The sequence below is a fragment of the Nicotiana tabacum genome, chromosome 7 (assembly GCF_000715075.1).
Source record: "Nicotiana tabacum cultivar K326 chromosome 7, ASM71507v2, whole genome shotgun sequence".
Classification (NCBI taxonomy): Eukaryota; Viridiplantae; Streptophyta; class Magnoliopsida; order Solanales; family Solanaceae; genus Nicotiana; species Nicotiana tabacum.
In genome coordinates this window covers 140648211-140720299 of record NC_134086.1, presented here as the reverse complement: position 1 = coordinate 140720299, position 72089 = coordinate 140648211, and the positions used below count along the sequence as shown (strand labels likewise).

The 72089-nt window shown below is 37.7% G+C and overlaps 2 protein-coding genes and 1 long non-coding RNA gene across 9 annotated transcripts; 1 reads left to right on the top strand and 2 right to left on the bottom strand.

Moving 5' to 3' along the window:
- Positions 1-22578: 22578 nt before the first annotated feature.
- On the top strand, positions 22579-32761 carry LOC107785621 (flowering locus K homology domain). 2 transcript variants are annotated; one of them, XM_016606962.2, is made up of 7 exons: positions 22579-22762; positions 24953-25393; positions 27105-27357; positions 30189-30337; positions 30418-30747; positions 32004-32198; positions 32398-32761. In XM_016606962.2, exons 2-7 carry the CDS (start codon positions 24962-24964, stop codon positions 32572-32574), a joined length of 1536 nt encoding a protein of 511 aa, XP_016462448.2. In that variant the 5' UTR covers positions 22579-22762; positions 24953-24961; the 3' UTR covers positions 32575-32761. The 2 variants fall into 2 exon arrangements, with proteins under 2 accessions (XP_016462448.2, XP_075073843.1); XM_075217742.1 differs by having other exon boundaries at positions 22752-22881.
- Positions 32762-33837: 1076 nt separating this feature from the next.
- Positions 33838-36928, bottom strand: LOC107785620 (uncharacterized). The gene is made up of 2 exons (XR_001647914.2): positions 36652-36928; positions 33838-34245 (listed from the first exon to the last, which is right to left on the bottom strand). It is a non-coding gene; the product is annotated as an uncharacterized LOC107785620 (long non-coding RNA).
- Positions 36929-42569: 5641 nt separating this feature from the next.
- Positions 42570-45970, bottom strand: LOC142161862 (uncharacterized). Of its 6 annotated transcripts, none has more exons than XM_075217736.1 (3): positions 45551-45970; positions 45322-45441; positions 42570-45159 (listed from the first exon to the last, which is right to left on the bottom strand). In XM_075217736.1, the coding sequence occupies exon 3, from the start codon at positions 44990-44992 to the stop codon at positions 42794-42796; it is 2199 nt and encodes a 732-aa protein (XP_075073837.1). In that variant the 5' UTR covers positions 44993-45159; positions 45322-45441; positions 45551-45970; the 3' UTR covers positions 42570-42793. The 6 variants fall into 6 exon arrangements, with proteins under 6 accessions (XP_075073837.1, XP_075073839.1, XP_075073840.1 ...); XM_075217738.1 differs by having other exon boundaries at positions 42570-45162; positions 45551-45969; XM_075217739.1 differs by having other exon boundaries at positions 42570-45162; positions 45322-45386; positions 45551-45968.
- Positions 45971-72089: the final 26119 nt, after the last annotated feature.

The window sequence follows — 72089 nt, the reverse complement described above, 5'->3', positions numbered from 1 at the left end:
CGTTCGGAGAGACTTCTTCTTTTTCCATCTTTTGAAATCATCACTTTTTCATTTCTTTTGTTTTAAGAATTTTTCCTCCAGCAGTTTGTTTTTTGAAAAGGATTTTCAGAGCTTATTACCAGGTGCCAAAACAGTGCAAAGTAAAATGCGAATAGGACAGGCCAAAGATAAGGCGACAAAGCGAAAAGAAGTTTGTTGTAAGACCAAATGATGAATGAGTCTAGATTCCAAGAGGACCAAATTTCCAGGGGAAGTTGGAGAAAAAACAGGGAAAAAACAACAGTTGAAAAGTTATAGATCAAATTCCAAGAGGATCCCCAGCAGATTTGCGAAATGCAGGAACAACTCCGACAGATTATCGACCAAGTTCCGCGATGGTCGGACAACGCAGAGCGGGGAAGGAAGAGAAAAGAAAAACCATCCCCAGCAGGAATATCATCCCCAACAAATAATATCATCCCCCAACAAGTTTTGTAATAAAACGTAAAGCAGGGAAAGGAAAAAGGGAAAAACCATCCCCAGCAGGAGTGGCACGACCACTCACCACGTTTTAAACTAACAAAATTTTCTTTGATTTGAAGCAGGGAAAGGAAATGCTATTGACAGCAGGAAGACATGACCACAAAGAAGATTATCAAACTGGGGCAGAAAATTTTCTCTCATTGCGAAAATTTTCTTGAAATCAGATACCCACTTGGGGAAGATGGAAGATAACACAAGTTTTGAAGGAAGTGGAATCCCCAGTAGTTTACGGGAGAAGGCAATACAGGTTTTAAAGAAAGCAATCTTGGAAGAAGCAAGATAACCCAAGTTTTAAGGGTAGTGGTCTTTGAATCAGTATCATCCCCACCATTGTTAAAAGGAGGAAAGTAACTAGTCTTAAAGAAGGAAGATAATTCCTCAGCAGTGTTATCCCCGGCAGGTTTCAGAGAAGTGAAAACACCAGTATGAGGGAAGTGATTACTGAAGAAGTCAGGAGCCCGCCTGCAGAATGGAGGTTGTTAAATTTTAAGTCGTAATAGAAGTCAGGAGCCCGCCTGGAGAATAGAGGTATTACATTTTAGGAAGCTATTGAAGTCAGGAGTCCGCCTGGAGAACGGAGGTGTTATATCTCAAATTATAGTTGAAGTCAGGAGCCCGCCTGGAGAATGGAGGTGTTATTTTTTTAGTTTATAGTTGAAGTCAGGAACCCGCCTGGAGAATGAAGGTGCTATATTTTTAAGTCGTAATAGAAGTCAGGAGCCCGCCTGGAGAATAGAGGTGTTACATTTTAGGGAGTTATTGAAGTCAGAAGCCCGCCTGAAGAACAGAGGTGTTATATCTCAAATTATAGTTGAAGTCAAGAGCCCGCCTGGAGAATGGAGGTGTTATATTTTTAATTTATAGTTGAAGTCAGGAACCCGCTTTGAGAATGGAGGTGCTATATTTTTAAGAAGTAGTTGAAGTCAGGAGCCCGCCTGGAGAATGGAGGTGTTACATTTTAGGAAGCTATTGAAGTCAGGAGCCCTCCTGAAGAATGGAGGTGTTATATCTCAAATTATAGTTGAAGTCAGGAGCCCGCCTGGAGAATTGAGGTGTTATATTTTTAATTTATAATTGAAGTCAGGACCCTGCCTGGAGAATGGAGGTGTTATATTTTTAAGAAGTAGTTGAAATCAGGAGCCCGCCTGGAGAATGGAGGTATTATGTTTTGGGAAGTATTGAAGTCAGGAGCCCGCCTGGAGAATGGAGGTGTTATATCTCAAATTATAGTTGAAGACAGGAGCCCGCCTGGAGAATGGAGGTGTTATATTTTTAATTTATAGTTGAAGTCAGGAGCCCGCCTGGAGAAGGGAGGTGCTATATTTTTAAGAAGTAGTTGAAGTCAGGAGCCCGCCTGGAGAATGGAGGTATTATGTTTTGGGAAGTATTGAAGTCAGGAGCCCGCTTGGAGAATGGAGGTGTTATATCTCAAATTATAGTTGAAGACAGGAGCCCGCCTGGAGAATGAAGGTGTTATATTTTTAATTTATAGTTGAAGTTAGGAGCTCGCCTGGAGAAGGGAGGTGCTATATTTTTAAGAAGTAGTGAAGTCAGGAGCCCGCCTGGAGAATGAAGGTATTACATTCTGAGTTGTAGTTGAAGAAGTCAGGAGCCTGCCTGTAGAACAGAGGTTGTTATGTTTTAAGTTGAAGAAGTCAGGAGCCCACCTGTAGAACGGAGGTTGTTATAATTTTAAGTCGAAGAAGTCAGGAGCCCACCTGTAGAACGGAGGTCGTTATAATTTTTATAATTTTAAGTCGAAGAAGTCAGGAGCCCACCTGTAGAACGGAGGTCGTTATAATTTTAAGTCAAAGAAGTCAGGAGCCCGCCTGTAGAATGGAGGTTGCTAAATTTCAAGTTGCTGTTGAAGTAAGGAGCCCACCTGGAGAATGGAGGCTGCTTTATCTTTAAATTGTTGCTGAAGTCAGGAGCCCGCCTGTAAAACGGAGGTTGTTATAATCTTAAGTCAAAGAAGTCAGGAGCCCGCCTGTAGAATGGAGGTTGTTAAATTTTAAGTTGATGAAGTCAGGAGCCCGCCTGTAGAACGGAGGTTGTTATAATTTTAAGTCGAAGTCAGGAGTCCGCCTGGAGAATAGAGGTGTTATATTTTTAAGAAATCGTTGAAGTCAGGAGCCCGCCTGGAGAATGGAGGCCGTATTATCTTTTAAAGTCAAGTTGAAGTCAGGAGCCCGCCTGCAGAACAGAGGAATACATTTCAAGATCAAGTCAGAAGTTCGTAATGCAGAGGGTTACAACAAAATACCTCCAGCATGAATCCCATTTCAGAAATCAGAAAGAAGACTACAAGAGCAAGTCGAAGATAGATAAGATTCTATAATTATTAGTTTAGTCTAGCTTTTTGTTTTCTTTCTAGCAATGGTATAATAAGGAGGTCGGAAAGAAGTAATAACAGCATGCAACAGCAGTAACAGCAACATTGCAGTCCCATGGTAGTCCCAACTACCAAAACTTCCCGAACTACATTAACCTGATTCCCTTTTAGCCAGGGATTTGTAGGAAACCTTCGAAGCAAAGGTTCGGTTAAATCTTTCAAAAAATGCTTCACACGGGGTAGTCCAACGGGCAAAAATCGCTCGTATCCGCTCATTTTATCTTTGCACGAAAACCCTTCGTGTTTTCGGACAAAGAGGGGCAGCTGTGAGCACGTGATTTTTGCCCTACGAGAACTACTCCCAAAAATTCAAAATAAAATGGTTTTGTGTTGTTTGTGATTTATTTGTATTTTTTCTGTGCATGTTTATTTCTACTTTAATTAAGAAAATACAAAAAATATGTGTTGCATGTGCATTTAGGATTTAATTTTACAATTTAGGAATTAATTAAACAATCAAGTTTGTTTTACAAAATGAAAAAATCACAAAAATATGTACTTTGCATATTTAGCATTTAATGTCCAAAATTGTGTGATTTTATCTTTATTGGTGTTTAATTTCGTGTGATAATTATCATTAAGAGCTGATATTTTAAGTTAATTGTCAATTTTATAATTTAATTTAGGATTTTAGGTTTTTAATTTTGAAAAATTAATTAAAAAAGAAGTTAAAAGAAAAGGAAGAAATGAAAAATCCAAGGAAATCAGAACTGAGCCGTTTTATTTTGATCAAAACCAGGCCCAAACCCTCACACACTTCACACGCCCAATCCAGGCCCAAACCGGCCGGTCCCAGATATATCCAAACGACGTCGTATTTGGCTAATAGATCCAAGCCATTGATACGACTTGATCTAACGGTCCCAGCCTTCCCCCATAACCCGGTCCATTTCAACCCGGGTCGACCCACTCCCGAGGCATGACCAAACATCACCGTTTCCTTCAAGTGAATTGATCCAGGCCATTGATCGTGCTTGATCCAACGGCTAGGATTAAACCACCCCCTCCGTATATAAATCCAACCTCTCACCTCGCACCCCCCTAAGTCATACCCCCTGTTCATCGTCTCTCTCACAGACGACCCCCCAAACCCTAGTCGCCACCAAATCCCTTCGCTGTAAACCCGGCGGCAACAACGTCGATGACCATGAAACTAACACCCCTAGAGCATCGACCACCCTCGTTACAGATCCGCTAACCGTTTGCCTCGAATCAACCTCCAACTTCTCGAATCTTCGATCGAAGATTCGAGCAGAACCTAAACCTACCCCAACCAGTCCCAAACTCATACCGGACATCTCCCTGACCTCCCTCGTCACCAAACCACCGTTGGTTTGGTTCGAATCAGACCAGAATCGTTCGAACCCCAAGTCGAACCCCCAAGAACCCTAGAAAACCAAAGGTTGAAATCTGTCCAAATTAAAGAAAGTTGGGTGTCCAGTGGACCTTAATCGAAGTGTTCTCAGTTGAGAACACTCGATTAAGGTCCGTTTGACCTCAATTAAAGGTCCGAGTCAGAGTCCAAGTCAGGGTCGTCTAGTTTCTGAGTTTGGAGGTATTTCTTCTGTTTCCTTGTTTGTTTTTCATGTTTCATTGTTTGTCTGTTAAGATGAGTTCAAATTCGTATTTTATCGATTACTCTTTTCTTTCTCCAGTCAGACCTTTTATTTGGTCCAATCTTATCATTTCTTCTGTTTGTTGTCGATTGTTATATGTTATAATTTGTGTAATCGATTGAATAAGTGTGGTCGATTAGTCTGGTATGCTTGAATGTTAGATTAGCATGATAATAGTTTAATTTTTGGTTCATTCTAGTAGGTTTACCCTACTAGAATTTTTGGAGTCTGGTCTGGGCTTTCTTTTGAGGATCAGTGTTATAAAAATAGAGAGAGTTCTTGGGAGTTTCACTAGTCCTGAAGAAATCAGCTGATTGCTAGCTACTGGAATCAGTAGTGTTTCCTACTTAGTTTTCCAGTAGACTTTTGGTTTCAGTCGAGACCTTCTCGGATCAGTTTGAGTGTTTTGTTGCTGTGGTATGTTTCTAGGGTCAGTTTGAAGGTTATTTGGGTTTATTCGAATCGGTTTTGGGTTAATCTATTCATCTTGTTGGTTCAAAACATTTCTGAACTCTTCCCGGATTGATAAATATATTTCTGGGCTGAACTGGTTCTGTTTGTGGCTGTTTGGAATTTCAAATTGCTGTTGTGAACTGCTGTTGTATTGCTGCTTGCATTTCTGTTGCTGCTGATTTCTTCTTCTTCTTCTTCTTCTTATATTTCAAACATCCAGGTACACATCCTGTAACCTTCAAGCTTGTGGACATGAAATGAAATGCCGCTTGAAATGATTTTTGATTTCTCATGTTTTGTTTTAGTTCAAAAGTGTAGAGCAATTATGTTTATTCGAATTTCTTATCACTTGTATAATTGGACTGTTTGAGGTCGTGTAGGATTGTTATTTGATTTGTGTGAAGAATTGAAACACCAGTTTTAATTTGGTTTACTCCTTAATTCGTGTTGTAGTTAGATCTAATATTTGGCCTATGATAGTTTAGCATGAGAGGTTTGTGATAGTTAGTAGTAAAAATCTGATTCTGAAATTGTTAATGATATGACTTGTAGTTAATTTTGAAATAATGGTAGAAATGTAAGATTTGAACATTCTAGGCTATTTTAGTATATTAATCACACGGACTGCATAAAAGTAATACCATTTGCCATGGTTATATGGAGTTGAACTGCTTACTTTGTAAAAAATCAATTAATTGCTGATAGTCACTATTAGGTTGGAAGAAATCACCAGTTTGCTTACACATGTGATAACCCTGTGCCTGTAAATTAAATTCGTTGCATTCTCAGTCTTTTGTTTCAAGTTGAAAGCTCAAACGCTGAGTCCTGTGTCTTGTGAACTTGGGCCTGCCATAATTCATCTTGCACCTTCTGACGATTTGGGCCTTGCCCCAAAGCCTAGGCCCCAAAAGCTTCATGTCAGCCTCATGCTAAGATCATGAAGTCTCAATTTAGGCTCCTTGATTATACTTGGGCCTGTACAGAGGCCCATGATGGACTGGTTATCAAATTGAACTGAATCTATTTGAGTACTTAATCACGGTTCAGTGACATGCTAATTAATTAGGGCCTTTTCTTAGAGACAATATATGATATAAAAATCATAGTCCTTTAGGTTGGCTTTAAAATAAATAAGGTGCACCGCGCCAAATAAAATCACAAATCGCGTGGCCCTCTTTAAATGTTCACATTAAGTATTTAGACCTCGGGACGTGCCATCTAGCGAATTTCATGGCTTCCCGCAAAGTCAATAATACGCTAATCGCTTCAGGTGCGCATTTTACTAATCTTACCTTCTCAAATTCGGGTGCACATTTATGTGACCCAAATCCAAATCCCAACGGAGTCAAAATGTATCGCTAATCACGGGTACATTGATTGTGACGTGGTTCGAGATGCATTTCCACGACGTTGCAAATTCCTTTTAAAAATAATGAATGAGACGAGCCTTGACAAACAGAAATACACAAGCTGCGGGGCCCTCTATACGTGTTGGTAAAATTACTTAGACTTCGGGATGGGCCGTTTAGCAAAGTTTCACGGCCTTACCCAAAATAATGATACGCTAGTCGCTTTAGGCGCGTCTTTAATAATTTACTTTCTTAAACTCGGGTGCACATTTATGTTACCCAAATCCAAATCTCAACAGAGTTGAAATGTGTCAATAACCACGGGTGCATTGATGTGACGTGGTTCGAGATGTATTTTCACAACGTTGTAATTCTCGTTAAAAATAACAATAATAAAAGCGGTAAACAGTAAAAAAATTGCACATAGGTTCAACAGGTATTAAAATCAGATAAACAAGCCGAATATGACAGAGTAGCGACTGTGCTAGAACCACGGAACTCGGGAATGCCTAACACCTTCTCCCGGGTTAACAGAATTCCTTACTCGGATTTCTGGTTCGCGGACTGTAATACAGAGTCAATCTTTTCCTCGATTCGGGATTCAACCGGTGACTTGGGACACCATAAATCTCCTTAGTGACGACTCTGAATCTTTAAATAAAATTCTGTTTCTATTGTCCTTTAATTGGAAAAACTCCGTCTGCGCCCTTTATGCGGGGCGCGGGTGAAAAAGGAGGTGTGACACTCGGTATCCTCAATAAATGCTAGGGATCTCTTGGTATCCTCAATAAATGCAAGGGATCTCTTGGTATCTTCAATACACGTGTCAGGAATCTCTTGGTATCCCTCACCTCAGTTCAGATCATAAATATGTATAGGGGATCTCCCGGGATGTCGTCCCGTAGTCCCAAATTAAAAACACATAGAAGCAACACAAGAATACACAATTAAATGCAAAATTTCGTACCAAGTAACAGTTAATTCTAGCCTAACATGCTTCACGTAATGCAATTAAGGCATTTTAAGCAAATAGGCAATTAAATCAACTAAACATGTTTTTCTAAACTACAACAGGCTAAATTCGGAAGTAGAGTAAAGCAGGGAAAAAGAACTCAATCGAAATACTTAAAGTAAAACTGGATTTTTCAACAATTAGCTTAAGTACGCACTCGCCACCTCACGTAAAAGGCATTTCAATTACCAAATATATCATATCCTAAGGGGAAGGTCCCCCCCACAAGGTTAGATAGGCCACTTACCTCGAACTGGCTCAAAAATCAATCCGAAACCACGCTCTTTCCACGAGTACTCGACTCCAAATGACCCAAATCTATTTAATTCAATTTCATAATGTAAATAACACTTCAAGTAACTGATTCTACCATTAAATTCTAAGCTAATACGCGAAATTATGTAAAATGACCAAAACGCCCCTCGAGCCCACATCTCGGAATCGGGTAAAATTTATATTTTCAAAAACCTCGTACTCTCACGAGTCTATACATAACAAGAACACTAAAATCGGAGTCCAAATGACCCCTCAAATCCTTATTTAAAGGCTTCTTAAACTCAAGCCCTCATTACCCATTTTTTCCAAATTTCTCACCACTAATTAGGTCTTTAATCACATAAAAACATGTTATGAAGTCAAGGATGTTACCTCCAAGCGATTCCCCTTTGTTTTCCTCAAAAATCACTCTCAAAAGCTTCAAAAACGATTAGAAATGGTGGAAATAAACTCCCAAGTCGCGGAACCCCTTTTAAAATAATGCCCAGCAGTTTCCGCATCTGCGGTCCCGCTTCTGCAGAACAAATGTCGCATCTGCGACTTTCCACTTAAGGCCAGATTCCGCATCTGCGGCCCTTTACCCGCTGGTGCGGTACCTCTTCTGCGGAAAATATACCGTATCTGCGGTTCCTGGAGAGATGGCCAATTTTCGCTTCTGCGGCTCCGCATCTGCGGTTCCCAAACTGCAGATGCGAAAATACCAGAAGGCCAGGTGCTGCACAACTTCAACTCCAAAATTTTCTTCGTTAACCATCCAAATTTATCCGTGTTTTGCTTGAATTCAACTACAAGTTTGAATAAGGTTTTAGAATATGTTGATACACCCCGGGACCTCAACCAAAGGCATCAACATATTCTAAAACCTTATTCAAACTTGTACAAATTTTCAAAACACTTCAAACAACATCAAAACAACCAAAATACATCGGATTCAAGCCTAAGTTTCTAAAATCTTTCGAATTTCGTTTTCGATCAAAAACCCAACCAAAACACGTTCGAATGACTTGAAATTTTGCACACAAATCCCAAATGACATAACGAAACTGCTGCAACTCTCAAAATTCCATTCCGACCCTCGGATCATAATCTCACTATCGAACCGGAAATTTCCAAAATTTAACTTTCGGTATTTCAAGCCTAAATTAGCTACGGACCTCCAAAACACAATCTGAACACGCTTATAACCCCAAAATCATCTAACGGAGCTAACAGAACTATCGAATTTCCATTCCGAGGCTGTTTTCACACTATTTCGACTACGATCAATTTTCCAATACTTAAGCTCTCATTTAGGGACTAAGTATCCCAAAACTTTCTGAAACTCAAAATCGAACATCCCAGCAAATCACATTAGCAGAAATAAACTTGGGAAAAGCAGTTAATAGGGGATCGGGGTGTGAATTCTTAAGACGATCGGCAGGGTCGTCACATCCTCCTACGCTTAAACATTTGTTCGCCCTCGAACGAGCATAGAGACATATCTGAAGTAGTGAAAAGATGAGAGTAACGGCTGCGCATATCCTACTCAGTCTCCCATGTCGCCTCCTCGACTAGCTGGCCCCACCACTGAACCTTTACCGAAGCAATGTTCTTTGACCTCAGCTTACTAACCTACCTGTCCAATATTGCTACTGGCTACTCAACATAAGATAAATCCTTGTCCAACTAGACTGAACTGAAATCCAACACGTGCGACAGATCACCATGATGCCTCCGGAGCATCGAAACATGAAATACCGGATGAACTCCTGTCAAGCTGGGAGGTAAGGCAAGCTCATAACCAACCTCCCCAACACGCCTCAATATCTCAAAAGGGTCAATAAACCTCAGACTCAACTTCCATTTCTTCCTGAATCTCATAACGCCCTTCATAGGTGAAACCCGAAGCAGAACCTGCTCTCCAAATATATAGGAAACATCGCGAACCTTCCGGTCCGCATAACTCTTCTGTCTGGACTGGGCTGTGCGGAGTTTATCCTGAATCACCTTAACCTTCTCCAAAGCATCCTGAACTAAGTCTGTGCCCAATAATCGGCTTCATTCAGCTCAAACCAACCCACCGGGGATCTACATCGTCTCCCATATAAAGCCTCATATAGTGCTATCTGAATGCTGGACTGATAGCTGTTATTGTAAGCAAACTCCGCCAATGGCAAAAACTGATCCCAAGACCCTCCCCTCCAAACTCAATCACACATGCACAGAGCATATCCTCAAGAATCTAAATAGTGTGTTCGGACTGTCCGTCCGTCTGAGGGTGAAATGTTGTACTCAACTCTACCCGAGTACCCAACTCACGTTGAACGACCCTCCAAAACTATGATGTGAACTGAGTACCTCTATCCGAAATGATGGAAATTGGAATACCAGGCAAACGAGTAATCTCCCGGATATAAATCTCCGCCAACCGCTCTGAAGAATAAGTAGTACACACAGGAATGAAATGAGCGAACTTGGTCAGCCGATCCACAATCACCCAAATAGCATCAAACTTCTTCAAAGTCCGTGGGAGCCCAACTACAAAGTCCATGGTGATCTGCTCCCACTTCCACTCCGAAATCTCTATCCGCTGAAGTAATTCACCCGGTCTCTGGTACTCATACTTCACCTGCTGACAGCTGAGACACCGAGCTACGAATCCAACTATATCTTTCTTCATCCGCCTCCACCAATAGTGCTGTCTCAAATCCTTATACATATTTGCAGTACCCGGATAAATGGAATACCGCGAGTTATGGGCCTCCTCTAGAATCAACTCTTGAAGCCCATCGACATGGGGTACACAAATCCGACCCTGCATCCTCAATACCCTATCATCACCAATAGTCACATCCCTAACATCACCGTGTTGAACCTTGTCCTTGAGGACAAGCAAATGAGGGTCATCATACTAACGCTCCCTGATACAATCAAATAAGGAAAACCGAGAAACCACGCAAGCTAGAACCTGACTGAGCTCTGAAAGATCCAATCTCACAAACTAGCTGGCTAAGGCCTGAATATCCATCGCCATAGGCCTCTGTGATGCTGGTAAATAAGCCAAACTCCCCAAACTCTCTGCTCGGCGACTCAAAGCATCAGCCACCATATTGGTCTTGCCTAGGTGATACAAAATAGTGATATCATAGTCCTTTAGCAACTCCAACCACCTCCTCTGGCGCAAATTTAGATCTTTTTGCTTGAACAAGTACTGCAAGCTCCGATGGTCAGTATAAATCTCACAGGGAACCCCGTATAAATAATGGTGCCAAATCTTCAAGGCGTGAAAAATGGCAGCTAACTCAAGGTCGTGAACAAGGTAGTTTTTCTCATGTATCTTCAACTGTTTGGATGCGTAGGCAATCACCCTACCGTCCTGCATCAACACCGCTCCAAGGCCAACCCTCGAGGCATCACAATAGACCGTATAAGACCTTGAACCTGTAGGTAGTATCAAAATTGGGGCTGTGGTCAAAGCTTTCTTGAGCTTCTGAAAGCTCACCTCACACTCCTCCGTCCACTGAAACGGAGTACCCTTTTGGGTCAACCTAGTCATAGGGGCTACAATCGATAAAAAACCCTCCACAAAACGACGGTAGTAACTTGCCAAACCAAGAAAACTGCGGATATTTGTAGTTGAGGATGGTCTGGGCCAACTCTGCACGGCCTCTATCTTCTTCAGATCCACCTGAATACCGTCACTCGATACCACGTGGCCTAAGAATGCCACTGAATCGAACCAAAACTCACATTTCGAGAATTTAGCATATAACTTCTTCTCTCTCGGAGTTTGAAGCACTGTCCTCTGGTGCTGCTCATGATATTCCCGACTCCGAGAATACACCAGAATGTCATCAATAAGGACAATGACGAATGAATCAAGATACGACCGGAACACACTGTGCATCAAATGCATAAAGGCTGTTGGGGCATTAGTCAGGCCAAATGACATAAAAAGGAACTTGTAATGACCATACCGAGTCCTAAAAGCGGTCTTTGGGATATTTGGATCCCGAATATTCAACTGATGGTAACCTGAGCGCAAATCAATCTTAGAAAACACCCGTGCACCCTAAAATTGGTCAAACAGATCATCGATATGAGGCAAGGGATAATGGTTCTTCACTGTAACCTTGTTCAACTGGCGATAACCAATACACATACGCATAGAACCATCATTTTTCTTCACAAACAAGATAGGAGCACCCCAAGGTGATACACTAGGCTGAATAAAACCCTTATAAAGCAATTCAAATAACTGATCCTTCAACTCAAAAGGAGCCATACGATACAGAGGAATAAAAATGGGCTGAGTGCCCAGCAACAGATCAATGCCAAAATCAATATCTCTATCAGGCGACATGCTTGGAAGATCAACTGGAAACACATCGGGAAAATCCCGTACTACTGGAACTGAATCAATTGAAGGGGTACAATATTGACATCTCTCACATAAGCTAAATACACGTCACACCCCTTCTCAACCATACACTGAGCTTTAAGAAAAGAAATAACTCTACTGGGAGTGTAATCTAAAGTACCCCTCCACTTAACACGCGGTACACCTAGCATAGCCAGCATCACGGTTTTGGAGTGACAATCAAGAATAGTATAATGGGGTGACAACCAGTCCATGCCCAAGATAATATCGAAGTCAACCATACTAAGTAACAATAAATCGGATCTGGTTTCAATACCACTAAGAGCAACCAAACACAACCGATAAACGCGGTCCATAACGAGAGAATCTCCTACAGGAGTGGAAACATAAATAAGGGAACTCAAAGAATCCCGAGATACACCCAAATATGGATCAAAATAAGAAGAGACATAAGAATAAGTAGAGCCTGGATCGAATAGAACCGGTGCATCTCTGTGGCAAACCAGTATAATACCTGTGGTGACAGAATCAGAGGCAACAGCCTCGATACGGGCAGGAAGGGCATAGTATCTGGCCTGGCCTCCCCTTCTAGGGAAACCTCTACCTCCCCAACCTCCACTTCTTGGGGTAGCAACTGGAGCGGTAACTATAACCTGAGAACTCTGCGGGGCACGCTGTGGCTGAGAAGTCAGTGGAGGTGCACCCCTCCCAAGTCTAGGGCAATCCCTCACTACGTGGCATGTATCACCACACTCAAAACAAGATCTGGGAGGACGTGGTGGCTATGACTGGCTAGGGCAAGGTCTGTTGGACTAATCTCTGAAAGCACCCCGTGCAGGAGGCGCGCTAGAAACCGGAGGTGCATAATAAGGCTCCTGAGGTTTAGGAGGAGCTGGAATACCACTGGCTGCTGGAAGAGCTGAATGAACAAGGCGACTCATATAACCCCTACCATGATGACCTACAGCTAGGGTACGGGCACCAGAATAATGGCCCGACTCTCGAGACCTCTTGGCCTCCCTCTCCTCTTTCTCCCTAGCATGCATACCCTCAATCCTCCTAGCAATGCTCACCACCTGCTGGTAAGAAATATCTATCTCCAACTCATGAGCCATGCTAGATCTGATGCTGGGAATAAGGCCCTCAATAAACCGGCGAACCCTCTCGCGGATAGTAGCAACCAAGGCTAGTGCATTTCTAGCCAAACTGGTGTAACGGACAGTATACTCTGAAATAGTCATAGCAACCTGGCGCAAATGCTCAAACTCTGTGCGCGATGCATCCTTGAGGCTCTAAGGAACATACTCCCTCAGGAACAGGTCTGAAAACTGAGCCCAAGTCAGTGAAGCAGCCTTATCTGGACTGTCTAACTCATAGGTGCGCCACCACTCATAGGCGGCTCCTCGAAAATGGAAGGTAGTGAAAGAAACCCCGCTCGATCCTGAAATACTCATGGTACGGAGAATGCGGTAACACTCATCAAGAAATCCCAGAGAATCCTCCGATGCTAGACCACTAAATACAGAAGGCTTGTATTTCTTGAACCTCTAAAGCCTTAGCTGCTCATCCTCGAAAACCACTGCCCTATCCTCGGGTTGATCTCGGACTGCAGGTTGTACAGGAATAATCTCAGGGACCTGCTCAACATGCACTCACTGCTCAGGAGTGCGGGCGGTGGGATTTTGTGCTCCTTCCCCGGCCTGAGATGTAGCTGCAACAAGGGGAAGCAACCCTGCCTGAGCCAAAGTGGTGTACATGCTCATGAACTGTGCCAAAGTCTCCTGAAGTGCTAGAGTAGTAGTAGTAGCAGTAGGCGTGTCAGGTGCTTGGATTCCGGCTGGATCTGCTGGCGGTACCTCGGCGGTAGCTTGCGCAGGTGCTCTGGCTGCACCATGTGCGCGTCCTCGGTCTCTACCCCGGCCTCGGCCTCTGACTGCTACAATAGGGGCGCGTGTGCCTGATCATCTCGAGTAGCACGTATCCTCACCATCTGTGAGAGAATAGAAGACAGAAGTTTAGAATTGTGATGCCAAAATATCGCACGATAAGGAAATCAAATGAAGTGGAATTTTCCTAACAGTTACATAGCCTATCGTAGATAAGTACAGATATCTACGTACCAATCAACGAGACTCTAATAAACCGGCTTGTGATTCATGACTCCTATGAACCTAGAGCTCTGATACCAACTTGTCATGACCCCGGTTCGCCCTCCGTGAACCATCATGATGGCACCTAGTCTTTATGACTAGGTAAGCCTAATTTGCGGAAGAAAAACCAAAATATGCGAAAGTAAACAATTTAAACAGAAATAAAGCAGTAATAGTGTTTAAATGTGCCGCTCGGTATACACCATGTTTAACTTTCAATACCAAACAAAAATCCAAGACCCGAAAACCAATGAATCACAAGCTAAGATCAATAATATATAGCTCTAACTCCGGAATGCCTAATAAGAACAGGAAGGTACAAAAGGGCTAAATACTAAAAGTAGGAATAGAAAGGGACTTCACGGTCTGCGGACGCGGCAGATGTACCTCGAAGTCTCTAGAGCGGTCGCCTCCCTCAAGGCTAGTAGACCTAATTAGCGGTACCTGGATCTGCACATGAAAAACATGCACAGAAGAGGCATGAGTACACCACAATGGTACACAGTAAGTGCCAAGCCTAACCTCGGTTGGGTAGTGACGGGGAAGGTCAGGGCCCTACTGAGATTAAATAAATATAGAGAATACGAGACATGACAGTATAAGATAAGTAGTACAGTTGAAAATCTACAGTAAGAATCTACACAGGATAATGAGGAGTACAATAACGGAAACAGAAATAATGGCAAACACCAGGAAGTACTTCTCATGACAAGGATGATAACCGGGGATCTGTCAGTATCCCGAGGATCTCTTAGTACCCTCAATATATATCAGGGAGATCCTCAATGTATGTTAGGTATCCTCAATATATGCTAGGGATCTCTTGGTATCCCGAGGATCTCTTGGTATCCTCAATATATGCTAGGGATCTCTTGATATCCTCCATAAATGCTAGGGATATCTTGGTATCCCGAGGATCTCTTGGTATCCTCAATACACGTGCCAGGGATCTCTTAGTATCCTGCACCTTAGTCCAGATCATAAATATGTATAAGGGATCTCCCGGGATGCCGTCTCGTAGTCCCAAATTAAAGACACATAGAAGCAACACAAGAATACACAATTAAATGCGAAATTTCGTACCAAGTAACAGTTAATTCTAGCCCAACATGCTTCACATAATGCAACTAATGCAGTTTAAGCAGATAGGTAATTAAATTAACTAAACATGCTTTTCTAAACTATAACAGGCTAAATTCGCAAGTAAAATAAAGCAGGAAAAAGGAACTCAATTGAAATACTTAAAGTAAAACTGGATTTTCAACAATTAGATCAAGTACACACTCGTCACCTCACGTACAAGGAATTTCAATTACCAAATATATCATATCCTAAGGGGAAGGTCCCCCACACAAGGTTAGACAAGGCACTTACCTGGAACTAGCTCAAAATCAACCAAACATCATGTCTTTGCCACGAGTACTCGACTCCAAATGGCCCAAATCTATTCAATTCAATTTTATAATGTAAATAACACTTCAAGTAACTGATTCTACAATTAAATTCTAAGCTAATACGCGAAATTATGTACAATGACCAAAATGCCCCTCGGACCCACGTCTCAGAATCGGGTGAAATTTATATTTTCAGAAACCTCGTACTCTCACGAGTCTATACATAACAAGAACACTAAAATCGGAGTCCAAATGACCCCTCAAATCCTCATTTAAAGGCCTCTTAAACTCAAGCCCTAATTACCCATTTTTTCCAAATTTCTCACCACTAATTAGGTCTTTAATCACATAAAATGATTTATGAAGTCAAGGATGTTACCTCCAAGTGATTCCCCTTTGTTTTCCTAAAAAATCACTCTCAAAAGCTTCAAAAACAATTAGAAATGGTGGAAATAAACTCCCAAGTCGTGGAACCCCTTTTAAAATAATGCCCAGCAGTTTCCGCATCTGCGGTCCTGGGACCGCATCTTCGAGCCCGCTTTTGCGGAACAAATGTCGCATTTGCGACTTCCCACTTAAGGCCACATTCCGCATTTGCGGTCCTTTACCCGCAGGTACGGTACCGCTTCTGCGGAAATATACCGCATGTCCGGTTCCTAGAGAGATGGCCAATTTTCGCTTCTGCAGCTCCGCATCTGCGGTTCCCAAACCGCAGATGCAAAAATACCAGAAGGCCAGCTTCTGCACAACTTTGTCTCCAAAATTTTCTCCGTTAACCATCTGAATTCATCCCGAGGCCCCCGGGACCTCAACCAAAGGCATCAACATATCCTAAAACCTTATTCAAACTTGTACAAATCTTCAAAACACTTCAAACAACATCAAAACAACCAAAACACATCGGATTCAAGCCTAAGTTTCTAAAAATCTTCCGAATTCCGTTTTCGATAAAAAACTCAACCAAAACACGTCTGAATGACCTGAAATTTTGCGCGCACATTCCAAATGACATAATGAAACTACTGCAACTCTCGAAATTCCATTCCGACCCTCCGATCAAAATCTCACTATCGAACCGGAAACTTCCAAAATTCAACTTTCGGCATTTCAAGCCTAAATTAGCTACGGACCTCCAAAACATAATCTGAACACGCTCCTAACCCCAAAATCACCTAACGGAGCTAACGGAACCATCAGATTTCCATTTTGAGGCCGTCTTCATACTGTTCCGACTACGGTCAACTTTCCAGAACTTAAGCTCTCATTTAGGGACTAAGTGTCCCAAAACTCTCCGAAACTCAAAACCGAACATCCCGAAAAATCACATTAGCATAAATAAACTTGGGAAAAGCAGTTAATAGGGATTGATGCGTTAATTCTTAAGATGACCGGACGGATCGTCACATGAGTCCAACATGCATTATATATATATATATATATATATATATATATATATATATATATATATATATATATATATATATATATATATATATATATATATATATATATATATATATATATATATATATATATATATATATATATATATATATGCTGGGTACGACACCTATTGTGCAATCACTGATCAGTTGAGTTTTACCGAGCTCCATAGACCGGGTACAATTCTATCAAGCCTTATGATGGCCGGGTACGTTTTTACCGAGCCTATTACGGTCGGGTACGATATGATGATGATGATGCCCGCAGAGGCGTATATTTTAAAAGTTTATGTATATATACATATGTATCATGCATTTTATGTTAGTAGCCCTCAGAGGTACCCAGATGTTACAGGTTGTATATTCTATATCCCTGCTTATATTAATGTTCATACTTATGGTTCCCTGCCTTACATACTTAGTACTTTATTCGTACTAATGTTCTTTTTTATTTGTGGACACTGCATGTCGTGCTGCAGGTCCTGATAGATAGGTAGGCATAGCTCCCCCACCACAATAAGCTGCCTAGTACAGCGGTTATTGGCGAGATTCCTTCTTCGAACTTACCGTGGTCTTGGTATGCATTTTTGTTATAGACATTATGGGTATGTCGGGGCCTTGTTCCGGCAATGTTGCAGCACTTATGTTCCTTTAGAGGCTCATAGACAAGTGTCGACTCATGTATAGTTTGGAATGCCTTGTCGGCTGATTTTTGTTGTATAGTCTTTCATGGCAGCATGGTTACCTTATATATAGTTCTTGACTGTCTGGTCATCCCATGTTATGTATATTCATGCCATTATCTTTCATAGTTCGTTATTCATGACCCATGTCTACCATTTCTATTGATCTCGTTGGCCCTTAAAGATAATAAAGAAGGTTAGATAAAATGTACGTTGGTGCTAGGCAAGTATGGACCGGGTGCTAATCATGACCCTCCAGTTTGGGTCATGACACCAAGAATGGTTGGTATGGGAATTATACAAACAGAAAGTGGAGCTTCCATTTATAATGTAAGCATAAAATGTCAATTGTGACTATGAACGCATTTTGATCAAACTTGGATGTAAACTAAGTTTGTTTCTGTGAATATAGCCTGAAATGTCAATTATGCCCATGAACTCTGCAGTAGTGACTGGAGATATTGGACACAAACCAAGAACATGGGTGAAATAAAAAGGTAAAGAAGCTATCACCTCAAGGAATCTTCAACATATTCAAGCTAAGAAAAGAATGGAGACAATGTCAAAGACATCTTAAAGAGTTCGTTTGAGCCAAACAAGTTCATCAGCACCACAATCAATTACCCAGTAGATATTAGAACTTCAGTATTTTTGTTTGCCTTTTGGCAATTGGTATATGTAAAGACAATATGAATTTCTGTTTTGGTATATAACTATATTTAGCAATGACTGAAAGTTTCTAAGTTTATGGTATTATGTGCATCAATAACTGTTGATTTGTAGGTCTATTTACTGGAAATGATATGCAACAATGACTGCAATTTTGTTAAGTCAATTTCTATATTTTTATGTTTAAGTCTGTTTTTCTGCAATATGCAGCAGTTACTGCAAATTTGTAGGTTTGTTTATTGGAAATGATATGCAGCAATGACTGCAAGTTTATTAAGTTAGTTTTTTTTGTTTAAGTCTGCTGCAAAGTTGTTATAGCCTGTTTGGCCAAGCTTCTTTTTGGCCAAAAGTGCTTTTTTGGCCAAAAATTGAGGTGTTTGGCCAAGCTTTTGCAAGGAAAAAAGTGCTTTTGAGGAGAAACAGGAGCAGTTTTGGAGAAGTAGAAAAAATAGCTTCTCTCCAAAAGCACTTTTTTGAGAAGCACTTTTGAGAAAAATACACTTAGAATCAGTTTTTTAAAGCTTGACCAAACACTAATTGCTGCTCAGAAGTGCTTTTCAAACTAATTAGTCAAACACAAACTGCTTCTCACCAAAAGTACTTTTGAGAAAAGCACTTTTGAAAAAAGTACTTTTGAGAAAAGCACTTTTGAAAAAAGTACTTCTCAAAATAAGCTGATTTTTGCAGCTTGGCCAAACGGGCTATTAATCTGTTTTCTGCATAAATATGCTGCTAATATGCAGCAGTGACTGCAAAGTTGTTAATCTGTTTTTCTGCATAATTGTGCTGCTAATATACACTAGTGACTGCAAATTTCTAAGTTAATGTAAAGCATGTATTTGTAACAGACATATTGTCAATTTTCACAATACAAACTTATCAACAAGGTGCATTATATTACAATAAAAGTTACACCAAATTTTTACAAAATATACCGCAATTTTGGTAAGAAACACCAAAGATAGACAACAGATCCTAAGGCAACTTCATTGAATGATTCTTCACATATACTAGATGAAACCAAACACAACACAAAAAACCAAAGTACTTTCTCCCTAATCTTGGAGTTAACAAATTGATCCTCCACTTCTCCTCCCTTCCTTTCATATTCTCAATCTCTCCCTCCAACTTCTCCAATTGCATCTTTATCTTCCTTTCCACTTATTTTTTCCCTAGGATTCTCAACACTTTCATACACTTCCAATGCACTTTCAAGTTCACCAATTTTCTCCACCAGTTTAGGAATAACAAATTTCGATCTTGGATCAATTTCTGCATCTCTCCAACGCAAAAAATCACAAGATCTTGGACCCTATAATAATGAAACACAAGGAATTAATTAAGGTCAATCAATGACAACTTCAACTAATTTACAAAAATTAAACTTACCTCATAGTATGGACACACCCAATATCTTATACCGGGGTTCTGAGGGGTCCAAACAGTCATTATTGACAGCATATAACCATGGTTGCAACGAACTTCTTCATTCGACCCAGGATCATCATCTTCCATGCAAAGCCTAGCCAAGTTAGTTGACCGTATTGTCAACCCCTCAAATAAGAAGAAATTCGAAACACTCAATAAGCCCTAAAATCAGATAAACCAAAAGATTATATAGAAGAATAAGGCTTTGATTCCGATAAAAGGATTCAAAATTATAGGTCTTAGCCAGAATTTGTGAGTAATTGAAGGAGAGGGGACTTAGGTTTCTTGAAGAAGGGAAGAAGATTTGGATCGGATAATTGAAAATTTTACCGTTCGGCCTCCTTATAAAGTAAAGAGTCTCTTTTACCGTTGGGTCTCTTTATTTTATAATAATTTTTCTTTTTTAATTCATTTTATCCATTAATTTTAGTGTAAAACGCGCTCACAAATCAAATGTTTCCACGCGCTAGGTCTGGGGTCATGAAGGGTGGAACAAAATTCACTTCCAATGTGTTTAGGGGTAAAAGAACACCCGTTTAGTTAAAGTATCCAGACATATTTTTTGAACAAGTTTAATGGGGCCTTTATGTATTTTACCTAAATATTATAATACAAGTATTGCTTTATCTTACCTAAAATAATATATTAATTTTTACGTAAGTTATCATGGTTGGTCGTGACGAAGAGTTCAATACCAAAATTAAATACTGCATTACTTATGAACAATTTTATAGCAAAATCAAACATAATACTATTATGTAAAGATTATAGGGAGAAGGGTCAAATATACCCCTCTACTATGAGAAAAGGATCAAGTTCACCCTCTGTATACTTTCTGTCTAAAAATACCCTTGTTGTTATACAATTGGATCAAATATACACTTCCTTCATTAAAATTGTCCAAGATGCACGCTCAATCCCATATGACATTGACATTTTGGCTACGTGACATGCCATATCATTAGACACGTGGCATGTCAGTATAGAAATGCTAGATCTCATGCTCTTGTCCTTAATTCCAACAAACTACGATCAATATGCTCAGTTTCATGCCTTAACAGGCGGTCTAAAGAAGAAATCATAGACATACTGCAATAATTTTATGCGGAGACATGACAATTAGTTTCTTGACATTGGTACAGAATGAAGAACAAGCATCTCCTGGATCTTTTAAGTGAAAATGAAGCAAATGCAACAAAAGTGCTGAAGCCTTTCAATCGCCCCCAGTGGCTGCCGTTTCTGAGGAGGAAAGAAAGAAGCAGCTGGATATGAGTACCTAATTTTGGGGTGTAATAACTCTCTCTTACATGCATGTTCACCTGCTGAATGATCAAATTCCATGAATCATATCCAATTCCATGAACTATATACGATCAAAATCGAGCCTATTTGATCGAGACAACGGAGTTGCATCGAGGGTAGCCTCGTAATGAATCAGACCCGAGCTCGAAGACGAGGTATCGAGTCTAAAGATCGAAGTGTACGTTGAGACCGAAGCCAACAATAATCGAGGTTAAGTATGACCGACTTCGAGGGAAGTGCAATAACGGAAAGGCGAGATATCCGTAACCGGTCGAAGATCACGACGGAAATCTCGGAACAGATCAATCATGAGATTTACTTTCGTAATTAGAATTGCACTATAATTAGGACTCCTCTAGTATATAAAGGGGGGTCCCCATGATTTGTAACCATCTTACATTCATACTGATCAAGGCAATATAACATTTCTATCTCAGGTTTATCAACTTGTTGTTCTTTAATTATTTTTATTTTACTAAGCTCGAGGGTTCATCAGCTTGAGGGCACCGTCCAAGCATTGGTTTGTTTTACATTCTTGTCAATTCCCATCACTTATCTTTAAGTTAATCAATTAATATTAGGTGAAATCACGTATCCTTAAAACCACATTATAAATTTAATTGTTATCTAGTTTTTAGGGTAAACAATCACAAACTTAAAAATAGCATCATCAAAAACATTTCAGCACTCAAGAAGCTACTTAAAAGGTACCGCTTGACTATCAGCTTCACAAGATAAACAACTAGCAGAGAAATTAAAAAGATAGAAACAAAAAACAGTTTGGAGATGGCTATGGCCGATAGCTCTAGAAGTCCTTGCTAGCTGAAGTAATCTTTGCATTGTATTTTGAACTTAAATCCAGGCCAAAAAAATTAAAAGTTAACTTTCTTGTTCCTTTCTTTGACAGGTAACACTTTGGACAATTTTAATGGAGGAAGGGTATATTTGATTTTTGATCCAAATGTATAACAGCAGGGGTATTTTTAGACAGAACATGTAACGAAGGGTAAACTTGATCCTTTTCTCGTAGTAAAAAGAAAAAATAATGTTGTAAACCAAATGTTACCATATTAACGATGTTAAATTTATATTGAGGTTATTTTTCATTCGGAGAAGTCCAGTAATTGAATTATGGAAAAGATGCCTCAAAAAGGGCAAAACCAACGAGTATTTATTTTCCTCCTACTATTGAAGAATAAAATACAACAACAACAACAACGATCCAGTATAATTCCACAAGTGTGGTCTGGGGAGGGTAATATGTACGCAGACCTTACCTCTACCCCGAAGGGTAGAGAGACTGTTTCCAGGAGACCCTCGACTCAAAAAAGCAATAGGAGATGATATATTAGTACCATAAAAATACGTAATAAAATAACAACAATATATAAGAGATATGAAATATGAAATATAGAATACGAATACAAAATACGAAACATGAAATAGATGGCTGGTATATTACCAAAAGCATACCTACTGAAATATTTTGTTATTGAAGAACAAAATAAACAAACAAAAGACATATAATAAAAACATACCTACTGAAAATACATAAACACGACAATAAACCTGCCAAAAACCCAGAGGAAAAAAGAAAACCCACCCAAAACCTAAATTTGGTCGAAGCCAAAAGCAGTCTTCTATTCTTCAACAAAACGAGTTCGTGTTCAGTTGTTGTTCTCTCTCTCTAAAGTACTGTCTCACTGAAACCCATGTAAGTAATAAAGTAAATTTATGGAACTCTACATCACTATATGTATACATTTTCCCAATTAGGTTTCTAGGGCTTGCGGGTATGTTGATTTTTAGCTCCAATTCTTACAGTTATTCGGGGTATGTCAATTCAAGAGATTGTTGCTTAATTTTTGATGGGTCACTATTTTCTTGAGATATTTTTGCTCTATCTCTTTCTTTAATTGCTCTTCCATTCCGTGTTAATGTTCTAATTCTCCATTATGATTTTGGTACTTGTTGAAATGCTTGGGGGGATTTCATGAGGAATTTGTTAAAGTTTTAAGTTTTTGTGATATTGGAATTTTATGCAGTGATTATAATTCTCTTTTTCAATTAGTGTTTGTTTTATGCTTTTAGTGTTCTAATTCTCACTTTTGCTCGGTTTAGTTTTGGTAATTTCTGCATGAGTTTTTTGTGTCAATGTTGAAATTCTTTCTTATTTTAATAACTATTGCATTGTGAAACATGGTTTTCTAATTATCATTTTTGCTCAGTTTGATTTTTGGTATTGCGAAAACTGGGTTATGGTGCCTTGTCTTTTTGTACTAGTTTTCTGATGGGGTTTTCCTGTACTTTTAGCTACAAGTCCGTATGGTTTTTGAGTTCTTTGGTAAACGGACCCTAGAATGGAGTAAAGAGAAAGAATGATTAGTTAATCTCCTTTGAGCAGGTTCAAGGTGCCCATCTCTTCATGCTAGATTCATGGTGGGGTTTCATTATAGTTTAACTTTCGAGGTCAATTTGGTTTATGGGTTATATGCTAAAATTAAACCAGGTAAGAGTCATGAAAGTAACACTGATTAGTAACTATTACCTTAGTCATAACTCATCAAGAAGAAGTGATACGTGAGACCTTATTTATAAAAAAAAGGATCTTTGACAGTGGTAGATTTTCATTCAGGACATGTTTGGGTGGAAAAAACTACTTGAATCAAAACTTTTTACTGGACTGACTTTGTTACGGATGATATGAGCTATGGATTTGAAAGAATCAGCGTCTTGTTTTGTTAATATAAATATTCTGGTAAATAAAGCAAGTTTGTGTAACACTAATCTTTTCATTCTTCATATTAGGTTAGACTAGTAAGTTTTTGGATAAGATTACGTTAGACTGATAATGTTTAAGAGTTATAGATGAGGAGAAGTACAAAAGAAGAGAGCTTTCATAGAGCTGATATGGTAGCTGTGGTCTTGATCTGATATGCAATGCTTTTTTACCTTTTGTGTTGTAGTTCCATGAAAGAAAATTGTAGTTTGCGATATGTCTATGCCAAACTATATAGTCTTAAGATGCATGTGCAGAACACTGATCAAAAATAAAAAATAAAAATAAAGAAAGATGCATTTGTCAACAGTGCCTAGAGTCAACTGTTTTGAGTGAGACGTATTTTGTTTTTGAATTTTAAGTGGGGTCACTGGTTGCTTCTTCATTATTTATAGCTTGGTCTAGAAAAGAGAATAAATTTAATTGGAAGTGAGCAACTGGATCCCATGTAATACTTGCGTTAGGTAGTATGCTATAAACTGTGAGAAAATGGGCTTCATTTTCTGGCAGACAAGAAAGGGACATGCATTGATTCTCTGATCATGGAGTGTGAATTATATATACTTGAAAGACCAATTGTTAATGAATGATGTACAGTTCAAAATAGACTTGATTGTAACTCCATAGCTCCTCTTTCTAGATCTGATCTTTTGTCGTGTTCTCTACTAATGTGCCAAATAGTTCTAACGTTTGTCATGTTAAACATGGGGCATTTAAGGAACTTGATTTGTTTCTGTGACAAGAATGTCTCACTCAAAGTATCATGAGTCTTGACGATTCTTATTTGCTCTCACCCTGTGAACCTTATGAAAGTTCTTTTACGGTTTAAGCATAAAGCTTTCTGGAAGAGGAACCATTTTTTCCCTTACATTCTCTTCTAGTTTTAAAATGAAACATAGTTTAGTTGTTGCTATTTAAAATGAATTCCTAGTTTTTAACTTTCTGGGCTTTTTTGGGTAGCAATGGTTGCAAAAACAAAACTAGTCAATTTGATGGTGCTAACTAAAACCGTTAAGTAATGAACTTATCAAGAAAAAAGATTGTTTATCTAATGTACTTTTTAAAGTGATATTTGTGTTTATATACCTGTGCACACGCCCCTTGAAAATTATCTCTATTTCACAGTAAAGGGATATGGAGGAACTTAATTTTATCAAAGAAGAGAATGCGGAGGAACTAGATCAAAGCCTTAATCAACACGAGAATGAGGGAGTACCAGAGAACTCACTCCTTGAGGTGAAAGAAGAACCTTCACTCCTTGAGGTGAAGCAAGAACAGGAGCAGGAGCAGGAACCAGAACAAGAACAAGAAGAGGAACAGGAACAAGAACAGGAACAGGAACAGGAACAGGAAAAAGAACTACAACAAGAAGATGTTGCTGCTACTGCGGGTGGTGGTGAAAGGTGGCCAGGGTGGCCAGGGGAAAGTGTATTCCGCATGCTGGTCCCTTCACAAAAAGTAGGTAGTATTATTGGACGCAAAGGAGAGTACATAAAAAAAACAGTTGAAGAATCAAAAGCTCGTATCAAGATTCTCGATGGTCCTCCAGGGACTTCTGAGAGAGCAGTAAGTCCCAGCTTTTCTACTGTATATATACACATTCCTGTAGGCAAGATACTTATCAAACTCCACCCTGTTTTCTTCTGTTACTTTTTGTTTCGTTGCTTACTAATCCATGTTTTTCCTTTTCTACCTTTAAAAAACTTAGATACCTCCCCCCCCCCTCCCTTCCTCATATGTTTTTAACACACACACACACACACACACACACTCTTTTAAAATAGCACATATGCAGTTATAAGTGTTCTGGGAAGTCCTAAACATCAAGGATTTGAGTTGTTCGATCGTAACCTCTTGCTGTTATTTGTCTCTTTCCCCATCTCATCTCTTCCTTTCTTGTGGTTGTCTAGGTATGATACTTATTGGGTGAAATTAACTGTTGGTCGATATGGACCTGTGTTAACTAATATTTCCTCTTTAAAACTGCTTGTGTAGTTGGTCAAAGTATTTAAAACTGCTGCGCTTTTATAAGTAGAGTTGGGTGACTGCTATTGGGTTTAAGAGAAATGCGGACATCTGGTAATTGATGGAAAGTGAAACAAGAAGCTTATAATGTCTGTTCAAGAAAGTCAGCAAAAGTGCCGTTGGAGCATTCACCGGAAAGAATATAAGGGAAAAATTTGTAGCAGGCAGGCAGTGTGTGGCCCTTCATTATTAGGTGGAAGTTCCTTGAACCTCTACAATGATCATAGAGACTTTGATACCATGTGAGAATGCGAATCTGATACCCTTTAAGAATTCGATAGAGGTGATATATTGATTGCTTGATGATTTGATCAAGGCAGGGCAATAGGTATTTAAAGTTTAAACACTAGGCACATAAGATATTTGCCAATGTGGGACGATATCTAGCATAAGAATATTACTGTCTTAACACTCTATCTCTAACACTAACAGTAACCTTAACCTTCTAATTTGAATTGTTAAGAAATGGAACATATGGTAAAAAGTTTGAATGCAGACGGTATATATTTAATTTGAGTAAAGAGAATTCCTTACTATGTAAGAAGGCGAACCACAATATTTGGGCACGAGCTTTGTAATTACTCTCTCCGTCCCAGGTTTGGCGTCGCATTTAGTTGGGACATGAATTTCATTTAAGAGTTGAAGCCTTACTATTCTTTTAACTAAAGCAGGTCTAAAAGTAAAGATGACGTTAACTTTTGATAACTTTCAACGTTTAAAATAATATGAAAATTCATTATTGTAATAAGAATAACAGCTTTATTATTTCTAAATTTAAAGGTCCAAAAGTAGAGACAACATTGACTTTTTGGCAATTTCAATGTTTAGAATAAGATGGAAGTGCGCTTCTGTAATAGTAACCACAGGTGTCTAAAATAGTAGAGAAAACGTTTCTATTATTGGAAGAGGGAGACAATCTGGAACAACCCAACGTAGATGTAAGGCAGATGATTTGGCACATGAATATTTTATTAACCAGAATTCTAAAATATTTGTCTTTTACAATAACACAATTCTTAGAGTATGGTTCATACTAATGAAAGCGAACACACTCTCGCTATAGTATTTTAGTCTGTACTAATGAAAGACAAAATACTTTATGTAGATGTATATATTTTGCTAATGGAAGAGAGCACACATTCTTCTAGTTCATGATTCGAAACTTGTATCGCTGCAGTTAAGTTATAACATCTTTTTTGTTAAGTACAGTTAAGTTATAATTTATTGTAATGAATTGCTGCTATGGGGATAGGTAATGGTATCTGCCAAGGAGGATCCCGATGCCTCTCTTCCACCTGCTATAGATGGTCTTCTGAGGGTTCATAAACGTGTTGTTGATGGGCTCGAGAGTGATTCTTCTCATCCTCCTCCAGGTATACCTGGAAAGGTCTCGACAAAGCTGCTGGTGCAAGCAGCACAGGCTGGAAGTCTTATTGGAAAACAAGGGACAACTGTCAAGACCATTCAAGAAGCATCCCAGTGTATTGTTAGAGTTCTTGGAACAGGTTCTTTCCTTTGCTTTTAGATATCTCTGTTATTCAACCAAGGAGCTAGAGTTTAGCATTTTCGTCTGTGTTTTAGGGACATCCATTTTGCATTTGAGTTCTTTTGTTCTTGAACTCTGATACCCCTTCTGCGATCAACTATCTTATCTATGTGGTCTTGGTTTGTACTCTTGGCTCTATTTGAATAAATGCATGAAATTACTAGTGCCTTCTAGCTTGTTTTAAAATGACAAGGAGGGGGCGATTTTCTTGAGTTTCTTGTTCAGGAAAAAGGTTAGCTTTTAATGCAGGCAAAGTTTCAACTCAGAAATAATTCACATCAACGTTTCAGGTTCTTGTATTGATTTAGTCATTTCAATAGATCATCTGAGCCTTGGCTAGTACTCCCTGCAATGTTTCCTTGAAAACCATGCATGGTGAGTGTGTTTCTTTGTGGAGAGGAAGTTACTTTAGTATAGTAGAATAAGGAATTTAAGTGGTAATCATGTAAGAATAAAAATAATAAGAGTTTGAAGTATTTACTCAAAAAAATAATAGCAAGAGTTTGAAGCCTGTAAGTCTTTCCAACAACTAAAGAAGAGATCTAAAGGGTAATAGAAGAACTTTGGCCAAAGGCCTTTTAATGAATATTTGTCGGATCTTATCCTTTTCATTCTAGTAATAATAAATTAATAGCACGTTTAATACGTCGTAGTTTGTTTTGTATGAATTGAATCAGGTTTATAAAACTTGTTCTCATGTAAATATAATTGTGGTATCCAGATGTGGTAAATCTTTTTTGATGAAGTAAACATCGTCATTAATGGCATCAAAAGATGCAAATCGTGTAGCTATTACAAAAGATATTAGGTGAAAAAGAGATTTTGTTACTCCATACAGTGAGGCCTATGCTAGGGATAGGGAGTTACCAAAATCCAAAAAGGTGTCAGGAGAGTTTACTGGGAATAAGTTGCTACAGCTATATAAACTTAAGAATTCAGCTTTCAGGGACTGATTTGGAGTTGATATTTCATCAAAACATCTGTTTCTTTCGGCCCAAACACACCAAAATATGCAAGTAGGTATCATCCTCCAGGTTTTTCTGATGATGCTGCCAACCTTCCAAGTGCTCCAGATGCATCCTTGACACTCCCTGGCATAACCCTGCTGAGTCCAAAACGGAGATAAAGATGTTCCAGATATATACTGTCATTGTACAATGTAATCCAGATGCTGTAAATCTTGTAGTAAGTAGCAAACCAAGAGCAGAAGTTCAGGAAATTTTCTAGATCAAAGTTAAAATTTAGTACTACTAATTGAGCCTCGATCTAAATTAGTTGGGGTAACTATATAAATATTTTATACCCATTTATCTTTATTCAGGTCCATTTCATTTAAATACTAAATAATGTTCTTTTAATGCATAGTAGGGTTAACTAAAACTAGACTCTCTAGGTCCCAGCTCACTCACATTGACATAGAAATCTAATAAAAAGATGGGGAAAAAAGAAAATAATGAGTTATCTTAACCAAAGGATAAATTAAGATCATAAATTTTAACGAGTGCAATATGTCCAAACTAGACTTTTTATGGTCTCCATGTGTCTAGTCATTTCAGAAGGCGTAGTCCTCTTTATGAGAAGTTGCAAATGAGCTACAGGGTTGTAATTCTCTGACTCAAAACATGTAATTCCTTCCAGGAAAGAGTATTTTGCTTGGAAAAGCTTATGGAGTTGATGACACGGTAAGTGTCTTATCAAAGAAGAGTTAGTTTGAGAGGGTCGATGGGATCCAAATGCAGATCATCAAATACCGTTGAGAAGCTGTAAGAGTCACCGAATAAAATGCATTTTCTTAAAAAAATTCAATTATTCCCTCCCTCCCATTTTACGTGAAGGGGCTTGATGGTTATGGAATTTACAAAAGAAAAAATGATTATGCTGCGATCAACCAAAAATTGTGGTTTCAAACATGCCATGAGATATTTGTGGCTATAAAATCATGTCATTAAGGGTAAAATGGGGATTCTGTGATAAAAATTGTTTCCAAAGAGGTGGGACTGACTAAAAAGAAAAGAGTGACATAAAATAGGATGGAGGGAGTATTATTGTTGTTCTTATTTATCAAAATATACCTGAATGAACAAGTGAAAGCAACCATTAAGTATGAAAACATTAGTGAAGCCTCACTGAATGAATTTGATGCCAAGGATGTGGTTTTGCTCGCTGGTCATTTTGGTCTAATATTGGATTTATAGTCAGGACCTCTTACATCTCGTTGCGTGTAGGACTACGTTGTTCCACACTTTGGCTCAAGAGCACGTGGTGATCCTCCTAGCTCAAGGAGGCATCTAATCTTTTTGTACTCTAGGTATGTGTCCTGTTTGTATGCGTAGGCTTGAGCACACTGAATTAAAATTCGCCAAGCTTAGACGTTTTTTCAAGACTTGAACTTTTTCCAATTGAATTTGGTCTCATCCTTCTTTGGAAATGTTAAACTCAGATTAAACTAAAACTTTTCTCATATTGGAGTCGAGGTAAAAAAACATGAAATAACAGATTAGTGGAAAGCTAAAACATAAAATAAACTGGAATGTGGAAAGTCATATTCCTGTTGTGTATACTTTTGTATGTCTAACTTAATACTAGAGGAGTTAAGTACGGTAATTCCTGTGGTTAAATTGTTCGGTTGGATTTGGAGATTGCGAGGTCCTTAATTGGTACTATAGCCTCTCTGCATTCATCATGAACTATTCTTTGGGACTGTTTTGTTCAATTTGTGTTTTTAACTGCAATTTTATCACTAGTTCATGTGGTCTTACTTCCTTCTTGTGATGCTGCATATCATTGCAGAGGATCTTCCTGTTTTTGCACTTCAAGATGATAGGATAGTTGAAGTAGTAGGGGAGCCTGCAAGTGTACACAAGGCAGTTGAGTTAATTGCTAATCACTTGAGGAAATTTTTGGTTGATCGCAGCATAATCCCAGTATTTGAGATGCAAGTAAGCCTCATTTCAATTAGAAATTTTTAGGACTGTATCTTAGCATCTTTTGATGGATAATGAACTTATTTATTGTTTAGATGCAAATGCCAAATCGACCAGTGGAACACATGCCACCTCCACAGTCTTGGGGTCCTCCTCCCCAAGCTTTCCCCTCAAGCGCTGCTGGAGGTCCGGGATATGGATCTAATCCTCATTTCATGCCACCACCATCAAGGCAACATGATAGTTATTACCCTCCAGCTGACATGCCACCATCGAGGCAACATGATAGTTATTATGCTCCAGTTGACATGCCACCTCCACTGGAGAAACAACCTCATCAGGGAATTTCTGCATATGGAAGAGAAGCTCCAATGTCAATGCATTCATCATCAAACAACACAGCCGCACCGTCTCTGATTACTCAGGTATGTTCTGTTACTCTAAGCACACTGAGTCAGTATTTAAAGAGAAATGGGTGGGATTTTGTGTTAATGCACTTTGTTAAGCTTCTTATTGTTGTTTTACCCGAGGAGAATAGTTCATTAGTTTTGAAATTAGCTACAGCTTCAACTCTACATGTCCATCTTTCCCACCATTCTGTTGAAAGAAACCAAAAGGCTGGCAGTCATTCACTAAAAGACAGGTGGGAATTACCAAAAAAGGGAAAATTGCTACACACCCTATATGCACTTCAGTAATAGGTATCAAATTGTATTGGGTGATACCTTGATGCAATCTGGATGCACTATAGTGCAGGTTATTTAGCGAAGCAAGAAATGCATAAGCTGTAGGGTAGCTTTTGTATATTCCCAGGCAGTTCTGTTAACCATGGCTAGTCGGGCAACTCCTAGCTTTACTTGAGAAGTACTCCCTGCCGGGTTTTTTGGAGTTAGAGGATCAACATAACTAATTTTCTGTTTGACTTTGGACATACATTTCTTAATTTTGGAAAAAGAAAATTTGCTTGATTGGAGATTTTGTTAATGTACTTATAAATCACAATTCTATAGTTAAAATATTTTTATTTGTTTGAGAAAATTGTAGTTGAAGAAAATTTTGACTTCCGAAATAGTAATAGGTGTTACTCTGATGTGATACAGGGAGAACATATTTTAGGACTCATTTTGTAACTTGTGTCGCTTCCAATAATTTTCACTCATTTAGTGACGTGTCGCTTCCAATCTTAATCATTGTTTTCGTCCATTTTTCCCCGCAAAGACTGCTCCATCAGTTACTTGATCTTATAGGCTTCTTTTTGCCTGCTCTTGTATCGTTTGATTTCTTGTTTCTCCGAGCTTCTTTTGTGACCTCTGTTGGTACTTTGTTGGTTAAACAAACTTGATTTCCTGATGTATCATGGTTTTCTTTTAGCATTTTTTGAGATGTTAGGGCTTGTAATGGCGTTGTTGTTTCCAGTTGGTGCCAATCTGAATCACTGCATTATGCACAAATAGCATATATCCTTGGCCTTACACTGATACTTTATTAAATTGGATACTTAGCTGAGAATTAAGGATTGCCCTTCAGAAATATTTTTAGGTTGCAAAAATATTGGCAATTTATATGCAAGACATCCTAAGCAAACCTAATATGGTCACGATGAAGTGCTAGTAAACAAAATGAGAAAAAAAAAGATATTCATGTGCGAGTTTTTGCTTGTTCTGAGGGCATAGTTTTGCAGATTACACAGCATATGCAGATCCCATTGTCCTATGCTGATGCTGTGATTGGAACAAATGGTGCGAGCATAAGCTACATCCGGCGGGTTAGTGGTGCTACTGTTACCATACAGGAAACAAGGGGAGTTCCTGGGGAGATGACTGTTGAGATCAGTGGAACTGCTTCTCAAGTCCAAACAGCACAACAATTGGTACAGGTAAAATTCTTGCTTCACTTGTCATAGGATTTAAACTCTTTTTTCCCTCTGGTATGTGCATATGCCTATGAGTTTCTGTTGAGGCAGTGCAAAATGCCAGTCTTTTATTTTTCCATTTGACTTTTGGTTTAGCCAATATCCGTGCTTCTCATAGCCTATCTTGAAATGTATTTGTTTATTCTTCATTTGTGTGTCGTAGAATTTCATGGCAGATGCAGGGGCGCCTCAGGCACAGACAGCTCCACCAGCTGACCAAGGCTACAACTCCTATGGAGCTCCTCCTACTTCTATGTATTCATCTGCCCCTACAAATCCAGGCGTTCCAGGTCAATCAGGGGGCTATGGTTCAGTGTATGGTACCAACTATGGCTATTGAGCTGGACCCTTTTGCATTTCATTTGGTGAACAAAACTAATAATCCTTTCATCAGAGTGCTTTGTACTGTTGTACCTTCATTTAGGCCTAGTGACATGGAACTCCTATAGGTAGAGAGTATATGCATTAGGCTCGTCACAACGATGTACCTACCAAATGTCTATTTCATTTTTCTCCTGATTTGTCTCTATCTCACCTTCCTACTTTTTCCAAGACTAATATGATCTTTAACACTGAATATTTTCATATTTGCTCGGTTAGCTGCCACAGCGCTCAAGGATTTAAAAAATTATGACTCTACATGGTGTTCGAGGATGTTTGGCGGTTTCTCTGTGCAACTAGTATTGCAGCTGCGTAAACACAAATAGTTGGGATTGTATAAAAGTCGTCCTTACAGAAGTACTTCTCCCTTGGGGCATTGGGCTGGTCACAGGCGATCATATCAGTGTTAACAGAAGAAGAGAAAGAATAAGTAATGAGGTAGAGGGTAAAACTAATGAAACATGCTCTGCTTTATGGACTATTATTTTTTTTCTTTAAAATTTGAAGCAGCCATCCATATTGTAGATGAAATAACAAAGAAAGCTCTTTTACATGAGTATCATATTATGTTCTGATGGAACAAAATGGCTTCTACAGCTATTTAAGGCTACATCGGATGTAATATAATAAGATCCCATAAACTTTCAATTGAACCCAACAGTATATGGCGTTTGGCATTGATGTTTTTTTTTTGGATAATAACTGTAAAATATTACGATTAACAACCAAATAATACACCTAGAATCTACCTTCTAACTTTTCTTAATTTACGGAAAACATGTGGGTTTGATTTTTCAAAAACAAATACCTTTTCTTTTTGGCTGTTCTTGGTGAATATTTTCAAATACGTGTCAAATCCAAACTCGGCAAGTCATGACCTATACCAAGTCATAAGACAAGTCCAAAGGTTTTAGAGTTCAAATCTCTGTTCCCTCGTTTTTTTTTTTGGAAGTAGAGTTTGAAACTTGGCCCAAAGAGAGAATAATATCAAGGATGCACATGTCTACTTGGCCCATTATATTCTATTTTTGCTGATCCCACAGCTCTCACAGACTGTTTTTAGATGGTGGCCGTATGGAATAATGAAGCCTTTCACTCTGCTTGCTAATTTGGCTGGACCAAGCCCTTAGACAGAGATAGCAGAAGGCAATACCCATTGCATCAACATAAGAGCGCGCCCACAAACATAAAAGCAAACCCATCAAAAAACTGCCCCCAAAAATAAAAAATAAGTATTACGATAAAGGTAAATTTGATAATAAACAAGCTCGTCTTTTGCCAACCTATAATGCAACAGCACCCGTCTTACTTTCTGCACAATATCAAATTTGTCGCATCTCCACATTTTATTCTATTCATAACCTGAATAAAGCATCACGAAACAGGAGATGACCAGTTCCCAACCTAAGACTCTTGTTTGGAGCATACTTTCATATTCTGTGAAGAGAAAGAGTACAGAAAGAAAGCCAACAAAAGAGACCTACATTCAAGCTGATGCTCAAAATTTGAGTTTATTGGGCCGTAATGTATGACAAATCAAACCAACAGAAAACCCCCAGAGAAAAACACACATTGCTCACTTGTTTGAAGGTGCTTTCTCCTGCTTCCGCTCTGGCTTAAGGAACGGGTCCTGCAAGTTAACATTTGAATAAAACACATCAAACGAAGAAGGCAGCCAAATATTAACTCCACCTTTATAATAGTAATACATAGCAATCAAAAAGCAGAAAGCGCATTAGACAACTTCTTAGCAACCAAATAAGGAAACACAATAGAAAACTTGCAGCAAAAGAAAGCACACTATGTTATACTCAGTTATTTATCTATCAATGAATAACACTTCCTGACACCAAATTTTATAACAGAAAGCAGCAATATATATTATCTTTTGCCCATGAGATTTTAAGTTTTTAACTGAGAAAAGGAGTTTGCCACTAGCTTATAGAGTCTACAACAATGAAACAAAAAGTTGTCACCTTCAATTCATTCCATCACGCACCTCACCTCCTCTCCCCACCCCAGGGGGAGGGAAAGAAGGTGGGTAGTCACCTCCATTTTTTCATCTCCTAAATATATACTTGCTCCATGACAAGTTCCTTTACACCTTTTAATAGCACATCTTCAGGCTACATCAGTGTATGTACCTTTAGGCTGCAGCTTAACAGAGACCAGTATCCAAGTTATTAAAACTCACAGACTGCCTTGCTTGCTGTATTTCCCTTTTTTGTTTTTCCATTATTGACGAGGTTGCCATTTTAGTAGAATAAAAGTAGGCACTGGATTAATGATAGAAACCCTACATTTAACCCATGGGTGACTTTTGCCTTACATCTCGGACACAGCAGTACTGTTCCACGGTCTCACATGACTGAAAATTAACAATAATTGCAAGATTTTGCAGAAAGAAATAGGTGAACTGAGCAACTGACTATCACTTTTCTTTTAATAATGATAACTGACCACCACTTATCGTTGGGCTATCAAGATGTTGACTGTTGATTAAACAGTAGCAAAGGACAAAAGAGTTGCAGTAATAAGTAGGAAGACTAGTAGAATGTTTCAGAAACAACGAAAAAGTAGAAGCAGAAGATAGTCCAGCAGGGTCAGGCGTAGCTCAAGGTTGAATAGCGAAAGCAAACCAAACTTCCGCAGGATCAGAAGAAAACGCACATCTATAAACAAAAAAAATGGAAATTTTCTCATAATCCTACTAAAACTTAAGCTTCTTCTTCTTAAGGCTTCCTCCTTTTATCCTATGGCCTTCTATTCACAGATGAGCAAATAGTAACTTGGTCTAGTAATGGAGATTGGGCATCCCTTTTAATAACTTTTCTCCTATCTCATTATTTTTTTTTTGATGAAGTCTTTTCTCTTATCTCATTATTATACATAGGCCTAATCAAGTAAGACAGCATGGTACTTGTTCTGAAAATAAGGTGAGACACATCATACATCCATAACAAGACATGATTTCTATATTTATATGACCTAGGATTATTTAAGCTCCCAATTCTGCTCATTCAACAGATATGAGCTGAAATTCAGCTGAAAACTACTCGAACAAGCTCAAACCCAATCTGAATCCAACAACAACATATTTACTTGAGGTGAAAGGATTCAGAAAGAGGCAGAAAAGTAAATAGGACCATTATTTCATAAGGAGTAAAATTAGAGGGGTTGGGCAGCTATATCAGCCCATTTGAAATAGGATCTATTGAAAAAATGCATATGTCCCTCACTTCCCTTACACTTGTAAAGCAAGTGGAAGCAAAAGTATATTATTAGGAATATACGACTATGATTGTCTTTCTCCTTTCCATTCCCTCTCGTTCGTGGAGTTGGAACCAAATGCAGAGCAAAGCTAGATAATTTGAGTAGCTCATTTATAGCCTCAATCCCAGTCTATGAACAAAAATAAATTCTAAATCCATTCACCTCCCCAGCTACCACTGTTTTCTCCACACCCAAGACAAGCTATTAACCAGACGAAAAAGCCATCCCCCTGTAAATTTTCTTTTACAGGTTGAAGAGTTTTTACGGCTCTGCCAGCAGTTCAGCTTATCTGTAGACTTTGCACACAATGAACTATAAATGAGGTTCACCTCCACACGTTTGTGTTGTTAAGTTACATATATTGGATATGGGTGCTTCCCTCAAAGTAAAGTTTAACACACCCAAGCGCTTTTCTTTTCTTGGGGAAATTGGGGGGGGGGGGGGTTGAAGTTCTCGGATCTATTACAATAGTTGTGAAAATTCGGTCAAACCAAAATTTACCTTTTCCCTTGGGTTGAGATGCAAATTCTTCATTTTGAAGATTACCAAATTGACTATATCGAGAAACCCTAATCTAATCCCGATCTAAAAGAACTGATGAAAGAGCCTCAACAATCATTCCAAATAACAGAGAGAAGATTAGCACGGCCAGTGGGCAAGGATGACACGACATACACAAATCCAGAAATGGCCTCACAAAGAATAACTAGAACAAACAGGAGAGGGGAAAAAAAATTTAAAATATGGAGAGAGCTGAGCATACATTTTGGACGAAGATAAAATTGGCGACGACGATAGCACCGACGATACCGCCGAGAATAGCTGCGGGGCCTGTCAGCAAACTCCATTTCCTGTGTATCATCCTTCTTCCTATATTCTCTTCTCCTTCCGCTTCTGCTTCTCTCTCTCTAGCCGTAAAAACTCTTTAATCCCAATTCTAAAAGACTCCAAAATTGGGGAGAAGAAATACACTGCCCAAGGCGTCCTAAACCAAGTGGGCCTCTCAAATTCATTTACTAGTATCATTTTGCCAAGTCAAATTGACTCTAACAGCTTGTTTGGATGATTGTTACATTGTATTGTATAGTATTGTTACTTTAAATATAATATTTATTTTGATTATTACTTAGATTTTATTATATCGTATCGTTAAATTCGTTGTTAAGTAACGATAAAATGTGTCACTTTATGTAACGATCGATTTGGTGTGGTCACATCGTTACCTTATCTTTTTATCTCAATCTCACCTTTCGTTATTATTAAATAATTTTATTTTATCATTTACCCTACCTTTTTATATACCGTATCATAATTTTTCTTTATAATATTGCAAGTTTATTCATCATATTATTAGTGCGTGATGACATGAAACGACGACAAAACAATACAATTTATACAAATATTATATTCATCAAATGATACAGTACAATACAAGACAATACGATACGATACATTATAAAACGATATGTAACAATCATCCAAACAAGTTGTAAATACACCTCTCTATAACAACATCCTATATAATAACACTTTCATTATAAAAGCCAAGCTTTTCTGTAACTAATTTTTATATTGTGTTATAATATATGTTCTCTATAATAGCACTTCGTTATAACATCCAAAAATAATTGGAACAAACGAAACTGTTATATAGAGGTTTGATTGTACTTGATTGGTTGCATAAGAATTTTTTTTATTTTTCTGTAACTAATTTTTATATTGTGTTATAATATATGTTCTCTATAATAGCACTTCGTTATAACATCCAAAAATATTTGGAACAAACGAAACTGTTATATAGAGGTTTGATTGTACTTGATTGGTTGCATAAGAATTTTTTTTATTTTTCTGTAACTAATTTTTATATTGTGTTATAATATATGTTCTCTATAATAGCGTTTCGCTATAACATCCAAAAATATTCGGAACAAATGAGACTGTTATAAAAAGGTTTGACTGTACTTGATTGGTTGTATAAGAAAACAATATTAATAAATATTATAAAAATAGTAAATATTATATTTTATTTGTAACATATTCCTATTGTGTAATATTTTTTCTCGCTTTTGCGTACCTTGGTATACTTGCTACTAGGGGTGTCAATGGATATTTAAAAATCGACTAAACCGATCGAACCGTGCCGGATCGAACCGATTTTTAGGTTTATTTTAATAAAACGGTAGGTTTTTATATGAATCTACAACCTTATCAATAATTAGGATAAATTTTTTATTTTATGAAAATAAACCGAAAATATCAAATCGTAGCGAATAATTTACATGTGAAAAATATATTTATATAATAAGTTTAAGAATAATAAAGCAATAATTTTTCCTTATGCCTTAAAATTATGAAAATGGTTACAAGCCAACAAGTAATTAAAATCAAAATCCTAATTCCAAACCTATTAAGCTACTCCTACTGAAACTAAATTATTTCTAGCATATCACTAGCAAAACACAAAGTATTCTAGCGATTATGAGTAGCAAACTACATTAATATATTGAATATGTTTTCTTTCGTATAATTTATATTTATCTTTTTGAATATTTAATCTTTTATAAACTTTATTCTTGAGTCCCGGCTTGTTTAATTAATATCTTTCTACTCGAGTGATTTATCTTTTCTTGTCTTTGCATAGTTTCTTTTATGCTACTCTAGAGTAGTTGATGGAACTATACTCCAGCCATCTTTCACGTTATCTTAATTTATCACCATTTAAATAATAAAACTGTCTAGAAAATTTTGCTAAGTCCTATAAAAGTATGTATGTTATTGCATTCTACTTTTAGTAGTGACAGTTACATGACATTTAAGAAAAATACCAAAAAATAACTGAACCGTACCGAAAGCGAAAAGAAGCCGACATGATTGGGACTGTTTTGAAAAGAAAAATTTTAGTTATACATAATAGAATAACCGAATAATAATATGATATAAATTTTGTAAAATAACCGGCCAAACCGAACCATTGACACTCCTACTTGCTACCTCAACACCTCTTGTCACTAATATAATAGTCACGTAATTAGGGTTGTGCATAATTTGATAAATACCGAATTACCGTACCAAAACAAAAAAAATGGTATTTGGTATTCAATATTTTGGTATTCGGTATGGTATTTGGTTTAATTTTAAAAAAAGGTATTAGTTATGGTATTTGGTATTTTAAAATGAAATACCGAAATACCGATACTGTACCGAAATATATATTATATTGCACAATACACATTATTAATTATAACATAAATATAAAAATTTTAAAATTTTGCTTTCCTTTATTCTCTAAGTTTATCAAATAACTCTAGGTAAGTAACAAGACATTTTTAATGATCAAATTTATTGGGAATTGCATAGTAAAAAGGATAACCTGTGGATAAAATTGATCCATGAGTATTATATCAAAGGACAACAGTTAACTGATATGGTCATTCCTCAACAAGCGAGTTGGATGGTGAAGAAAATACTCAAGTCTCGGGAGTCACTAGAGCATGCAGAACAGATGGTACAAGGAAGAAAGAGCATAATAAAGAGAATATATGTGAATATGATGGAAGATTTGCCAAGAGTATCATGGAAGAATATTATGTGTACAAATATAGCTCGACCAAAAGCTATTTTCATTACTTGGCTTCAGCTACAAGATAGACTTCTCACTGCAAAAAGATTACAAAAATGGGGACAACAGGTTGATATCACATGTCATTTGTGCAAAAAAGAAGAGGAGACAAGGGAACATCTATTTGCTGAATGTGAATTTAGCAACAGACTATGGAGCACTCTTATGAGTTGGATAAAAAGTGGCTGGCAAAAGGCGAAGACATGGAGACAAATGCAAGATTGGATAGAACAGAAGACGAAAGGAAAGTCAAAGCAAGCGAGGCTAATGAAGCTGATATATGCAAAGTTTGTGTATGCAATATGGATAGAAAGAAATGCCAGAATCTTCATGAAGAAGGAGAAATCCGGAGATTTACTTGCTAGAGATATTGCCTATATTTGTTATGTACGAACAAATGAAGGGCTACATGGATTGATGGAGAATAGATTTCCAAACTAGCAATATGATAGTAGTATAGGAGTATCTCAGTGAAATAGAGGTAGGAATTATGTACATAGGGCTGAGTTGTATAGCCTAGCTTTGTAAATACGATACTTGGTAATTAATGAAAATGATAGGTACCAAAAAGAATAATTTATTCCTTTATGTATAATTTCCTCTCTCTGGGTTGATATTTACTGGTTTTAGATAAAACTTTGGTCAACAAACGTTTTTAATTTTGTACTTTTGAGTACTTTAATTAAGAATATTACATTCTATGACTCTATTCACAAGTTAGTATTCAAACCGAAACCGAAAGTAGAAAAATCGAATCATACCGAATTTAATTAGGTACGATATTGATATAACATTTTAAGAAACCGAATATCGAAAATACTGAATCGAAATATTTAAATACCGTACCGTACCGACCGACTAACACCCCTGCCCGTAATTACTATATCCTTGGTTCTAAGAATGAATGGAGGGCAGAATACGAAGACACCCCTTCTGTTTGCAGTATAAATAATCATCTGGTGTCCGGGCGCTTGTGCATACCTCTTATTACCTCAGGGTACTTGCTATCTAAGGTCCTAAACACCCTTCTGTCGCTCACGTAATTACTATATCCTTAGTTGTAATTTTAAAAATGAATGGAGGACAGAATACAAAGACGACACTTCTTTTTTCAGTCTCAATTCAAATATAAATATTTAAATGTTTGAAAATGAAGTTTACATAATATGAAGCTACATAAAAGATGTTACTATAAATTATAATTTTGGGCTATGTGGGCTTCTATTTCCTCAATGCAAAACACTTCAATTGTTTGGGTTAAAATCCCCTTTATGTTTAACTTTTTCATTGCTACAGCCTTCAATAGTTAGCTTTAGTTTCTACTTTTTTGTTTGGCATTTTTAAAAAACTTTTAAATCAGCGTCAGCAGGATTAACTGCTCGAAAACATCAAACATGACACCAAAGGTGTAAAATTGAGAGGAAAACTTACATATACAGAAATATACTAGAGCGAAAGAAAAAGAAGCAACAATGTCCATTTTTAATAAGATGAAGAAAAAGGCAGAAAATTTCAATTTATACAATATCAAATGTAAAAGGTACAACATTCTATATATACAAATAGAGAAATTATTTCTGTTATTTGGGACAACCACAAAAGAAAAGTCCAGTATTTTGAGACAAACGAAAAATAAAGGAAATTTTACAACCTATAGAATATATTAGTACCCTATTTATCGTATTATTTCTTTGAGTTAAATTAGGAGACTATCATGTGAATTTATTTCCTTCCGTTTTTAACAAGTTTAACTTCCCAGAATTTGCGCAAAAATGTTACTGTATTTTATTTGTATTCAGCTTGAATACAGATACCCATTAGCTGGAGTTCTCGTTTTTACGCCTATTTTTTTGGTTGTATTAATGAATACAACTGCTTAAATACATGAAATACATTGTATAAAAACATAAAAGGTATCTATAACAAATAATATAGCAAAGGGTATCTATAAATGACTAATTAGGGCTAAAAGATGGTGCTTTATGACTTTGCTCAGTTGAGAAATTGAGAATTTTATAACCCGAATGTTTGCTTTTAGTTACAACTTTGCTCAGTTGACAGTGGAGGCTGCCATTCTGCTCACCGTCAAACTTGTAACTTTTTTTGTTTTACGATCTTAAACGTATACCTCAAACTAATTTATCGGACACTTATTACCTCCCACTAACACGGGTAACTAAAAGCTTTACCTATTAATGCTTACAATAATAATAACGATTCAGTATAATTCCACAAGTGGAGTCTGGAGAGGATAGTGTATACGTAGACCTTACCTCTACCCGATGGGATAGAGTTACCTATTAATGCTTAGACAGAAGAAATCACTCAGTGATTTTTATCTCGCTGAAATTTGAACCTTGGTCTCCTATAGCATTTTCATTTCATTGTCAACTAGACCACACTCTTAGGTGCGGCATAAAACTGGTAACTTGAACCCTAGTCCAGAATCCAGGTTGGACCACACTGTGTGGATGACAACCAAGTAAAGATCTCTTAAATTTCATGCAATGCTATCAGAGCCATTTCAAATTTGTCAATCTGAAACACAGATTAACCAATAAAAAAAAGGAAAAAGATTGACAAAGCCAAAGAAAATAGACAACCAACTAGAAGAAAACAGCAATACTGGGGCAAGGCAATGTCATGGACTCTAACCAGTCAACCAGCCATAGCCAAAACCCTACAAATATACAGAACCAGCAACAATGTGGTGGTTCATAGCTAGTTTCACTGACCCAAAACTCAAAATTTAAAAGTTAAATTTAATCAACTCAATGAACCTTACCTTAGCTTCATTGAAATCCTATACAAGACGTGATAAGCATTGACCACAATACTTGTCTACGTGTGCATACACAATATTATAACCAACTACAAAAATGGAAACTTCTACTGTTGATACTAGACATTAGCATTAACCAAACGATCGTTTGGAACACAGCAAAAGAAGGAACTGCTGCACCTGCACTTGGCATCTTTTTAGTAATAAAATACCAGGTTAACAGCCAATTGAGAGGGGACGGGGGGGCAAAGACTGTAAATTGCATGTGGCATCCACAACCTAAGAAAATCAATTTTCATGCTATCATTGTTATAATACCAAACTCATCCTCTGTTGCAATGTATTATTAAGACAAATCCAAAAAGATAAAGCTTACTAGACTAGTAGATGAAAAGTTATCACTATGGACTGAGAAGCTAACTAGAAATATCCTTTGACAGAACATAAGATAAATTCTGCACAGGAAGAGGGTATCACACAGATTTCATTGTCTGCAGAGACAACTCAAATTGGAGCTGCACATGTCGTTCTGAAGTGGCCAGTCTGATTGCAGCGGCTACAATGCACAACCCGCTTCACCCTACCACGGTCTTCTGCTCTAACTCTCTTCTTCCTTGGCCTGCCAGGAGGACGAAGTGACTTAGGTGGGTTTATAACAATCTCTTCAGCATTTGGATCTCCCTCTGACAACTCCTTCCATAATGATTTATCTGGAATAGGATGTATTGTTTGGGAATATGTCTTCCGATACGTTGCAACAGTAAAGCAACTCTCAGTAAACCGGTGGACATTTTGCCGGCAAGAAAGTAGTGCTGCCACAGCATGTGCACAGGGCAAACCATAGAGTTGCCAGCCCCGACAAAGGCAGCAACGATTCCGAATATCAACAATATTGGTACCCTCATGAGATATCACTTCAAACTCAGCTTCATTAGCACGAAGAACCTGATAAGTCCGGGCACGCTCAAGAGCATCTGCAACTCGCATCTCCGCTGTAGGCACCAGGATTGACGTCCACTGCATACTGGTCTCTCTTCGTTCATTGAACCAAGTCATAAGCTGCCTCCTGATGCATTCCATCATCTGAATTATTGGAAGTCCAGAGGCCTCTAGAATCCAATTATTCAATTGTTCCACTATGTTAGCAGTCAAATGACCAAACCTTGTGCCCTCAAAATAAGCTGTGGCCCACAATCGTGGAGGAATCCGCCGAATCCAATATGCAGCATCCTGTGATATTTCCTCAATCTCGAGAACTTTTGCTTCGAACTCAATTACTGTAAGAGCATGTGCGGCCTCCCACAACAGGTTAACAAGCATTGTATTGTTGAATTCCTTACGGAAGCTTTCACTCAAATGACGCATGCAAAAACCATGGAAAGCAGTGGGGAAATTTGCTTCAACACCATCTACAATGCCCTTCTGCCTGTCAGACAAGATGGTAAGCCTTGGCATGTTTTCTGTATTGACCTCTAGCAAGGTATGAAGTTCAGAGAGAAACCACATCCAATTATCATCATTTTCCTCATCAACAACACCAAATGCTAGCGGAAAAAGGCCGCCATCTCCATCAAAGCCAGTAGCTAAAAGTAAAGTACCAAGATATTTACTTTTCAAGAACGTCCGATCAAGCCCAAGAAGAGGGCGACAAGCATTTAGAAAACCAAAAATAGAAGCCTGAAATGATATAAAAAGCCGCTGAAAGCAATTATCAGCAGGATTTGCGTAAACTGATGCTATACTCCCTGGATTGGTCCTTTTAACTTGTTCACAGTACTGAGGAAGAAGGCGATAACCTTCTTCAAAGGAACCGCGCATAGCAGCCATTATTCGTTCCTTTCCACGCCAAGCTTGTTTGTACGACAGGGTGATTCCATGAGTCCGGTGAATTTCTTCAAGGATCTCTTTTGGCTTGCAATTTGGGTTTTCCCGAAGCCGTTGCTCCACAGAGTTGGCCACCCACTGAACTGAGGCTTGCTGGTGGCCAAGATGAGCGATTCCTCCACATGTATGGTTGTCATGAATTGTTCTGATAGTGAATGTGGGTACACCTGGAAGTTTGGCAGCATGAATGCGCCAAGGGCAGCCCTCACTGGCACACTTAGCAGTAAAACGAGTTTTATCAGATTTTATGGTCTGAATCTCGAAGTGAAGAGCAATGGCTGTGTCACGTAAAGCCCTTCGGCAGCTTTTGACATCAGGGAATTCTTGTCCCACATGTAGCTCATAATCAGGTGTTGCTGAAATAGTTCGGGCCTGAATGACAGGGCCTGACGAAGCAAGAACCATCTGGCCATCATGGACTTCAAATACATGTTCAGGTTGTTCAACACCCATATCATGGCTCTCAACCACAGCTAATTCCATGTTATCACCAAGCTCTTGGTTTTCCTCGATGCCTAACTCATCTTGTTCAGAAATATCTAACTCATTGTTTTCATTAGGCAACTCCTGGTTTTCATGCTCAAGCTTCCGCTCATTTGGTAAACCATCCTCGTGCTCATACTCATGCTCGTGGTTCCCGTCATGATCTTGGCTCTGCACTATACCCATCTCGTCCTCATCGTTATGGTTCTCTGCCAGTTCCAATCCATGGTTCTGGCTTATGCCCATATCATGAGTATGGTCAAACACTATTTGCTGGTTCTCACCACCAACACCTAAATTGTGATTTTGGCCAAGGATCAACTCATGGTTTGCCATTTATTTCTGCAAAAGTAGCTACACTTCTATCAATATGCTGTCCTGTCTGAGAAATATGCGGGCACCAAATGTACCAACGGAAGATAAACTCTTCTCTCACTTGATAAAGTATCAACTCAAGACTAACAAATATCGCTACTTTTTACTTCAGCTGACTTCACTAAGGCCTGCTTCAAAAGTGGACATAATTCATGATTTAGCTAATTGAACTAGAGAGTGTGCAGGGAGAAGTAAGCATAATAACCTAAAACCTATTATCAGTATTCAAAATCATAAAAATAAAAGACGGGATAAATCAAAACCCAAAAGTTAAAAGAATACAGTCTGACCTGCTCCCAGCACTATATTAGTCCAAACCACTGATCAAACTCCGTGAAATAGCAGCTCCTTTCAGCTACAAGAATGAATTAAAACCAACAAGTCTCAATATAATTTAACTGTACAAATCCCTAAAACAAACAATACAGTAAAAGAGTTAGTCCCAACAATCTACTTATCACAACATCAAAAACCACAAACCAAACTAGTAACAGGAACCGAATAAAACACCAAACTCACCATCAATTTAGAGAGAGCCAAAAATCAAAAGACTAACTCTTTGAAATCAAGATCAAGACTTCGTCGAGCAGCCCTAAAACCCAAACTGAACTAAAACTCAAAGATTCGAGCTTTTTCAATCAAAACACCAAGAAAACACAAAACCCATCAGAACCCATCACAGATTTCGCCCAAAATTGATCCAAATGAGGAAAAAGGATGGAGAAAAGGGCTCCAAATTGAAATCAGAGAAAAGGGTGTGAGAAATATTTGAATATGGCGGGTAAAAGGGGTAGACTGAGAGAGAAGGAGAGAAAGGGGAAAATCGGAAAAGAGGAGTAAGGGCAAGGAAGGGAATGGAAGGAGGCTGGAGAAATAGAGGGAATGAGGGGCAAAAGGGATTTGAGGGTTGCGAGGGTTGTGTTGGGTATTACAGCCTTATGGGCTTACCTTGAGAACGATGGGTATTTAGGTCATAATGGGGTACCCCTTTTCTCCCTTCCCATTTCGTACTTACCATACTACCCCCTTTTTATTTTCTCTATTTCCCCTATTTTCTTGTTTTTGTCCCTGCACCTTCAAAAAGGAACATTATTCATATTTCATTGGTTTTTAAAATATTTTAAACTTTTGTTTGTTGAAATAATGACTTTATCTTTGTCCGCACTAGTCTTTAGGTACGCCTATCATGATAAGTGACTTTTTAAAAACTACATAAAAATAATAAAAGAATGTATTTGAGTTAGAAAAAAATTTAAGTCCCGAAAATAATCATTTTTTATGTTATTAAACTACTCAGCAAAGAAATAAATCTTATCTCATAAAAGTGCTCACAATATTTTTGAAATATTAACTATGCGTTTGCGGAAAAAACACAAGTACAAATAAAATACTATGGTGTCACATTTTCCTTCATAACAAATTACTGAATATTTCTCGGTGTACATTTACATAAGTAAACTCTTAATATTTTTAATTTTTTGGATTTTTTTATATAGTTTAAATAAGAAAAAAATATACTAATATGGTTTTAAACCCTTAAACATAGATTTGTATAGAGCAATTTTTTAATGTTTTAAAGTTTCAAATAGTAGGACTTTCTGCATAGTTCAAATAAGAAAAATTTAATACATAAAACTTTAATTAATTTCAAACTCCTAAATATTAAAAAAAGTAATTAAACGACCATTATATGAAGTGTTTTTTATAATAATTTACCCATATTTAAATGAACTACATATTTTTTTTATAAAGATAAACTTTGAATGAGATAAAAGCCGTGAGTTTTAAGTTCTATTTTTCTGTTCTACGTAAATATTAATTTATTGGCAATAGTATTTTATTGGTAATTTAGAATTTAAACTATGTATCTCTTGTTTTTTGGGTAGAAATATGAAATTTTCACTCATTAACTAATTCTATTACATAAAGCTAGTCTTTTTAATGATTTATACAAGGTAAAATTATAATTGAACTTGAAATCCTAAATATTAGGATTTCATATCTTCTAGGGGTGGGCATTTGGGGAATTCAGATTGGGTATGAGAATTTTGGTTTAGATTTTCGATTTTTAGATTGAAGAAATGACAATTCAAATTCAATCCAAATAAGTTCGGATTGGATCAGATTTTTAAAGTTTTGTTTCGGATTAATCGGGTTAAATATTATGAATTTTCGATTTTGAACGTATAAGTTGAGATGTTTCTACTTTTTACAAAAATGAATATCTAAATGAAGTACTCATGTTAAATTACTGAAAAGTTCCTCATTCTTGCTGCAATCATCCAAGTAAATTATTCAAGTAATGAAATTATTATTAAAAAATACAACGGAGACACTAATACGGGCGATAAGAAGTAGCAATAGTAGAATCATGTCCAAATAGAAAGTATTCTGACAGTAACTTAATAACTAATATTGAATATATGAGATAATATATAATGGGTAGAGTATTGAACTTATTACTACCGGCATGTGGATAATGGACTAAATATAAGTATAAACATTTTAAATTTTCGGATCCAAAAATCTGAAGTACCAAATCTAATATCCAATCCAAAATCCAAACTTTTAAAAATTAAATCCAAAATCCAATCCGCAATCGAAAAATCCAAATCAAAAATCCAAAAAATTCAGATTTCGGTTTGAAGCTTGGATTTGCCAAACTATACAACCCCTACCTAGTTCAAATAAGGAATAATTAAACACTCAAAATGTAATTAATTTTTAAATCCTAAATATTAGGAAAATAAATTAAATTACTATTTTTTCCAACATTAACTTTTAAAGGATAAAAAAGCCGAACGTTCATACTTTTAATATAGTATAGATTAAGCGAATATGAGATTTATCAAATCAGAACTAATACGTTGATTTTCTTTTCTTCTATTATTATTACTACTAGTATTAGAGTACGCGCGCGACACATGAACCTATGATAATGAGTATAAGATTATGAAAATTAGATAAAGAGTTTTAAATAATACGTTTGATATATAGATAAAATTAAAATGAGCTTATGAAAATGATGAATACTGTCACGACCCAAAATCCATTAAAGGTCGTGATGACGCTGGACACTAGGGCTGGGCATAATTTAGTAAATACCGAATTACCGTACCGAAATCAAAAATTTTGGTATTTGGTATACGGTATACGGTATTTTGGTAATTGGTATGGTATTTGGTTTAAGTTTTAAAAAAAATTGGTATTAGGTATGGTATTTGGTATTTTAAGATAAAATATTGAAATACCGATACCGTACCGAAATATATATTTTATTACACAAAACACATATTATCAATTATAACATAAATAAAAAAATCTAAAATTTTACTTTCCTTTATTCTCAAAGTTCATCAATTAACTCTAAACAAGTAACAAGACATTTCTAACGATAAAATATTCTTTTATGTACAATTTTCTCTATTTGGGTCGATATTTGCTAGTTTTGGACAAAATTTTTGTCAACAAACATTTTTAATTTTATATTTTTGAGTACTTTAATTAAGAATATTAGAGTATATGGCTCTATGTATTAGTTAGTATTCAAACCGAAGTTACACAACCGAATAAACCGAAACCGAAAGGAGAAAAACCGAACCATACCGAATTTAATTAGGTACGGTATTGGTATAGGATTTTGAGAAACCGAATACCGAACCGAAATGTCTAAATACCGTACCATACCGACCGACGAACACCCCTACCGGACACCACTGTCAGGCTAGCCAACACTAAATAGTTAATTAAATTCTCATTTTTATATTTTTGAGATCATAAATTTCCTTCAACTTAACTAGTAAAAGATGAACTTTACAGAACAATAATAATATTTTCCAATGTCAATACTGAATATCTCATCATCATCCCAGAACCCGGTGTCACAAGTGCATGAGCATTTACTAGGAATTAAAATAAAATACAATAACTGTCTGGAATATAAATTTGGACAGAAAAGAAAAATACAAGTACTATGAAGGAGACTCTACTGGCTGCGGATCGTCTCATAAGATGCAGCTCACCTAAATCCCCATATCAGTCACGCTGATGCGCCCACAAGGCCACTAGACGTACATGTGTCTATGCAACAAAAATGTACACCAAGTGTAGTATGAGTACGAAAATCACGCGCACCCAGTAAGTATCCAATTTAATCTCGAAGAAGTAGTGACGAGGGGTCGACTTCGACACTCACTAGTGGTCCATAATATCAGGTATAGTAAAGAAGTGAATAAATATGAAACATAGTAAATATATGAAACAAACAAGTATAAAATACGTGGTAAAAATTTCCTCTTTATAATTTACTCAAGCTCTCAACTTGCAAGTTCCTTCCGTAACCAGAGCATATATATAGATATAGTGAATTTCATCAAAGAGGTTGTCATAATTGAAATCGGGAAAAAATCCTCAGTTACACTAGCTTCTTGCAAAATATTACGCACAATTCCATGAGGATATTATATATAGAAAATGCCGAAGCGTACGACCCGATCCAACATAAAAGTAAATTGTGCAATGCCGAGGGTCGAACGACGCGAACCATAGATGCATCAACTAACCTGCCGAGGCGATCGACCCACTCTCATGAGAGTAGTAGAAGGAGTTACCCTGCTCGCAGATCATACTTGTGACTCGGTCAAATATAAGTTTAAGGACTTACCCCGCTCGCAAATCATGCTTGCGACGCGGTCAAATATATAGTTAAAAAATTACCCCGCTCGCGGATTCATACTTGCGACGCGGTTACACATAGATTTATTAAGTTATTATTTAGTATTTTTCCATTCTTTACGGAATACGAAGTTCGAATGAAAACATTTAAGATCCCAAATACTTCCTCAATTTCAACTCCTCTCAATACATTTAATAAGCAAACTCAATCTCGCTCCTTCTCAAGACAAACAATATCATAAATCAATAACAATATCAACGAGGCATGATATAAGCCTAAAACTACCCAGGCATAGTCATAGCTAGTAGCTACGTACAGACTCTCGTCACCTCGGTCGTACATAGTCCCCACAAATAGAAGCACATAATAATTTAGTTCACCTACGGGGTTAATTCCCTCTTACAAGGTTAAAAAGGAGACTTACCTCGCTTTGAAGTTCCATCACCAGCTCCAACATTGCTCTAACACCTCAAACCGGTGTCCAACGCTCCAAAACTAGCCAAACAATGCTCAAACAAATTAAAATACATCTAATACTCATAACAATTCTTTTTACAACAATTTCCAACTTCGCTCGGGAAGTCGATAGAAATCACCCATAGGCCCACGTGCCCGAATTCCAAATTTTTTTGAAGATAAACATTACCCATAATCTTACGAACTCAAATATATAATTTATTCCCAATTTTATGTCCAATTTCATGGTCAAAATCTAAGAATACCAATTTCTAGGTTTTTCTTCAAAACCCCCCAAATTTTCACTAATTTTCATGTTAAAATCTATACATAATCAATGTATTTAACTCATAATAGATGGGGATATCTTACCTTGTCATTGATGATGAAAACCCCCTCTTGAAACCCTCCAAGAATCGCCCAAACCTAGAGAAGAATGAAAGAAAATGGGCAAAAACCCATTTTTTTTAAATAAACACACTGCCCAACGATTCTTCGCACCTGCGGTCACTTTACCGCTTCTGCGGTTCCATAGGTGCGGATAAAATACCGCTTCTACGGTCCTCCACCAGACCCCTCGATTCCGCATCTGCGATTGCCATCCGCTTCTGCGCCTTAGCTTCTGCGGCTCCCCATGCGCAGGTGCGGTCCCGCTTCTATGGAACTCGGCCGCATCTGTGGTCCCAGTCTTCTCTAGCCTAAGTCGCTTCTACGACCCTCATGGCCGCTTCTGCGGCTCCACACCTGCAGCCCTAACCTCGCAGGTGCGGTTACACCAGAAGAAAACAGCCTCAGCACCTCCATAAGGCTATACTCAAGCCGTTGACCATCCCGAATCCATCCGAGCCCCTCGGGACCCCGTCCAATCATACAAACCAGTTCCATAACATAACACGGACCTGCTTAAGGCCTCAAATCACATCAAACAATGCTAGAACCATGAATCGCACTCCAATTCAAACTTAATGAACTTTAGAACTTCAAACATCTACATTTGATGCCAAAACCTATCAAATCACGTCCGATTGACCTAGAATTTTGCACACAAGTTATATTCGACATTACGAACCTACTCCAACTTCCATAATTGGAATTCGACCTCGATATCAAAAGTTCACTTCCGGTCAAATTCCTCAAAAACCTTTAAATTCTAACATTTGCCAAATGACCCCAAAATGACCTACGGACTCTAGAATCCACTTCGGACGCACTCCCAACACTAGAATCACCATACGAAGCTGACTCGGAATCCCAAATAGACATCGATAACATTGAAATGCACTTCAACCCAAATTTATGAAATTCTTCCAAAATTCTAACTTCCACAATAGGCGCCGAAACGCTCTCGGGTCATCCAAAACCTGATTCGAACATACACCCAAGCCCAAAATCATTATACGAACCTGTTGGAACCTTCAAATCCTGATTCCGAGGTCATTTACTCAAAATCCAACTACTCAAAATCCAACTTTAGTCAAAATTTTCCAACTTAAAGCTTCCGAAATGAGAATTCTCTTTCCAAATCAACTCTGATCTTCTCAAATTTCAATTTCGACCATGCGAACAAGCCGTAATACCTAAAGTGTAGCTGGTCATGGACTCAAACCGCCGAACGACATGCTAGATCTCAAAATGATTGGACGAGTCGTTACATTCTCTCCCACTTAAACATACGTTCGTCCTCGAACGTGCTAAGGATTGCTCTAGAGTTGTCCGAAATCACTATTTAACACCTCGTGCACCTACCCGTGCTACCACAACTTAGTTGAGCACACTAGCTCGAGCCAGTCTGAAGATTCTCCCTTTTTACTTAGCCAAATAAGTCTTAGAGTCCAATTCCAACATCCAAAACTCTCTGCCAGGTTTGCTTCCATCATACAAACAACGTATCGATCACTACACGATACACTAATACATGATTGCATACCCTTGCTGAACCTACACTATGCACTACATAAATCATATAACCATAACGACATCCTATGATATAATAGTTGAAATTCCACGAATTCGATGCTCCCAATGCATCTCATTACATATATAAGTTCTGTTCTAACTCCTACAATACCGCCACGATGGAAGAGATGCGTAGAAATTCATAACCGACTGCCAAGTAAATAATTCATTGAGCCTCTCCTCCTGACAAGGACCATTGCCTCATTATGAACCAAATAACTATCTTTGCTCTTTAACACTTCATATAAACCTGATCGCACTGATCCCAGGTCCAATAATCTCATCTCTCCCAATATAAGCTACCTAGGGCATAAGCCACCTCATACACTACCAAAATTCACATATGATGACACAATGTGCCAATAGGCTACAACTCAAATGTGATACATAAGGAAAACGAACTCTGGAAAGGACTACTCAACCCACGTAACTAATTAGACAAACAAAAAGGTGTTATGAACCTTTCTCAGAAAATAGGAAACAAAACGCACAAAAATAGATATAGGGGACTATACTCAACATCACACTGTTGCGGCGCGCAACCCGATCCAAATAACATACCCGTGGTAGCGTGCCACCTGATCTACACATAAAATCTATATAAGGAGATACTCACCGAGCTAGAATGCTCATTACTACAAAATATCTGAATATCGGCAACAAGCACGCTAAGTGCATAATATCATTCCTGGGGAGACAGATAACGCCATACGCTACAAAACTGAAGCACAATTAAGGTGCAATATATGATCTAAATCTCGAGAGCCATCCTGCTCACATAACACCATCGCTACGCAGAACCTCAACACATATGGAATTTATCAAGCCGTTTCACAACTCATACAATATAATATAGTATTACATGAAATAGCCGACGATGAAGTATCATTCAACGTCCGAATACCCCTCCATAAGGAGCGTTATGCTGAAATGAACACATCCGGCCTGATATAGAGCCCATATTCATAATTAGATCCACCCACGTGCCTCAAGCCGATTCTGACCGCACCACACTAGGCCAATAACTTTTCAAGGGTCCATAATAACCTCTTTTCCCATAGCACACATGAACAACCATTAATTCGGAACAAACTTCCATGGTCCACAACCAAATGAATCGAGCGCCCTCCAGGCATAAATTCTCACATGAACGATAGTACCCTAATCTCCATACTTGGTTCCATTCTTTGATCAATCAAGTGACTATATGTGACACTTATACAATCTTCCCGTGAGGCATACTCCCATGGCCTTCCGCACCAGATAACAAGTCTGCACATCCATACCATCGGTTGTACAAATGCTGTAAGGCAAATCAAGAATCCATAATCAGTACGCAAAAGCTCTTACACGGGACGCCGATCTCGGGTGACGCTAAAGACAATACTATCTTACTCTAACCATTTAAATCCTTTCTTTCTCATCCGAGCTTGTGACACACTTGTCAACACCGAACCACAACTTCCAATTCCCATGCTACTAACTGTACCTAATCATGCCAATATACAAGAGTACAAAAATTTCATCTTAACTCCTGAACCACTAATAGGGTAGACACTTTATCATATAGAAACCTTTTGCTTAACTCTTTTCAGAAGAATCATTGCAACACGTGACTGAATTCCCATAACTGTAGAAAAATATAATCCTCTAGTAGTGGTCTAAGCCACCATAACTCTCCTGGGATCCATATGCACTTAACCAACCATAATACTCAAGCACCTCCAAATATAAATCAATTTCGGCAGACGTCAAGCCCCGCACACACTGCCACCAAGCACATCTATAGCTTATCACACTGAAGGAACTGATCATTGCCACCATCGTGCCAATTAAATCATTGCTAACTGATTCGACTTCTTCTTATTTACTCTGGGCTTGACTTAAGAATAATAATAGCCCCATTAACATCATGAACCCAAATCCGCACTCATCCTGAGTGACCTAATTTCACGAGACCACGTCGTCTCAAAACCTACGAACCATTTCATACCTTCCTTGTGCGCATAATCGTGTATTCAAATGGTATGCCCATTCTGAAAATTCCTCTATAAATCCGAAGTCATTTGCTCTCATTCCTCTCAATTTACACCGCAGACCAAAGATAACACTGAGCACTCCAAGCTCATTTATCATAATCCGCTGTAAAAACTCGATACTCAACTATACTATGGATTTGAAATCCTTAGGCACCACACTTTAACATTTGAATCCACTAGGACCGTTGTTGTGAGTCACCCACTCTAGCTTGGTCCTGAATATAATCAAACTCCAAGGCTTCGCTAGCACATGAACACCCTCTCAAAGAAGAACTCAGCTGAATCACTTTCCCTACAGATCAGCTCTACAAAAACATACATCCTGAGTCTTCCCAAAGCCTGAACATGAATTATTAAGGCCAATTATAGCACACATTCCTCAAATCCTTTGCTCAAATCGCCACTAATGTTCTCTTTTCTTAGTTGTAATAACCCGTCAATATGTCGATCACTAAAGACCTCACAAGTAGATAACCATACAATCCAATTGTAGGCGGTGGGTGTGAGCACCTAATTTTTGACCATATTTGGATTTTCACTCACTTTTAGTATTTAAATAGTTGTCAAATTTAATCTTAGTAGTTTAGTTTTATTTCATCTTTTTATAGGTTTATTTTAGATGAATTGAAAACAACAAAAAATAGTCATAATTTTACATATTAATTGTGTTCTTATTCTCAAAAGAAAGAAAAAGCTTCCAAAAAGTATACTTTTAAAGGGTTTACTCTATCCATTTCAAGTTGGATTTTAATAAATGAATTTTGAATAGTTAGCATCTTTTATCTTTCTATATTTATCAAATAGGAGTAGTATTTTATTTTATTAACTAAAAATAAAGAAAGAAAAGAAAATAAAAAAAAAAGTAAAACAAAAGTCAAGAAAAGAAAGTAATAACGTGACAATATTTTTCTTCATTTCTGTTATGAAGTTTCATGCACATTCCTTTGAGTTGATTCACAAAAAAAAACAAAAGATTCTTTCCACTTTTACCATGTGAACCCCTCACAAGAAGACAAAAGGGAATAACAAACTATGCACAATTCCATTTTTAGGGTGGATGATTTATGCTTTTCTCTCCAAGACCACTATATAGATATTAGTCACAATGAAAGACAAAAAAACAGAGACAGTAGAAAAAGAAACGGGAAAAGAGCAGAAAACTAAAGAAAAAAAACGGAAAAACAGAGAGAGGCAGGGGATAGATAGAGAGAGCACGAGAGATAGAGAGTGACGAGGGAGGAGGCTAGCTCCTTCTTCTTCTTGAAGCAGCAACTAACAAACGGGGTCATCTTATTCAACGAGGTGTTGGCTAGTGAAAAGTACAACATCTACACTCCTCAAAATCATCTTCTTTCCTCCATTGAATCCGGCGAAATAGAGCTCAAACCCAATAGGAAACTCAGCTCCAAAAATGCCCCGAAAGCTGTCCCAAAAATAAAAAAATCAGCCACCAAGCAGCTCCAAAAATGTTCCAAATACCAGCCAAAAATTCCATTAAATATCACCTTAGAGCAGTCCCGTTAGCACATAAACTACAATATTTTTGTCGAGTTTCCTCCCTCAGTTATGTTTTCGAGTCGAAGTTTTCCGATAATTTTTTTCTCGGTGAATTTCGAGGTTCCGGCGAGGCCTTTGGTTAGCGGGTCTGTCCGTATCTGGTATCATCGGCTCGATCTTCTTTGTACACCAGCTGAGAAGCTTTTTTTGATATATTGGAAGTTATAAAAGGTCTGTTTCCTACATTTCCTTAGTTCATCTAGTTTTCTTTTGCTTATTATAGTTTGGTATTTATTTTTGATTAGCTTGTGCCGATTATATGTCAGTATAATTCTAGTTGTTATCTTGTTTGATTTTCTTCGTTTTGATAATATTCTGTTGGGTTTACTCCTTTGAGTTGTGAGAGTGAAAATTGTTGGTTCAAATCAATTAAGCAGCTTGGTGGATGTTTTAGTTGTTCTTCGGTGTTAGCATACATTTATCTTGTTAACTTGATTAGTTTATTTATTTTTCTTAATATTAATTATTTTGTTAACTGAATTGTGATAATAGATTTGATATAATGGATTTGGACTTAATATGTTGGGCTATTAATCTGTTGGGCACTATAGTTTATTCGATTCTGCACGATAATTTGGTTACAAAGAAGAATTAGATATGGTCTTTAGCTATTTATTTTGTATGACATGGGCTGCTGAAGATAACAATTGCGTCTCTGGAATTAATTGGAATTGAAGGTTTATCTTTGTTATATCACTTGAGACATTTTTTACACGTATGAGGCATAATAATAAAATCACTTGTTGGCCACCCCTTGTTAGAATATAAGTCAGTCTAAGTTAATGAATTATGTCTTGCAAGCCCAATTCAATAATAGTTTGCTCTCCTTGTTTACATATCTAATTAACTTCACTTCATCCACAAATGACTTCATACTTTTCTTGGCCTCACAATGCATCTCAAATGTAGTTCAGAAATAATCTTATACATTCGTAGCTTGCTTTAGGTACGACTTAGTCTATTACCGTGATTGTGTACATGTTCGCGTGACATAATTATGTTTTTAAAAATAAATCGAGGTATACGTCGCGCAACTTTAGCCAAACTTTCTTAATAATAAAGTGTGATTAATTGTGGACACGTACGCGTGACATAACTCTTGACGCGCCAAAAGAAATGAGTACACGTACGCGTGACTCGTTTGAGGTTAATTTCTTAATTAAAAGCGATAAAAGAGTTAAATTCACATAAGTTTAAAAATAAGTAATTAGACAATTTAATTGAGCCAGGTATGATTAAAGTGACCGTGCTAAAACCACGGAACTCGGGAATGCCTAACACCTTCTCCCGGGTTAACAGAATTCCTTACCCGAATTTCTGTGTTCGCGGATGTCACGACCTCAGTTCGCCCTCCGTGAACCATCGTGACGTCACCTAGTTTCTACGACTAGGTAAGCCTAAATTGCGGAAGATAACCAAAACTTGCGGAAGTAAAATAATTTTAAAGCAGAATTAAGGCAATAATAGTGTTTAAATGTGCCGCTCGGCATACACCATATATAAATCTCAAAACCAATATCCAAATTCAAGACCCGGAAACCCACAAATCACAAGCTAAGAAAAAGAAAATACTACATAGCTCTAACTCTGAAATGTCTAACAAGAACAAAAGTACAGAAGGGCTAAATACTAAAATGCAGGAATAGAAGGAGACTCCTCGGTCTACGGACGCGACACATATACCTCGAAGTCCCGTAGAATCGCCTCGCCTCAAGAATGGTAAGCCTGAGTAGAGGTACCTGGATTTGCACATGAAAAACATACGCAGAAGAGACATGAGTACACCATAGCGGTACTCAGTAAGTGCCAAGCCTAACCTCGGTTAGGTAGTGACGAAGAAGGTCAGGGTCCTATTGAGATTATATAAATATAAAGATGACAGGATAAGATAAGCAGTATAATTGAGAATCTATAGCAAGAAACTACACATGATAATAATAGTACAATAACGGAAAAAAAGATGAAGGCAAACCACAAGGAAAGTAACCAGGGATCTCTCAGTATCCCGAGGATCTCTTAGTATCCTCAACATGTACTAGGGATCTCTTGGTATCCCAGGGATCTCTCGATATCCTCAATATATGTTAGGGATCTCTTGGTATCCCGAAGATCTCTCGATATCCTCAATAAATGCCAGGGACTTAGTATCCCGATGATCTCTTGGTATCCTCAATATGTGCTAGGGATCTCTTAATATTCCTAGGATCTCTTGGTATTCTCAATATATGCTAGGGATCTCTTGGTATTCCAAGGATCTCTCAGTATCCTCAATATATGCTAGGGATCTCTTAGTATTCCGAGGATTTCTTGGTATCCTCAATATGTGCTAGGGATCTCTTAGTATCCCGAGGATCTCTTGGTATCCTTAATATATGCTAGGGATCTCTTGGTATCCCAAGGATCTCTTGGTATCCTTAATATACGTGTCAGGGATCTCTTGGTATCCCGCACCTCAGTCCAGATTATAAATACATATAGGGGATCTTTCGGGATGTCGTCCGGTAGTCTCAAATTAAAAATACATAGAAGCAACACAAGAATACTCAATTAAATGCAAATTTTGTACCAAGTAAACAGTTAATTCTAGCCTAGCATGCTTCACACAATGCAATTAAAATAGTTTAAGCAAATAGGCAATTAAGTTAACTGAACATGCTTTTCTAAACTACAACAGGAATTCACAAGTAGATAAAGCAGGAAAAAGGAACTCAATTGAAATACTTAAAGTAAAACCGGATTTTCAACAATTAGTTCAAGTACGTACTCGTCACCTCATGTATAAGGCATTTCAATTACCAAATATATATCATATCCTAAGGGGAAGGTTCCCCACACAAGGTTAGACAAGGCACTTACCTCGAACCGGCTAAAAATCAACCCAACACGTCTTTGCCACGAGTACTCAACTCCAAATGGCCCAAATCTATTCAATTCAATTGCATAATGTAAATAACACTTCAAGTAACTGATAGTACAAAGAAGTTCTAAGCTAATACGCTAAATTAGGTAAAATGACCAAAACGCCCCTCGGGCCCACATCTCGGAATCGAGTAAAATTTATATTTTCAGAATCCTCTCACTCTCACGAGTCTAACCATATCAAAATTATCCTAATCCGATGTGAAATACCCAATCAAAACCCAATCTCTTGGTCAAAGAACGTTTCCCCCAATTTCTAACAAAATTCCGAAATAAAAAGATGAATTCAAGTGTAGATTCATGGAAATTAGTCCAAACCGAGTAAGAATCACTTACCCAAATTGCCCAAGTGAAAATCCCTTCAAAAATCGCAAATCTCCCGAGCTCCCAAGTCCAAAATATGAATTATGGTCTAAACCCTCGATTTTGGGTTTTAAATTCTGCCTAGGGATTTCCTTAATCGCGATCGCGTAAGGCCAGTCATGATCGCGAAGAACAAAATGGCACGCGCCTCTAGTTACTCTATGCGAACGCGGAACCCCGTCCGCAAATGCGATGCTTTAACTCCCTCAACCTACACGATCGCGGTTGACTCCACGTGACCGCGTAGAGAAACGATTGACCAAACCTCTGCCGCCTTATTCTTTCTTTCACGAACGCGGCTTAGCCCACCCGTTCACGATTCAACCTTCCTCATAACTACGCGTTCGCATATCGTTTCACGCGAACGCGAAAGGAAAAATTCCCCCAGCCTCGCCTAAGCCTTCGCGATCGCGATACTCTCCACGCGATCGCGATGAGGAAAAGTCTGCAACAGCCAAACCTGCAATTTCTGCAACTTTTTAACAACTCAAAATGATCCGTTGAGCATTTGAAACACACTCGAGGCCCCCGGAACCTCAACCAAAACTGCCAACCAATCCTAAAACATCATTCAAACTTGTACTAACCCTCGGAATGCTCAAAACAGCATCAAAACACCTACTTTTCATCGAATTCAAGCTTAAAAATTCCAAAAAAACTCTAAAAACACATTTTCGATCAAAAAGTCTACCAAACCTCGTCCGAATGACCTAAAACTTTCCGCGCACATCCCAAATTACTTAATGGAACTACTGCAACTCTTGGAATTCCATTCCGACCCTCAGATCAAAAATCTCGCTATCGAACCGGAAACTTCCAAAATTTCAACCTTCGGCATTTCAAGCCTAATTTAGTTACGGACCTCCAAAACACAATCCGAACATGCACCTAACCCCAAAATCACCCAACGGAGCTAATGAAACCATCGAATTTTCATTCCGAGGTCGTCTTCACATTGTTCCAACTACGGTCAACTTCTTAGCACTTAAGCTCTCATTTAGGGACTAAGTGTCCCAAAACTCCCCGAAACTCAAAACCGAACATCCCGACAAATCAAATTAGCAGAAATAAACTTGGAAAAAGCAGTTAATAAGGGATTGGAGCGTAAATTCTTAAGACGACCGGCCGGATCGTCACATCGGACTGTAAAATAAAGTCAAACTTTCTCGATTTGGGATTTTAAACCGATGACTTGGGACACCATAAATTATCCCAAGTGGCGACTCTGAATTTTAAATAGATAATTCCGTTTCAATTATTGTCACTTTAATTGAAAAAACTCCCTTATACCCCTCCTTTTTGGGGTAGAAAAAGGAGGTGTGACAGCTCTGGCGACTCTGCTGGGGACAAGAACCCAGAATCTCTGGTTCAGGGTTCAAGAACTCGAGCTTGTTAATATGATTTTATTTGGATTTATCTATTGTTAATATTATTGTATTTGTGAACCTAATGTGCTAATTGCTGTCTATTTATAATTTCGATATTTTTTGAATTGTATTAAAATGTCTTCTTACGCCTCCCCTCTGAGTCTTCTGAAAATGGTGCACACGTTTGCGTGACCTGCTTTCTCTGTAGAAGCTATACCAAATAGAACGAGGTTGGGCCAACAACAAGGCCGGGTAGATTTTAGTGCTCCCGGTACGTTGCCCTTTCTTCGACTCGAGTTGTCCGCTCGGGTAAGCTAGATCAAGAACACAACCCTAGGTTTAAACTTAGAATAACATAAACTCATGATGGATCCCTAGTAGGAACATTTGTTTGCATCATGTGCATTTGACTTTGGGGACTCAACACAGAGGTTGGGTCCGTCTAGGACAAGTGTACCCGAAATGAAAGACCATCCTAATGCATCTTATGTGATATTTGTACATTTATTTGCTTTGGCTTGTATGTTGATTGGCTAAGGAAAGAAAAACAACAGAAAAACCAAGAGTGAGGAAGGATAGGGAATTCATCTGATTCTGAAAATCCCGGTACTTGAAATGCCTCGAAACTTTGCCAAAATTTTTGAAAAAAGGAAAAGAATATGTATTTCAAAAAAAATGAAAGTGAGTCAATATCATATTTTTTCAATTATGTCACAACTGGGCAAACTACGCGGGTCTGATTCTCACCGGATGTGAGATACGTAGGCAAACCTCATCGGTTCTGGCCAACAATTTTTTTTTAAAAAAAATCCAAAAATATTTTTCTTTACTTCTTCTTTAGAAAGTCTTTCTTTTATACCCCAATTTTTTTTAAAAAAAATATACAAAAATATTTTCTTTTAATTTCTTCTCCAAATTCAAAACTATTTTTCATTGTTCTTTCAAAAATTAAAAAGAAAATTCAAGGTTCAAAAATATTTTCTTTTTCTTTAGAAGCATTTATTTCATAAATTCAAAATAAAATTCCAAAAATATTTTCTTTCTTCTTTAGAAGTTTTTCATCGAAATTCCAAAAAAAAAAGGTCGATATTCAAAAAAATATCTCTTTTCTTTAGAAGTCTTTCTTTGCAAAAATTTTGAAGAAAAATCAAAATCCAAAAATATTCTCTTTCTTCTTTATAATTCTTTCTTTTGAAAAAATAAAATGAAAAAATTCAAAATCTAAAAAAAAGTTAGTTTATTTACTTTATTCCTGATCTTCTCGAACTACAGAAGATCTGATTCATGTTCCCACATGATACGTAGGTAACCCACATCAGGTTCGATCAAATGATTTTGAAAAAAAATGAAAAAATGAAAAAAAAATGAAAAATGATGATGATGATAATAATAATAATAAGGACTGACTGAGTCCATTCTAACGTGTCTCTTGTTTTGAATTGTGAAGAAAGTTTAAGGTGGTTGGTTTGTGGTAAGCTGACAACACAAGATCCAAAGGAAAAATGTCATTGAGAACTGACATCGAAGCTATTACAAATGCTCAAGAAACTCAGGGTCAGAGGGTTCAACAAGAGTCTACTATGGTTGAGGAAAATAGAATACTGAAACAAAAAATGATTGAAATGTGTCAGGCATGGGCCAATGGCCAAGGATCGCCCTTTTCTTCTCATGGTTTTCCTGAGTTCACACCCATCTCAACTACTACCATTCCGATCTCATTGTTTGATCAATCCTGTCCACCTGTGTTCAGTCTTTATCCCAACTGGATGACTACAGCTGGAACTTCTATTGCATGCTCTCAAAGTTTGACATTGACAACCAATCAGACAACCACTACTGTTATGCCCGTCTTCACCATCCCACAGCTGACGGTGGTGTAGAAGAAAACTCATGAGTTACAATTTGCTATCCAACAAGAGCAGTACCACTCTCCTGAGTACCACTCGTACTTGTTTGATCTTCCGGCAAACATTGAGAAGCCTGCCCGAAAGATGGCACAGGAAGAAATGACCCAAAGAGTGAAAAACTTAGAACAATAGTTGAAAAACATGCAAGGGTTGGCAGGTCAGAAGAGTATTGCCTTCAAGGATCTATGTATGTTCCCCAATGTCCACTTGACACTTGGTTTCAAGACTCCCAGATTTGAAAAGTATGATAGACATGGAGACCCTATAGCCCACCTGAAAAGGTATTGCAATCAACTAAGAGGTGCGGGAAGAAATGGAGAATTGCCAATAGCTTATTTTAGGGAAAGCCTTATGGGTGTAGCCTTCGAATAGTTTATGGATCAAGACACATCTCGCTAGTATGTCTGGGATGACATGGCCTAGGCCTTTGTCAAACAGTTTCAATATAACATCGACATCGCCCCAGACCGCAATTACCTTTCAAACTTGAAGAAGAAACCAACTGAATGTTTCAGGGAATATGCCATTAAATGGAGAGAGCAAGCGGCCAGAGTTAAGCCACCCATGGATGACCACGAGTTAATCACTGTCTTCCTTCAGGCTCAAGAGCCAGATTATTTTCAAAACATGATGTTCGCAGTGGGTAAATCCTTCTCGAAAGCAATCAAAATGGGGGAAATGATTGAGAATGATCTTAAGACAAGCAAAATTATAAGTCAAGCAGTTCTCAAAGCCGCAACTCAGGCTGTCCAAATTGAATTTGATAATTTTACTGACACGAATGAGAAGGACGAAGAAATCATGATGACATCATGGTTGATAAGAGGTCCTAGGAGAACATCTCGAAGGTATGATCAGCCTTATCAGGTTTCCCATGATTCCCCTGAATACTATTATCCACCTTAGAGCCCTCAATACTCGGTTGCTTCACCTCAATATGTTGCCCAGCCACCAAAACACCCCAGAAGGCGAGCACGAGCATCACAAAATCTCCACCAGCCTCCAAAAAATTTTCAAGTGCCCTATAACCCACATCCAAGCCAGGGGTATAGAAGGGAACAAAGGTTGAAAGATAATTTTACGCCAATAGGAGAGTCCTATGCAAGCTTATTTGAGAGGTTAAAGCATTATGACATGATTGCACCCATTCCTCCAAATCATGTGGACCCATGTACAAGAAGCTTCAACCCTTCTAAAAGGTGTGAATATCATTCCAATGCCAGAGGCACAATGTTGAAAGTTGTCGGGATTTGAAAAGAGAAATAGAAAGGATGATCTAGGAAAACCTGATTGTGATCCAAGATAGTGACACCCAGAATATCACGCAAAATTCTTTACCTGCACATGATGATGCACACTTTGTGGAGATGATGCCTAGTGACATGGAGTATGAGAATCCTCTCGGGAACTTGCCGACTAAAATTGGAGAAGGCCATGGTGATTCTGATGAGCAAATTTGTGGCTAAATGTCAAGCTTAGCAATTGAAAAGTCATTCTCTCCTCACTAGGAAGGTATCTCGGCTGTTTGTTTTGATATTTTTCCTATTATCTAGGTTATTTCAGGGTTGCGATCCAGATTTTTTTTATTGAGTCAAACCCTTCTATCCCTCTATTCCGTTCGTGTGAGTTTTATCTGCATGTTTTGTTGCTATTTTCATTCGCCGAGTTGTTTTAGGGCTATAACTCGGATTTTAGGTTGTTTGTCTTGTTGTTTACTCAATAAAATAGAGTTTTTTCTTTTGTGTCATTCCATGCTCAGTTCTTTTCCCGCTAGTTCCACTGACATGACATGCATGCAGAATTTTTGGCTAAGATCTTAGAAAATTTATTTAAGCTTGAATTGGATAACTGAGAACAAGATACGTTTGAAGATGAATAAAGAGTTGAAATACTTTGGAATTAAGGTGGAGTAAAATTCACCTTCAAATCATTGTGAAGGTCGGGCTTGAGGATATTGAATTAATTGAAACTTGCTCGAAAGTTTGACATTAATAGATGGAAAGTGTCCTTCGATCATAAAACACCAAGAAGACGGACATGCTCATCAATATTGTGATAAAAAAAGGATACTATAATTAGCATTCTCGAGGCTGGGAGACCCTTTTTCTGCTATACAAACACTTTATATCCTTCGCTACCCTTTTTAGCCTGTGTTATTTTCTTTGACCACCCTCTTTTGGAATCAAGTTTAGAGTCAAGAGTCAAAATATGATGAAAAAAAGAAGAAAAAAATAAAAAAAGTCCATGTCCCAAGAGTACAAACTGGGGCAATTCTTAGAAAGCTCAAGTGAAAAAAAATGAAGAAGAAAAGAATTGTCAAAGGTCCATGCCCTAAAAAAATAGAAGTTGGGGCAACTTGTTTCGAAAACAAAAAGAAACAAAAAAAGGTAGAAAAAAAAGAGAAAAAAAGAAATAGAAAGAAAGATGAAAAATAGTTTAGGTTAGATGTTTGAATTACGTTAAACTTGATTCCTTTTAGAAAAAAGGATACGTAGGCAGCCTCACGGTTCGGTCCAACCAAATAACAATTTAGAAGAAAAAGAAAAAGAAAAATCCAAAAATCCTCAATATATGAAACTGGGCAAAGATTTTATTTTGCTTTGGAAAGAGTCGATTGTAAGAGTTGTAAGTCTACAACCCCCTTTATTTTGAGTCTACTTTGAGCCTTCATGATGACCCTTCTTTCTAACCCTATCCAAAAACCTTCCCAATAAGACATCCCAATAAGACTTCAAGAATGTCAAGAGACGCATGCAATGAGCAACAGTTGTCACACGACAGAGAACACTGTCAAGTTGCTTACAAAAGAAAGAGAAAAAGAAATAGAAAAAACGAGAGAGTCTTACTAGTAAAAACTCTCACGGGCACTGTAAGGCGACGGTAAGCAGACATGAATAAATGAGAGAGACTTGTAGGTGAAAATCCCTTGGGGAACCACTAGTTGAAAGTGAGTCGTGAAGCTGATGCGAAGAATTGACACGAACAAGCCCGACCTCAAAGGTCATAAGAATGGCAAAAGGGAAGATTGGATTAGTTTGATAGATTAGGCCGTTGAGTCCAAAATGCATGTCATGACCATTAAGGCTAGTTATTGAAAAAAAAGAAAAAAAAAACTCTTCCTTTTGTCCTTCCAACATGGGCATTTCTTGTTAATACTTATTTCTTTGCATCATTGTGTCCTTCACTCCAAGTCAGTCCTTGTCAAAACAAGCAAGAAAAGATTTCAAAATCTGCTATCAGCTTTTCAGTTGCACAAAGTAAATTTGGCCATCACACTCGATTGTTACTGTCAATGCGCCTTGAGGGTTCGAGCAAAGGCTCCCCCTAATGACTCTTGTCAGCCAACTTGGCGCAAGCAAAGATTTGAGAAACTTCCCTTTGTCGGATCTTTTTTTCTCTTCTTTTTCTCTTCTTTTTCTCTTTTTTTTGAAACCACTTTCCTTGCACTGCTTTGTTCTTGTTCAAACAAAGAAAATTTTGTCAGTTTTAAAAGTGGTGGTCATTTTGTTGCCTTGAGTCTTAAGCATCTTGGATTTTGCTCGATCAGCTTGAGTCGGTCTCAAGAGAATTTGTCTTGCTAATGTGTATAAAATGTTGCCATTGCAATCACATTTTCCTCCTAGGATAAAAATCCCTAGTCTGATGGATTTTCTCCCAATAAAAATCTTAGTCTGATGAATTTTTCTCCTAAGATAACAAACCTAGTCTGATGAATTTTCTCCTAGGATAAAAATCTTAGTCTGATGAATGTTTCTCCTAAAGTAAAAAAAGGACCTAGTCTGATGAATTTTCTCCTAGGATCGAAATCTTAGTCTGATAAATCTTTCTCCTAAGATAGAAAATATAGTTTAATGAACTTTCTCCTAGGAGAAGAAATCTTAGTCTGATGAATCTTTCTCCTAAGATAACAAAAAACCCAGTCTGATGAATCTTTCTCCTAGGACAAATATCTTAGTCTGATAAATCTTTCTCCTAAGATAAGAAAACCTAGTCTGATGAACTTTCTCCTAAGATAAATGTCTTAGTCTGATGAATCTTTCTCCTAAAATAACAAAAAAAACCTAATCTGATGAATTTTCTCCTAGGATAAGAGATCTAGTCTGATGAATCTTTCTCCAAAGATTAAAATCCTAGTTTGATGAATTTTCTCCTAGGATAGAAATCTTAGTCTGATGAATTTTCTCCTAGGATAAACGTCTTAGTCTGATGAATCTTTCTCCTAAGATAGAAAACCTAGTCTGATGAACTTTCTCCTAGGATAAAAATCTTAGTTTGATGAATCTTTCTCCTAAGATACCAAAAAAGAAGAAGAAAAGAGACCTAGTCTGATGATCTTTCTCCTAGGATCAAAATCTTAGTTTGATGAATTTTTCTCCTAAGATGGAAAACCTAGTCCGATGAATTTTCTCCTAGGATAATAATTTAAAAAGAAAGGGGAAGTCTAAATTTGAAAAAAAAAGGGGGCCAATTTTAATTTTCTTAAGTTATCAATGTTTAGTTTTCTTGAAATCAGGGGCCCCGCCTGGAGAATCGGGTCAGTTTTTACTTTAGTCAAGTTTAGTTTATAGCTTTTTGCAAGCTCAATCTCAAATCTAGGAGACGCACTTCCTAGTTTGATTTTTTTTGGATTTTCTTTCTTTAGGAGACGCACTTTCTAATTTTAGGATAAAGGTTTTACCCCTAGCAGGCGCATTTCCTGGTCTGAGTCTTTCAGGTTATATTTTTTAGGAGACGCTTCATAGTTTTGTTCATTCAAGTTTTACCCTAGGAGAAGCACTTTCTAGTCCGAGTCATTTAGGGTTTTCTTAGTAGACGGATTTTCCAGTCGAAATTTTCTCGGTTTTACTCGCAGGAGACGCACATCCTAATCGAGTCTCCAATTTTACTCATAATTGCATCCTTCATCAATAACATAGGTGATTCATAGGTCTGCTAACAACTCACAAATCTTCTTAGTGCAAATTGGGGCAGAAAAGTTTCTTTTATTTTGTCTGTTTTGCTGTAGTAGCAGGTTAGCACCTGGAGAATGAGGGAATTCGTTTCGGAATTACTTCAAATTTCAAGCCAGTAGTAGGCGCCCACCTGAAGAACGAGGGAAGTCATTTCAGAATTCAATTCAAGTTAGAAGTAGCAGAAGCTTGCGACAATAATGCGAGTCAACAATCCGCGATGACCAACCGAAGGAGTCTCAGTCCAGAATAAAAGAAAGAAAAAAAATAAAAAGAAAAAGAAGTGAGCTTAAAGTGCAGAAGCGGAAAAAAGATGAGGACTGCTCAAGACATGATTGAAGTCACAAGCTTTGCATGTCCCGCTTTGATCCGAGAAGTTGAAAAGGGAATGAACCAGCACCTGCAGCTAACAAGCATCAAGATTCAGATCAGAGTCCACATGAAGAACCAACCAAGACTCAAGATCAAGCTTCAGAAGACTCATAGATAGGAATCTTGTAACTCGTAGCTGATAAGCTTAGTTAGTCTTTTTCATTTTTGATTTTGATGTAATAACAGGACCGCGGATCGGAACCTCGATGGAACGGAACCTCACTCGACTCTCGAACTCATCATTCTACCAAAGCTCCTTGAAATACACGTGACCTGATTCCCTTATAACCCGGGATATGTAGGTTGTCCAAAACCAGGACTCAGTTGCACTCTTGCACTCTCCTCTATTTTCTTTGTTTCTTTCTTTTTGAATAAATGGTATGGTCAAAAATTAGTCACATGACTCACTTTGTCTTTTCCTGAAAACTCTTTATGTTTCCAAGAAAAGAGGGGCAGCTGTGAGCACCTAATTTTTGACCATATTTGGATTTTCACTCACTTTTAGTACTTAAATAGTTGTCAAATTTAACTTAATATTTTAGTTTTATTTCACCTTTTTATAGGTTTATTTTAGATAAATTGAAAACAACAAAAAATAGTCATAACTTTACATATTAATTGTGTTCTTATTCTAAAAAAAAAAAAGAAAAAGCTTCCAAAAAATATATTTTTAAAGGGTCTACTCTATCCTTTTCAAGTTGAATTTTAATAAATGAATTTTGGATAGTTAGCATCTTTTATCTTTCCATATTTATCAAGTAGGGGTAGTATTTTATTTTATTAACTAAAAATAAAGAAAGAAAAGAAAATAAAAAAAAAAGTAAAACGAAAATCAAGAAAATAAAGTAATAACGTGACAATATTTTTCTTCATTCCTTTTATGAAGTTTCATGCACATTCCTTTGAGTTGATTCATAGAAAAAAAATAAAAGATTCTTTCCACTTTTATCATGTGGACCCCTCACAAGAAGACAAAAGGGAATAACAAACTATGCACAGTTCCATTTTTAGGGTGGAAGGGAAACTCATGTTTCTTAGAAGGGGTGGGGCCCACATGATTTATGCTTTTCTCTCCAAGACCACTATATAGATATTAGTCACAATGAAAGACAAAAAAACAGAGACAGTAGAAAAAGAAACGGGAAAAGAGCAGAAAACTAAAGAAAAAAAACGGAAAAACAGAGAGAGGCAGGGGATAGATAGAGAGAGCACGAGAGATAGAGAGTGACGAGGGAGGAGGCTAGCTCCTTCTTCTTCTTGAAGCAGCAGCTAACAAACGGGGTCATCTTCTTCAACGAGGTGTTGGCTAGTGAAAAGTACATCATCTACACTCCTCAAAATCATCTTCTTTGCTCCATTGAATCTGCAAAACAAAGCTAAAACCCAATAGGAAACCCAACTCCAAAAACGCCCTGAAAGCTGTCCCAAAAATTAAAAACAAATCAGCCACCAAGCAACTCCAAAAATATTCCAAATACTAGCCAAAAATTCCATTAAATATCACCTTAGAGCAGTCCCGTTTGCACCTAAACTACAATATTTTTGTCGAGTTTCCTCCCACAGTTATGTTTTCGAGTCGAAGTTTTCCGACATTTTTTTTTCCGGCGAATTTCGAGGTTCCGGCGTGGTCTTTGGTTAGCGGGTCTGTCCGTGTCTGTTATCGTCGGCTCGATCTTCTTTGTACACCAGCTGAGAAGCTTTTTTTGATATTTTGGAAGTTATAAAAGGTCTGTTTCTTACATTTCCTTAGTTCATCTAGTTTTCTTTTGCTTATTATAATTTGGTGTTTATTTTTGATTAGCTTGTGCCTGTTGTATGTCAGCATAATTCTAGTTGTTATCTTGTTTGATTTGTTTGTTTTCATAATATTCTATTGGGTTTACTCCTTTGAGTTGTGAGGGTAAAAATTGTTGATTCAAATCAATTAAGCAGCTTGGTGGATGTTTTAATTGTTCTTCGGTGTTAGCATACATTTATCTTGTTAACTTGATTAGTTTATTTTTTTTTTTAATATTAATTGTTTTGTTCTCTGAATTGTGATAATAGATTTGATATAATGGATTTGGACTTATTATGTTGGGCCATTAATCTATTGGGCACTATAGTTTATTCAATTCTGCACGATAATTTGGTTACAAAGAAGAATTAGATATGGTCTTTAGCTATTTATTTTGTAAGACATGGGTTGTTGAAGATAACAATTGCGTCGCTGGAATTAATTGGAATCAAAGGTTTATCTTTGTAATATCACTTAAGATATTTTTTTACACGTATGGGGCATAATAATAAAATCACTTGTTGGCCACCCCTTGTTAGAATATAAGTCAGTCTAAGTTAATGAATTAAGTCTTGTAAGCCTAATTCAATAATAGTTGCCTCGTCCTTGTTTACATATCTAATTAACTTCACTTCATCCACAAATAACTTTCATACTTTTCTTGGCCTCACAATGTATCTCAAATGTAGTTCATAAATAATCTTATACATTTGTAGCTTGCTTTAGGCGCGACTTAGTCTATTACCATGATTGTATATACATTCACGTGACATAATTATATTTTTGAAAATAAATCGAGGTATGCATTCCCGCAACTTCGGCCAAATTTTCTTAATAATAAAGCGTGATTAATTGTGGACATATACGCGTGCCATAATTCTTGATGAGCCAAAAGAAATGAGTACACGTACGCGTGACTCGTTTCAGGTTAATTTCTTAATTAAAAGCAGTAAAAGGATTTAATGCACATAGGTTTAAAAATAAGTAATTAGACAATTTAATTGAGTCAGGTATGATTAAAGCGACCGTGCTAAAACCATGGAACTCGGGAATGCCTAACACCTTCTTCCGGATTAATAGAATTCCTTAACCGAATTTATGTGTTCGCGGACTGTAAAACAGAGTCAAACTTCCTCGATTCAGGATTTTAAACCAGTGACTTGGGACACCATAAATTATCCCAAGTGACAACTCTGAATTTTAAATAAATAATCCCGTTTCGATTATTGTCACTTTAATTGGAAAAACTCCCTTATACCCCCTTTTCGGGGTAGAAAAAGGAGGTATGACAGTGGGACTCTCCTACTTAGCTTAAAGCTACCATTGCATATACCTGGAACCTACCAAGATTCTTCCTTTGTTGTTGCACTAGGTACAATTGCTACAAAATCAGTAACCATCCTGAGCCCATTCTCATTCGCCAGTCGTACGAGTCCGTTCACTTCTTATGGACATCAACTAAAAGGTGCGACATTACACTTCAACCCAAAGTCATGTTGTACCCTTCTTCATAGCAAGCACTCTTTTTTGTCGTATCCAACTTCTCCCGAATAATATCCAATATTCTAAATTAAGTCCGTAGACCTAATCACTGTCCACTATAAATCCCAAATCAATCTAACCTCTTCTCAAGGCATGTAGTCATCCTACCACAGAACTCATATGCCACTCTGCCACTCTCCCACTTTGGCCAAACTCACTCCTTTAAGCAACTACTTGACTCCTGTTTCTCACACTTGGCCTTCTAGAAGTCTAACCACCGCATAACACCGCGACCTCTAATAGCCACTTCTCTGGTACTATTTCACGCTACCCTTTCCCAAATGAGAGTTGAAGAACGCCATAACACCGGCGAACTTAACGTATTCAACAAGGTCAATGACACCCGCATCACATATGAAAATTCTACCACGCTCAAAAATACCAGCTCTCGCTCTTCATCAAACCAAACCTGAATATTTGTAGTCCGATTGCCTTTTCCTTCGCCGGAATTAAAATACCGAATCTCTGAATCATGCACTGAGCAAACTTCCTCTCAAGTCATTCACTTCCCAACACACAGGAAAGCATCTCACCATCACCTCAATACTGTGCGATAACAACTCATGAGCAACATAACAACCTCTATATAGCCTTGAAGCTCTCAGAAGTACAGCTACTGAGTTGAAATGATAAAATATCCTTCCGCAAGGCGACGACAATAGCCCCATCAACTACGCAGGGGGAAACATCTCGCACCACATTTGTAGTATCATTACAATTTCTCAATTCGATCTATAGCAAGCGCTTCATGTTGCATAAGATTGAGTAGGAAGGAAACAAAGGCATAAGCCTCAAAGGAATCAAACCGCACGATGAGGAATCAAAAAGGGAAGTGCTCCTAACAGCCTTGTAGCCTCTCGAAGATAAATACTGACGTCTCTGTACCGATGCGCAAGACTCTATTAGACTCGCTCATGAATCGTGAGACCTAAGTGAACCTAGTGCTTTGATACCATGTTGTCACGACCCAAAATCCATTAAAGGCCGTGATGGCACCGGACACCACTGTCAGGCTAGCCATCACTAAATAGTTATTTAAATTCTCATTTTTATATTTTTGAGATCATAAATTTCCTTCAACTTAACTAGTAAAAGATTAACTTTACAGAATAATAATAATATTTTCCAATTTCAATACTGAATATCCCATCATCATACCAAAACCCGGTGTCAAAAGTG

Bases quoted from the DNA above. Each gene is read 5' to 3' on its own strand.
- LOC107785621 (XM_016606962.2), top strand. From the start codon at position 24,962: ATGGAGGAACTTAATTTTATCAAAGAAGAGAATGCGGAGGAACTAGAT. The intron at 27,358-30,188 runs GTTCTTTCCTTT...ATATCATTGCAG, and splicing joins TGTTAGAGTTCTTGGAACAG to AGGATCTTCCTGTTTTTGCA. The intron at 30,748-32,003 runs GTATGTTCTGTT...ATAGTTTTGCAG, and splicing joins CACCGTCTCTGATTACTCAG to ATTACACAGCATATGCAGAT.
- LOC142161862 (XM_075217736.1), bottom strand. From the start codon at position 44,992: ATGGCAAACCATGAGTTGATCCTTGGCCAAAATCACAATTTAGGTGTT.